Source organism: Dryas octopetala, chromosome 7, assembly GCF_963921425.1.
Source record: "Dryas octopetala chromosome 7, drDryOcto1.1, whole genome shotgun sequence".
Lineage (NCBI taxonomy): Eukaryota > Viridiplantae > Streptophyta > Magnoliopsida > Rosales > Rosaceae > Dryas > Dryas octopetala.
In genome coordinates, this window is record NC_141372.1 from 2,191,217 (window position 1) to 2,261,065 (window position 69,849).

Below are 69,849 nucleotides of genomic sequence, written 5' to 3' on the forward strand. Positions count from 1 at the left end.
ATGATGAAAAGGCACTGTCGACCATGGCCCCCACAATATATCATGGAGTGGTTAATAATGTCTCTTTGATTACACATTTAAGATTAAATTATTCTTAACTAAGCATTCTCACACGCATAAGCTTGCATCTTTATAAAAAATTATTGATAAAAGAAATAGAGGATAAGCTAAAACAAATTAGAAAAGTAGCTAGAAAGAGAAGGAAATAGTATCGAGAAGTAAACACTGATGGTTTACAATAAAACTGCTTTAAATTAATGCATTCAATAATTCATCCTTGAATTGACTTAAGTTTTTTTGGACTTAACATGAGTGAAGAACTGAAGATCAAAAGTTTAGATTGAGAAAATGATATATAGGACCCCACAATCTATTAATTGAAGCCTCGTCTGACCAAGGTACGTCTCACTATAATTTTCTAAGTTTGGTGAGCTTTGAATTGTGCCTTACCAAACGACCATTTCATATACCATGGAATCAATATTTGGCCTTTTGAACAACTCATATGGCAAATCATTAATTATCATAACATACCCTATAATCATCTAATAATATTTTCACACCCCCACCCCACTCCAGCCCACCACAAACAAAGAAGATAAAAAGAAAAAAAACTAAATGTAAAAGAAATGCAAATAGTAGTTTTTCCTGATACATCGAATGAGATTGAACTCGCGACTTATCCTAATCCTAATCCTAATTTTTTTTTTTTTTTTTCATTTCCCTCAGTGATAGCCATATTTCATTGTGAGTTATTGGTGATCAGGAAATGTCGAGTGAAGGCATTGAGGTGTTGTGGAAGCAATCCAATTCTCATGTCAATGCCCCTCTTATCATTTGGATTCTGCATAAAATATGCAACCTGTGGAATTGGAGACACCAATGGAGACACATAGGCTGCTGCTGCTTCCCCTAAGAACCCAACCTTGTGGAATGGCATCCTGGTCCAGTCAGAAACTAGGGTTAGCTCCTTCAGTGGAGGCAGAGATGTCTGGGGTACTGGTCCTGCAACTCCCTCCATATATGCCTTCACATAGTGGTTTGTAACAGAGCTCTTGGCTTCCCTTATCTTCTCAACAATGGCTTTGTGGGTTGCTTGCTCCACTTGTGCTGCTGTCAATGCAACAGAAGCAAGGACATAAGCATTGCCACTGAAACCTTTAGGAAGTGGAGGCACCACCTTGTTCCTTGCATCAACAGCAAATTGCAAGCACACCATTGTCTCCTTCTTCACTCCTAAAGCTTTGGTCCTTGCCTGAATTCACAATATCGATCAACAGGGCATTTGTTATTCTATATATTCAAAAACAATATTATGGATGAAAACAAAAAACAGACTGAGTTTACCTTCCAGAGGTGAGCTGCTACAACTTCAAAGGATGAACATGAAAAGCTAATGCCCTTGTGATCATCACCACCACTAAAAAAATTCCTCTTCAAACTCTCGATTAATGCACCACTCAAATGAAAGGTCTTATGAACATAATTATTATGATCATCAATTTGATTCATCAGACATGACCCAATAGATGCTGCTGCTTGCATTATCAATTGATATAAATGATCAACAGCTGCAGCCCTTGTCACTAGTACTGATGCAGGGTCGTCGTTCGAATTTTGCAACATCAATTTCGTAACCCCATTCACTTTTCCTATATTCAATAGTGCCCCTCTGTCGTGCACTGGTAATCTAGGCAGCTCCGGAGCTGCTTTGCAATTTTCTTTGATATTAATAGCAGAATTGGAAGCCCATGCACACATAAAGTCATATGCACCCGGTCCATCAAACACCGAGTGGCTCACTCCAACACCTATTGAGTACCCTCCACAACCAAACTTGGTCACCTACATATATAATATATCCATCAAACCAAATCCATTACAAATCAGATTTAACCAACTTAATTTAATTGCAAAACCCATATTGTACATAAAAACCCATCACTTTTTTTTTTTTTTTTTTCTAAACAATCAAAATAATGAAAAACTACGTATAAGACCAACCCTAATGAAGAATATATAAAGATCGAGTAATTAATTTTATTTCAAAACTAATGAAAGAAGACGATTTAGGAATTGGGATTGTATGATTTTCTCTTGTAATATTTAAACAATTCAAAGAATATTGATCGATCATTCGCACCTGAGCAACAACCAAAGGCATCTGAGAGAAATCTCCATCAAACACAGGCTTGTAAACCAACTTCTCAAAGAAGTGATTGTACTGAGAGAGGTCTCCGAGGTCTGAGATCTTGACCTGGGTGTCTGCCTTAACCAGAATAGCACCTTTGTTGTTGCACCACAAGTTAAGCGTATTATTCCCATCATTAGGGTTCAAGCTCAGCCTACCCGCGGCAGGGTACCACACCGATAACGTCTCCTCCAAGCCACACTTTAAGCTTCTAAAAACCGAATCAAGCAAGAAATGATGATGATCATCATCATTTTTGTAAAAGAAAACCAAGTACATGTGGACTGGACACTGCCTGTCCAAGTTTGAGAGGGTGAGAAGTTTTGGAGGGTGCACAAGTACTTTGGGGGATACAGACACGGTTTTTGTGATTGAAACTACTGTTAAGCAATCATGATCATGTTGATCAATAGAAGCCATATGATCACTAGCTAGTACTAGTAGTAGTAGCACTGAATTGTTTCTAGTAATGTGTGTGTGTGTGAGAGAAAGAGGAGGCCAGGAGTTTGTAAATATATAGAGAAGATTTGTAGGTGATATCAATATGCGTCATTTTAATTTTGATTAGTGAAAGCTTTTGCATGGTACTGTACTTTTATCTATATGTATGAAAAGCAACTCAAAGACTACAGTAGTATATATGATCTGTCTCGCACTTGGAGGGAGAGAGAGAGAGAGAGACAATGACCCACTACCTGTCTATGGTCCACGATCTTCGATATATGGGTGGACCTCCTAGTCTCCTAGACGTCTATTTGGTGGGACCATCACCAACTTTCAATTCTTGATAACTCTCATGAGTGCAGCTGGGTGAGGTCGGTAATAATTGAAGTTAATGTAATGAGGTTAAGATGAAAAAAGAAAATCCAGGTGCTGCAAATTATTAGCTAGTATGATCGAGATATATTATGTTTGACATTAATAATCTCAAAATTAAGCTTATTAATTACCGTCTGTAACACGATGAAGAAGCATGTCATATGATGAGGGTAAAGACCGACATGTGCGGTTGTCACATCTAATAAACAAGACAATAAATATGTACTTTATATATATATCTAGCCCCCTTCAATTCGACTCATTGCTGTTCATCTAGAATAGATATATATTTTGAAGTTAATTAGTTAGGACATAACTTCGGACATCAGTTGAGTTACCAACTTACCATGCATGCATGCCAATTTCAACTTTCAAATTGGAACTTGTTTTTTGTTCTCTTTCAAAAAATTAAAGTACTGGACTATGTTGATTGGAGCGAGAAGGAGATGTGGGGTTGAAGCTAGCTTGTTGGCCGGTAAGAACATATATACAGGTTGTCATGTGACTGTCTAATATGTCTTTGAGAGAAAATAAAGAGAGGGAGGGCTCTAGCTGGCTCTAGCTAAGCTAGCTAGGGAGGGGGGGCTGGCAAGTCTCTCTCTCTCTCTCTCTCTCTCTCTCTCTCTCTCTCTAGCAAAGCATTTAGCATGCGTGGGTTTGAAGCCCACTCCTTGCCTCTTCCTGTATCTAACTTTCCCAGCACTTTGCCTTATTTTCAGGACTCTTTCCCTTAATTTCTTCCCTTTCTTTCATCACTTTATTATTTTTTAATTTGTTCTCACGTTGCATTGTATTGCTTAGATTTGGCATGCATATATCGCATGATCGCTACTATAGACTATAGAGCATAGAGCTATTATTAACTCCCAAAGGAATGAATATATATGTATTCTTTTTCTACACTTCTATATAGTGCTCCTATCTTTTACTTTTTTTTTTTTTTAATCACTTCTGTCGAACCTAGATGCATCTCTTTTTTTATTTATTTATTACAGATACCTACATGCATACATATGCACCTCTTTAGGTACAGAAGTTAAAATATTCAACTCAAAATTATTTTACAGTTGTGGATAAAAATGCTCATGACTTAATATATTTTGACATAAAACTTAAAAAGCAGGTTGGATTGATTTCTTTGATACTATGTAAAAACTAGAGCATTTATTGTAAAATCAATTAACAATGAATGAATGAAAAGGTTCAAAACCTTATATATTGTGTGACACAAAATTTAAAATTTAGAACCTGGCATTCTATGCGCTCAGCAATAATGAGATCAATATGAAATATTGTATATGAGTGATATATGAGTCATGCATAACAGGCATATATCCATATAATTGGCAACAATTTCTGAACTGATTAGCTAGCTAGTTTCAACTGTTTTCGATCATTATATGGCATATATGCTTCTTTTCGGTCAAACAATGTATGGTTAATTTCACTTCACAACTAAGAAGATAAATAATGCTGGCATATATATCATTACTTGCTACCATCACCATCACGTACATACAGTAACTCTTTGTAGAGATTAATATATTAAGCGATATATGCATGCATGTGCCTGTCTCTTTAATGCCACATCGAACATAGCTATTAATGTCTTATAATAATCTAATAAGATGTATTCCAAGTATTAAAAACAATCACATAATAATTTTTTTTTGTTGGAGGCATAATAATTTTCTTTATTTATTTAAAATAATTGTTTACCGATACTAGAGCATGCTTGTTCTTAACATTATCCTTGGTCGATCTTTACCAAATAAATAATATATAATATTCTCGATCGATTTTCTTTTTTTTTAATTGTATGGTATACAATTTACGAATGCCATCGATGTCAATATATATAATAATATATATTGTTTACACAAGGGTGCAGAAAACATGTTCAGGGCTTCAAGCACGGACATCTTGTTCATTTTTTTTTTTTTTTGGTTCATTCTTTAATCATGTATAATTGTATATACTCATATCCTTTTGTTGTACGTCTTTGAAATTTAAAATTAAGGACCAAAACTATAATTCTCTGGTGCTAAAAATATATATGGCATGCATCATGCATGGACAGCAAGGTGGTCCTTGGCTCATATCAAAGATCAAAAGAAACTTACAAAGAAAATTAATAAGTAGCTAGTGAACCCTTCAAGTTACTGAAAACGAAGAAATTAAATTGATAAAACCAGAATTGTTAGTTATACACCACTAATGGGTCGAGATAGAGAAAGAGAGAGAACCTTTAAATTTATTCTCAGACTCTCAGTACTTTCCGCGCGCTAAGCCGCTAAGGGAGACTTAATTTGAAGGCATATATGATGATTAAAACTTGGCCAACCTGGTGGGTTGAGTATGCTACAGGTGGGGCTTTTGATGACCTCATCATCCTACGCTTCCAAATTGTGAAACCCAAGTACTCCATTGTTATATTATCTTAATTAAGTTAGGTTAGAGATCGGATGGCTTTAGTACTTTTGTGTGTCTCTAGCTAGCTACTTGAAGAATAATGCATAATTTAAATGTATTCGTTAAATTAAATGATATATATAGTATTCAATTGTAGCATAAGTTATGAGGATATTATTATAATTGATGTGGGTTAATTAACAAAATATATTTTTTGGAAAAATTTATTATTATCCATTATAAATTAATGGACATAGTTGGATTATGTAGTGTGTTGTTGGAGATAATAGTGGTAGTTGCTGCATCGTTGGTGATGATTCTGTGGTTTGTACTTATTAGTACTTGTATTATGATAATGTTAGCAATAAATAATCATACTGAAGAAGAAAGAATCTATAATGGTTAAAGCCATCTTTAATAATACTGAGTTAAGATTTTGGGTTCCAGACTTTCAGTTTAGACAACGACAAGAGAGTTGAAATTTTGAAGCCAGAAAGCTACCCTCCTAATTATGTAGTTTATATTAAAAAACAAAAAAAACAAAAACCCTTGGATATATGAATGGGCTTTTTGGTATATTTGAGTCATATTAAATACCAATCAATAGAATTCGTCATTGAAACTACAGCTTTGATTTCGAAAGAAGTGGACACCAGACAGTTGGGCCGGGCAGGCCTCAAGAGAACTAAAACGCCCAAGGTTGGGTTGGTGTGGGCTAGGCCGACTATGTCAGGCCCAACCTTGGGATTGTGATCCAGCCCAATCAAGCAAATTCCGAACGAATTTAGTACCCAAACAAAAAACATTCCACATGAATTGAGGGTAAAATGCTGCTTTATTATTTGATAAAAATTTCAAGGTGTTCTTTAATTATTCCTTAGGTAAACACTTATGATCGAGAAGATGATTAACAGAAAAGGGTATAAAGTAAGCCTAGTAACATGACTTCGATTAGTCATCTAATACTATGACCCCCTGCTCAGATTTTTCTGTGATTCCCTCTCCTGCAGAATCATCATTCTTCACTTCTTCCTTTCCCACATCATTTCCAGCGTTTTTGGGCAAACTAGTAGGACTCATCTGGGGTGAACACGAACTGGCAGGAGCTGGAATTCCATCTACTGGGTCAGTGTCTAACTCCATACTTTGAGGTTTGGGTTGTGTTGCCAAATCTTGCATCTCAACTTCCGCCACAGCAGCATGCTTTTTGTCATCTTGAGCAGATGGTGATTTGGGGACTGCAACACTGCTCTTTGACTCTGCTTGTGATTGTTTATCTGGATTTGACATTAGCTGTACCGAAGTAGGAGGATTTTGTTGCACAGGAGAGAGAATCCTTCTTATGTCTACAAAAATGGCTTCTAATGAGGTCTGAACTGGTTCATGGGCATTTTCTTCCACAAGCTTGCACATCTACCAACAGAATAGGGAAAAGAAAAAGGCCAGAAACTAATCCATTATTAAATTTTTACAGCTACATTAGGAAAAGAATGAGAACATTAAATTTCAGAAAATAATGTAATACCCATAAACAAGTCAAAATTATGCTCAAATTCCACTGATAAGATGTCCACTAATGAAAAAAATTTACCTCATTATAAAGGTGAGGCAATTTCAATCGATCTGGATCATAGTCACAAGCTGCAGCAGAAATTTCTTCAGAATCTGCAATTCATGAATATTAGTCATCATCGTAATCAAGGAAGGCAGAAAAAGGCAGAAAAAGTAGATAATCGTTATTACTCTACCATAATGGGCTTCAAGAAACAGCAGACTTACCAATGTTTACTATTCTAGGCAACTGATCAACCATTTGTCCATCAGTCTCCAAAGGATGAGGGCTTGGCATTCTTGTAACCTGGGGTTCATTCTCAGGATCTTCACTTGGAACCTCATTTGAATTCATCTCACCCTAGGAACATAATTAAAGGGACCAGAAATTAACGAGTCAAAATCAAATCAAGCATCATCCCATCATGAGTAACTAACCATGCATTTCAGATCGCATTGCATTAAATTTTTCAATGTAGGACCATGTCTATTTTCGTCAATGACAACTACACTTCTAAAGCCCAGTCTCCAAATGATCAGGGATAATAAGACCGTAAGGCATTTAAAACCAGGGAACTTCCAAATTTGAGTAAACCTACTAGCAAAAGAAAATTGTTTTTCTACCAACCTTTCTATGAGAAAGTATTCAACCACTTCCAACTGATGGATTCTCCTATAATCAAGAGAAAGGAGTATGCAGAAACATAACTGGCAATACTATGCATTGCCCTACTATAAGACAGTCCAGCTTGCCCTACTATGTTTAATTGGTCAATAACTCAATACCAACAATTCCCTTCTTTATCCCCTATTTCTGAATAGAAGTTATACATCATAGTTCATAATATTCTCTTTGGACTGTTTTATGAGAACATAGCCGTAGGAACTATTGCAAGAAGGCTATTTTCCAGAAAGAATTATCACCATTTAATAGGAAATAATGGTTTAGGCTATTTTCCTATATGCTCCACCAGAAAAACACACAATTAGCCCAACATGCAGGTACCATGAGATATCATAACTTACATAGTATTCTTTCTGGCACTGTGCATTGTTCCCTTTCTCCAAGAGAAGCACTCTTTTCTTGATAAATTCTACCTGTCTTCTCTGCATATCTCTAAAATGATACATCGTAGAAGAGTCTTGATATGACTGTGGCTGGTTTGCAGCATCAGTGGTTCCCTGTGCAACATTAGCTCCTACATCAATTCCAGTACCATTTCCACTAGCATGGTTGCCAGGTGCTTCTGCATTAGCTGGATTTGCACCATTTTGTGCTTGTGTATTAGCTTGTCCAGGAACAGGTAGATTTATAAAGGGAAGATTCAACTCTTGACAGATAACTTCTTGAATCCTCAGGTCCTTATCATCAACAATAGCTTGCCATCTTCCATATCCATGCCTTAAGATCCACATAAGCAAGCAGTAAGTGGAGAATCAACACGCAAGGATCACTCTGCATGTACAATTACACTGAAAATCTCTGGAACAATGTCCCATGAACAATAAATAATAAGAGTGGCATAAGCCACTTTATAGGTAACATCCTGCTGCAAGCAGATTGGTTAAAACTAGGATATAGAAACATTGTGCAAGATTTTTTCCGCAGTGTGGACTGCCCAACTCAATCCAATCTACAACCGTTAAATTTGAGCCAAATTAGTCAACTCATTCTCAGCATAAATGACAATGTCGGCCCTTCAACTTCTAGAGCTAGATGCAGCACTAGGTTAAACCCCAAGGAACAACAACCCAATTTTGATATTTTCAAGAGAAACACATTCCAGGTCAGATTTATATATAAATACTGTCTGCTTCTGTTAAGATGTATCACCCTGAATTATTGCAAGCACACTTTAATTGGTTACTAACAACTGCACTGCTACTGCACTCATTCACACAGATAATCTGTGTATGTATGCATGTGTGTGAGTGTGAACCTAGTCAAATTGCTAATATTGACAGATGAAGCTATGATATGTAATGTTTTGCATCATGCAGACAAGCAAAGAACAATTATTAACAGAAGATGATATGCAAAGTATATAAAAGCAAACAATAATTGTAAATATCATGCAACAAATTAATACTTTAGTACGGCACGCAGTAATGTTAAATCATGTTCCTCCTTCCAAAATCTTCCACCCTTCAATCCAGGGTAGCGCAACAGGATGTCTTCTGCATAAAGTGGAGCACCAGGATTTTTTGATCCAAACTTCACCTATCATTCCGCAAAAATAAAAACATAAAAAATAAATAAACAAATCAAATTAGATGAAACGATGAAGTTTACCTTGAGAGGTTTAGGGAAGTGAAAGCTGAACTTCACTGGTGGAAAGTACATTTTATTTATAAAATACACAACTCTTTTTTTTTTAGTCCAATGTGAGGTATAGCATACATAGCATTCTTCTTTTTTAACTAGATAGATTTTTTTGGAATCACTCAAATTTCAATTGCATATGTTCACTTCATCCATTTATCTCAAATCTGCATGTAGGCTTTCCTAAATATAGTGTGTGTCCATGTGGCTTTTCACAACTCTTCCACATTTTTCTATAATATTATTTAAAAAATATAAAAGCTTGCGAGTAATAATTAACAAAGTGATGATTTCCTGTCAACAATTTAGCATGTTATGTTCCCAGACAATTTAGCATGTGAAAAGACTGTCCATATCGATTAGACCCTACTGCTTTATCAGTGATCTTAATTGACAGTCTAATAATACAACATGTCAAATTTCCTAGTATACTCATACTGATGAATTTTAATATTGTATGTATACAGAGTTTAACTGTAAGATAAAAGACATAATAAAAAAAATAAAGATAGAATATATCTAAAATACCTTTTGTATAACAATTAACATGAATAGAACTTGTGATTACAAACTTACTTTCTCCTGAATCAGAAGCAGAACTGCAATCCTAACAAGCACATCTGGTATTCTGAGTCCTTCTTTAGGAACACCATCTACAAGGAAGATCAGCAACAGTAAGATCTTTGTCAATAACAAGTATCAGCAACAGTATCATACTAAGAGTAGAAAATGAGAACATAGAACATAAAGGACAGATTGAATCACAGTAGTGCTATGGACCATCACCTGAAAACGTTGGGGAGTCAGTTATCTCTTCAGTAATGTGTTGCAAGAATAGTCTAGCATAACTGAATAAAAAAGATAGAACATATGTCAAAACACTATGTAGCCACACTTTAAAAAATAAAAAATCAAACATTTTATAAGATAATTACGTGCACCTATAATTTGTTTTGTGTTCATGGGTATGTATATGCATGAATGTATATATTACGTTGCAACATGTTTCTAATATAATATTTTACAGTTGCTGAGTTTCTGATTATATTAACTATTAATTTATGAATTATGATTACTTGTAGCACATAGCTGCACATAATGACCTGTTTGTTGTGTTAAATTGAGATGAATATGAGACCTGAGGTACATGTTGGCAATGTTAAAACAAAGCATAGAAAGACAAAACCGATAGCACTCAGATGCTAAGAATACCAAAGGAAAAGAAAATCTATCAAGAGATATCCATTTGCACCATTACCTGACACCATACATAATGATTAAGAATACAGCCTTTGCTATTAACTTCTATGATTTGAATAGCATAAAATTTCCAAAGATCATTGCTAGTGTTGAAATAGATATATGATTAAAGCTACAAAATATGGAAAACACATCCAATCTGTCTAGTATTTATCCATGTGTCCCACCGTATTCAATTAATGTGATTAAACATTTCAAATCGAGCACAAATGCCCTAATTAAGAGAAATAATAAAGAAAAGGTGCATCACATTGACACCCCTGGCATACACATAATACATCAGACAGTTATTGACAAGCTTACAAAACAAGAACACTAATTTCAATTGGGTCAATGGATATCTGAAAGTAGCACGTAAATATTCTAACAATCCTGAAGAACATGTGTACTGATTCTGGAAAGAAGACAAAGACAATATCACTATTAAATTTCAGTAACCTTTTTTAATAAATAAACTCAAAATGAATGCAAATATAGAGACATTACTCGTTTATTTCATCATAAGTCTTCTGCTTCATGCGTGATGTAAACTCCTTCCAGTCATATTTCCCAACCCCAAACCTGCAAAATTCCAGACATTGTTGTCAAAACAAAATTATACACAAGACAAATTGAAATGTAGACATACCCACTCTCACAAACATGGGCATGGAGAGAGAGAGGGGGAGAGAGAGAGAGAGAGAGAGAGAGAGGGGTTATGGGATAAATGTAACAACATATAATTACTGGCAATAAAAATAAAATTTTAAGAAAAGACCTCATCAAAATTTGTACAAACGCAGCCCTCTGATTTTGATTGAAGCCCAAAACTTTGAATGATCTTCCTTCTCCTTCCATCAGCGGAGGAGGCTCTGCACCGTCCACTGCAAAATATATCATTTCAAAGTAAAAATATGATCAGCAAGAGATGTCACCTAGTTATCATCAACTTATTGATACAATACCATGAAATTGAAAATATACCACGATTTTTCTTTCTAGTAGGCTTCCTTCCAGAAAGAGGTCCAGATGATGCTGTTTCACCATCCGTCATATCAGCTTCATAGTTATCATCCTCACCGTCAGAACTTACATCTTCCAAACCAGCAAGGTCATCATCTTCAACAGATACCATCTAAACAAATTCAAAAACTCAAGTTGATCCCACAGCACTTCCATATAGAATAAGATCTTTACACTATCTTATTTCTCAATAAAAGGAGTTAGATGTCTAATAGCATTATTTTGCCATAGATATGTAATAGCATGTTTAAAACTTAGAGCACAGATCAAATGAAGAATTTGTATTATTTTTCTTTAGAAAAAATAACACATATAAGAATATTATCATCCATAGATCAGTTAAGATCTTCAAAGAACAGAGCCTCATGATGCAAGCACACACAATCATACACCATTGCATTCAAAACAAAAACATAATATATATAAGGTGCCAAAATGCTTTATAATTATAACAGAGCAAGTGTAATGCAATACCTGCTTACGGCTTCTCTTTCCTTTGCCCAAAGCATTAAATTCTTCAACTTTATGCACTTCATATTTGTCTCTTAATAAATCTTCCCAGTAACTTGTTCTTTCCGAACTGTTTGCAGCAGGTCTACTGTCCATGGCAGCATTTTGTGCCTGTGGCGCCTCCTCTATTGCAGCCTCTGCTTCATCAATATATTCAAAATTTGCTACCTATAACACATGATGCTAGTTTAATGTAGTGAAAAAAATAACCCCATAAATCAGGAAACAGAGGCATGAGATAAGACGGTAAGAGATCATATGGCATGACTGCCTAGTGTCTACGAGTCAGGTTCATGGTACTGTTGCCCCATTTCAAACCAAGGGATTTTTAGAATCAGAAATTGCAACCCTGCATGACTAAACATGATGGAAACTGGAAAGATAATACCAAACTAAGCTTACAATTTATACAGACAGAAACTTATAACTCCGTTAATTACACAGACGAAAAACTCTTTCCTGTAAGTAAATGGAAAATTAAATTTCAGGAGAGGGAAAGCATTAAATAATACTGCAGGTACCGGGTACATCTCAACAAAGAGAATCACCACTCGAAAAGAAAAACCATTCTGATCAATATAATTTAATTTGAGCACACCTGCAACCCTTTTCTAACAGAGGTCTGATTTGAAAAGGAGAAAGAGGAAAACAGGGTATGACTCTCAATTTTCCTTTGTCCCTTACTTTCAAATATTTATAAAGAATGCTTGAGGTCTTAAATTCTCAAAATATGATAGATTTGAATTTTAATTCCTTAGATTTTCTATATCTTCATTCTTTGGTAAGCATTTAACTAATAAGATTTAATAATTTATTGCAAATCTAGGTCTACAAGGAAGGGAATTCATGAGATGCAACGAACAAAGAAGATAAAGAACGGGGGGGGGGGGGACTGTTACAAAATAAACATTGCTCAATCCCTATTGGTTCCAATTGCCATCAAGGTTAAATCCAATCATCTATAACCAATTGGCAATCCCCAAATATTTGTGTAAAGTCATCATGTGAACATCCATACGTCACTGAGGGACGATCAAAATTAGAACCATTACAAAAATTGAACATACATTTTGCCTTATAAAAATCAATCTAAATGCAAATACTCTAAAATTTACCCATAAAGAACCGAAGTCAACCAGTGTGTGTGTGCTAGAAAATGTGTAATTCACCCCTAAATAATAAGATATAGCTAATGTATATATCTTTATACTGCCACGAAAAGTAATAGTCTGCTACCATACACTAGTCCAAGCTCATCTAGAACAAGTCAACACTACATCAAAAGTAAAACAAATGGTACCTAATAGACTACCATGTCAAACCCGATGCCTATGAGCTCCGACCCCACTTCTTGGCAATGAGAAAAGGCCCAGGGCATCAATGAAATTATGTTATAACAACCAAACAACATATCAAGTATGCTGTTCAGGCAAGTAACCCTTATGAAATTCACCACCAGCATAATATGCATATAAAATATAACCTTAAAGACCTTTTATATTAATACAATAAAATCTCACCTTGAAGGCCTTCAAAAATCCATTTTCATCTTCCTCGTCCAACATAGTGTCATCATCCCCAGCTTGGTCACGATCAAGTAATCTATCAAAAAAGAAATAAAAATTTTGAACCCACATAGTTGAATGCTGTCAATCAAGTGAAACAGAGCTTGCTATAACAATTACCTATCTATGGCAGCATCGTCGTAATGAATTTGACGGGATTTTCCTGCTTCATCATTTTCGCCAGCAAATAATTCCTTCGATCCATACCTTATGATGTCATCTAGCTCTTCCTAAAATACAGTTAAAGTCAAACTTTGATCACATTTTCAGGGGAACATGATGTCTTTGCCCCTCTAAGTGCACTTACATTAAACTTCTATGAAAAGTAACTGCTAAGAAGAAACTTTAAAAGCAAAACTAATACACCTTAGGTAAACTAACAAATATCAAAAAGTTAATCAGGCAGACCAAATGCAACAAAATATGCTTCTCTTTTTCCTTTCAAATAAGTATGGCCCCCTTTTTTTTTGTTATGAGAGGAAAATGCATCGTATTGACCCTATCTGGTAATAGTTCTATCCTTTCATGTATGACACTCAGAACCATTTCATATGTAATGCTTCTAAACTCCCAACATTCTGAACCACAAAGCATGTCTTCCATATTGCTTACCCAGCATTCATAATTGCAAAAGTATGCCTAGAAAATGCGGTCATCCCATAACATTTCCCTTCCAATTTAGTCAATGTATATCATCCATCGTTAATAAAAACATTTCACTCTGTTAGCAACTTTTACTTCAACCTCTTTCCCCCTCACTGCCTCACCCCCAAGAGAGAAAAAATTGCTGTGATGCAGTAATAACGGATCTTAACTTTTTTTCCTCTTTCAAAATAAAAGTTGTTCACCATCAAATATACTTGATGGTTTTTAGCTTCAAAACTTCGAATTAAGCGTATATCTACAAATTATTGACCAAAATAACATATATCGCAAATTGGAATTTAATTCTTGTTTTTCAATTCAAACCTAATCAGTTTGCCTTCCAAAAGCTTTTTAATTACCAAATGATTCTACACATTTTCTTCCCCCCCTCCAAAATACAGCAAAATACATAAATTAATAATAACAAATATTTTAGTCTGCCCCTAGCCTAGCAAAAACCCAATCTTTCAAAGATATTTGCATACCTGGTTGATGTTTTGAGCCTTCAACCTTCCAACAACCAAATGCTCTAAGACCATTTTCTTCTTAGTCATTTCCATCATCCTTTCTTCAATGCTTCCTCTGGTTACTAGTCTATAAATCATTACCTGCAACCCCAAAACCATTGTGCACTTTAAGAGACTGCAACCTTTAACAATTTCATATTATTGAAGAATTGTTTTTGACCTTGTTAGTTTGCCCAAGTCGATGAGCTCTAGCCATAGCTTGTAGATCGGCATGAGGATTCCAATCACTGCAGACCAAAAATCTATTCCGTAAACACAGTTCCATAATACTACCTTTATATCTTCTTTCTTTTTTTTTTTTGTATGATTTCCCAGTTCCATGACTACCTCTTTTAATGATTTCACAAAGGTAAATTAAGAACAAATCTAAGCAGTAGAGTGTAAATATTTCACCTATCATATATGATCACTGTGTCAGCAGTCGCAAGGTTTATCCCCAATCCCCCAGCTCTAGTAGAAAGCAGAAAACAAAATCTGGAAGAATTTTTGGCATTAAATCGATCTATTCTTATCTGTCTCTCAGCTCCACCAACTTTTCCATCTATCCGTTCATACTGCCATTTCTGACATAAAAACGACATTTAAAATATCAATTATTTCATTCTGAAAAGTAGAAGCTATTATAGAAGAATGTACACGAACATCAAAATGCATCTATACTTTGTAAGTACAATAGTCTTCTAGCAAATCCAACATATGCTGAAATTGTGAATATATGAGAACTCTATGCCCTTGGTCCTTGAGCTTCACCATCATCTTGTCCAATAATTGCAATTTCCCAGAAGACTCCACTAGCTGTCTGTCAAATAGTAAAAGAAAAATGGAACCAGGTACCTCAGGAACTCAATGCAGAACTCACAATGCCTAATGCTTATTTCAAAGAGTAATATTCTATAAATCAAAATAATCGAGAGACTCCTTTCAACACGAGAATAAGACTAAAAAACTCTATCACAGCTTTTTGAAATTAAATCATCATAATAAATCACTAACTCGATGCAGAAGAGACCAGTGTTTCTGATAGATAGCATAAATGATGATATCGAAGATTAAGAAAGACATAAAATTACTTGTAAGCTTCATTTGCATCTTCTATATCAGGTTCCACCCCCTCCAACATATAAGGATGACAACAAAGCTTGCGTAATTCCATGACCACATTGATAAGAGATATCTGGTATTCAACCACAATATTTTGTTAGGCTAAAACGGAAAGAAAAAAAGTTTAATGTCACTGAAGCATGCAAACTTACCTGTGCACCACCACGGCGAGTTAGTATCTGATAGTTACGAGTCAGAATTGCTTTGTAATATTCTTTCTGCTTGCTACTTAAGTCAACCCGTAACATAAGTTCCTTTTTAGGAGGTAGTTCCTTCATGACATCTTTTTTCACTCCTGCAATACCATTATCACTTGCACACATTTTCATCAAATTTTTTTATTTAGAACGGTCAATATATAAATTAAAAATAATCCCCTATTTGACTGGAAAAGCAAAACAATTGACATGAAAAGTAGAACATAGAGTAATTAAACTTGAACAGAGTAATGACCCAAAGTAACCACCATATTCATTGAATTTTAAACCTCTGGACGAAAGAAACAGGAACAAAACAAGCAACCAAAACAGGAAATAAGGTAGCCAAGAGTTCAACAGGTAAGAAAACTTATTAGCATCAGTGATAAAACCTTTCAAACCTAAAACAGAAGAAATGATAGTAATCAATACCTTTCTAGAACTTCAAAATTCAGAACTAATAACTTAAAGAAGACCATACTTATTGTCAGCTGTGATGATTCAAATCAGTTGGGAGTATGAATTGGTTCAGTTTAAAAAATAAAAAAGCCTCAAAATCTACCTCTCTAAAATGGGCCCAAAATTCACACACAGTGCAATTTTTTATTTTCTCAACCACATAAAAAAAGAGTTCCAAAATTCAAGTCACAGAAAAAAATAATAATAATAACATAAAAAATTGGCATGCCAAAAATTTGAAAATTAGTCTGGACATCTGCAGAAAACAAAAAATTAATTCAAATAGCTAAGCAAGCATAATGTATAACTTTAAGTAATAAACCTATTAAGAAATCAGATATCCAAATTGTATTAGTAATATAAAAATTAATTCAAGTACAATTCTATTGCTTGAAAGAGTTTTAAGATTTATACTTCTAAGAAGATGGGGAGCCAACATTTTGTGAAGCCTTGAAATCTGCTCTTCTTGATTAATATCCTTAAACTCTTCCTGAAACTCATCTAGACTTCCAAACTGCAAGTATTCACATCAAATAATAAGAAAATTTAATTTCCAAATAGCTATATTCAATTCCTTAAAGTTGATGTTATACTAACCTTCCCAGCATCAAGGAAGTGCATAAGCATAAAGAGCTCGTCCAGATTGTTCTGAAATTGTAGCACACAAGTGACCCAAAGTTTGAAATAGATAACCTCAGTGTATGCATCCAGTGTATGTATGTTAGCAAAATCTTTAAAACACACACGCGTGCACACACACACACAATCTGGCCATTATTTGTGATACCCAGAGAACCCTAATGAACAAGAACGGTATAAAACTGACAAAGGAATGAGACCTTCTTTACACAAACAAAAACTGTGCAAAACCCAACCAAAATTGGTCAATTTTTCAACATAAGCAAAAAAAAATGCATAGCACTAGGCAAACTCATAACAAACCTGAAGAGGAGTTCCAGTCAGAAGCACACGATGATTACTCCAATACTGCTGTAATGACGAAAATAATTTTGAATCCTTATTTTTCAGACGATGGCCTTCATCAACAATCTACATATGGAGGTCAGCATTAGGCAGAAATCAAATATTCAGGACTAACAATGTACAGATTAAGCCACAGAATGTTACCATACACTCCCACTTTATCGGTTTCAGTGATGTTGAGTCCAAGTTGATCATCTCATACGATGTCAGAAGGACATCAAATTTGATCCTATCTTGCTTGTTTTCACTAACAATTTGACCAGATTTCTTTTTCTTAATCTTCTTGTGATTTTTGGGAAAGTAAAATTCATATTCCCGTATGACAGAACGGGCTTGGGAAGAGCCAACATACATAACCTGGACCAAGTGAACTTCCATTCAGAACCACATTTATTGACCAATGATTATAAACAATATAGATATTTAGTATACATACAACATTCATGTGAGGTGCCCATGTTGCAAATTCCCTTTCCCAATTCCGCAATGTTGAAAGTGGGGCCACCACTAGATGTGGATAGACTTTTTCTTCAAAGAGAGATGCTAAAAAAGCTATGCTTTGTATAGTTTTGCCTGCAACCAAATAAAACCCAAACTGTCGGTAAAATCAACCATCAGGAACAAGAGGAAATAAACTTCTAGGATAAATAAAGACTGACCAAGTCCCATCTCGTCTGCAAGTATCACATGAGTTTGTTTGGACCAGGAGAAGCGTAAGAAGTTCAACCCTTCAAGCTGATATGGGTGCAGTGTGCCTTTAATTACACCAAAAATCACTCAGGCTACACAGGAAGAGACAAGCATACCAGATTGTAGAATATACATAGCAGATTAGTACCTCCAGAAAGAAATTCAGGACTGTGTTCATACTGTTGAAACTCTTTCTGCTTCTTTTTTGATTCAAAAGCATCTCTAAGACTGCTCTTCTGCTTACTAGACAACAGTCTGTGAGACCTAGACTGAATTCTATTGAATCTCTCTATTTCCGGCTGAAATGCAGATATGTCGGATTCCGACTCCCAATAGCACTCATCGTACGAAAGTTCCTTCCACTTTACTAGATACTCTTTTTCATCATCTTCTTCCCTGCGGCATCCAACAAGTAGTATTGCATCTACCACTTAAATTCCAAAACATGCTCAAAAGCAGAACAATAGATGTTATTAATGGAAAACAAAAAAAAAAATCGGTAGCAGACTCATTTGAAACTCAATGAGAAACAACAACTGAAGCTTGAGGTTTTCTCATTAACCAGTAATTGATGTTATATTTCACATTCCACGTTGAGGTTCTCTTTAACCTTCTCATATTAATTCAAATTTCAGAAAACTGAAGCTTACAGACATTTGGTTCAGAAAACAAAACCAAAATACAAATTATATGGTAGTCAATAATGACAAAAGAAGTTTCAAATGGGTAAACCTGCACGCAAGAATTCGATCAACAGTTGTCCATTCAGGTCGAATAGCTACAAAATCATCCTCAGAATGACTTGAAGCCGTTTGTTTGTGGAAGTTGTTAACTTTGGTCTTTAAGCGTGGATGTCCCTTAAACGCTTTCAAGAATTCTTTCTCTGGGACCCTGAGGGAAAATACATGGAGTAGGGTAAATGGAAACTCTCAAACTGACAAAGATTCGGGAAAAAGTTAAGTAAAACTAGCTTACTACCAAAAGGGGAAAGAAAATTAGCCAAAATAGAAAAGGAGTAAGGACAACTAGAAAGCATTAGGACAGGTTTCCAGTGAAATAATTTTTTTGTAAGCCATTTTTCTTAAAGAGAGTATAAGAGTTCAAACAAGCAGATTTAGCCAGTACGGATAGGCATAATAAGCCGAAACCATTAACAAAGAAATCACCATGTGCAGTGTAAATAGGAAAGCCCCTTCCACTTCACCAGATACTGTTTTACAAAAATTTGTTTTGACCCTAGCTTTGAGGCATCACTATCCTCAGCTACTGTGGGACGCATTTCGCAGTCCAAAATTTTTTCAATATCATTAAGAGGACTGACCTGCAAACAAAGAAAAATTTAATCCTCAGCTGTTACCAAAGCATATGATCTGTAACTAGTTTAATTGAAGCAAAAATGAGTTTAAACAAGGAACCATACGCATTCGGGGCATCTCCAGATTCCAGGGAGAGGAGCTCTCAATGGTGGAAGTAAACACTTAGAATGATATGCGTAGCTACATGTTTCACATGACAGAAGATTCCCACTTTCACCACAGGCTTGACATGAATCTTCTTTCTATTAACCCCCCAAAAAAAAAGTATAAGCAAAGTTACTTTTATGGAAGTTCTAATTAGAAAAGAAGCATAGCAATACAACAGTTTTGAAAGAGTGACACCAATCACCCAAAATAAAAAACAATAATTCCTTGAAAAAATATGATAAGCATATTAGAAAGTAATATTTTCCTTTCAAATCTCCAAATTAAAATATGACTTCCATCATTTTCCAAATATCTTAAGTTCAAAATTCATCAGGCCAGGACAGCAATTTTTTGTATAAATTAAAATTGAACACATGATAATTTGGTCTTCCCAGTCCAAGTTAAGCAGTAACGGAGACAAAAAGATTTCAATTAACAGCAGACATAAAATACAGAGTTCATTTAGGATGAAAGAAAATTTCTGAATCTTTTTTTTCTTTTTCTTCTGGTATCACAAATGGTCATGATTCTCACCAAAAAAAATGATACAAGATGAACCCGTAAGTCCCACGCTGCAAGAACTCTAAGCCATTATCCATATGTTGATTATCCATTTTCTAAAGCTTCCAAATCTAGTGACCAATACTGGACAAGCCACTACTGACTAAGAACCTCAGTTCACTTTTTTTTATAAAAGTTCCCTTTTTTCCTGAAAATATTTCATTACATCATTTGTAAAATGTATCTTCAGTAGAAGTCTGCTGACATATTCTTCTCAAAAACCTAAGTCTGCCTTCATATTTATTCAAATTATTTGTTGCAATTAGCTATTCAGCATCATGCACAAACGATGACTGATGAAAAAAGTGAACAAGATCCCATAGAAAGAGTCACAATTAGTGGAAAGGTTGAAGAAACAAGGAAAAAGTTCAAAAAATGAGTAAACAAACCGTGTCGCTCCTAACAATCTTTTCAAACTTTTCCTGAGCTGTCCCAGGTTTCCCAGCCACGAAATCAGCATCATCATCTGACTCATCGATATGGTATATCGGCTTTCGGTCAGACCGAACCCTAAGTCTCTCGACCAAGCTACTCATATTCTGCAAGGGGAAGGAGGGGAGATATAGAATCAGCACTGGTGATACATGAGGAACTATGAAAGAACTCTTACTGGCTTATTTAAGAAATTCTACATTAAATGCTCTAACAAACTGAGATTTCTACACATTAAACACAGTGATCAGCTCTTTATCATTAATTAGAGAGTTTTCTAAACCCATCTATTTCACAACATTTTCTTGTCTTGAAATCTCTACTTATTTAGTTATTTTATCTCCAGTTCTGTTTTTAACTTATTTTTTGAGATTGATACACCTTAAAATATTAGTTTCTGGTACTCTCTCTAAGTACTTGAGCTATGTCTGTTTCATTCACTTCTGGAGATAGGTTATCTCTTCTTATAAAACATATATATATATATATATTATATCATATGCACTATAAACTAAATTTACGTGAGCAGAATATGAAGAATCTGAAAAATTAATAGAAGTCTTGCCAAATGATCAACTACATTTAGTTAGGTGCTATTATGTTTAACTGAAATGGAAATATATTAATTCTCATGAACTAAACATATTAATCTTTATGTAGAATATTAATTAAATACTAGGCCCATCCCTATAATTTTACAATAAATAAATTACTACTACCCGCCCATCTTATTATAAGTGGTTATTATGGAAAATAATGGGATTATTTAACGCAAAAGAAATCTACTGCTATAAATGGTGGAAGAGAATTAAGTATAAATGGATACAAGCATACATAGATACATTGTATGTACGTACGTACGTACGGGTACAGTTATGCAGACAACTATAGAGTTACACAAATGCATACAAGCACATATGCATGCATAGAATATCACAATCAATTAATCAAGAACATTCAAACAATTCAAAATTTGTTCTCTTTTTTTTTGGCAGTATATGCTAGCAAGAAAATCAAGAGAACTCCTCATTTATATCAATGGTGTCATTTTTTTATAAGAACCAGCATATATAAACATTTTGCATTCGGTATAATCACACAATTCACAACACCTAAATTCTCATATTGCTTACCAACATTATATAGATATTTTGCATTCAGTATAATCACACAATTCATAACAGCTAAATTCTCAAATTTCTTACACAATAATAAAGAAATACGTGTAAGAAATAAATTATAACAGCTGAAAATTTATGTTTCCCACATTGAACACACAAAGCAACAGCACACAACACACTCATAAGCCTAGTACCGAAAAGACCCACATGAGAATTCTCGTAGAGAAAGCAATATATAGTGAAAAAAACACAACACCCATTTGTCAAAAGAGCATAATAGTCCTTCCAGACTGAGAATTCACAAACCATTTGAAGGGTTCCTTATACAGAAATTTTAGAATTCACCCACCATTTCTTGTTTAGGAGTTAGTGAAGTGCTGTGTGTTAGGCAAGAAATAAAAATATGCTAACCGTACCAGAATGTTAAGGAAAGAGAACAAGGTACCGGAGTTTTATGGATCTGGGGGTCCAAGTGTTTCGAAAGTGTGCCTGAAAGCCCTGAACCCAAAAACCCGAACTTGGAGCGAGGGAGAGAAATGAAAAAACAATAAACAAAGGCGGTGTAGAGAGAGGGAGAGAAATAGAGGACACTGATAATCTCACCCAAACACTAGAGGATTAAGCGTAATTAGCTGTTTACTTTTCTTTTTACTGGAGGGCTTTATATAGCTTTAATCCTGGTTTGCATGGAAATATTAGGGTTTACTAGGGACCTTAAGGTATTTTCGTGTGACTCAGTAGGGGCACTATGGTCTTTTGAGTTGACGTTCAGACAGGCATTGGCCGGTCAATGATAGTACGACCGATCGATTACATGGTGAGGTTTTGAGATTTACTTTTGGTTTTGGGGATTAAAATATAATTTCGTCAAAGCACAGGGTTGTGCCATTATGGTCATGAGACTCATGATACATATATTTTACGAACCATGGGTTCCTCTTGTAATAATCGTAAAATTTTGTGAAGAACATTTTATAGGTTTTTCTTTATTCTTTGTTGATTTTATTATATTGTCAAATTACCATGAAAATATACATTGTTAGGGTAAGAGAATATTTTTTGCCATTTCACATTTTATTTATTTATTTTATGAACGCTACGTTAAGTAACTTAATTTAGAAAAAAAATATCGTGTTTGCAATTAGTATTTAAATACTTTTGGTGAAGATAATAAATTTGTACTCCGATCAATGTGCAAAATTAAAGACATGATTTTGTCTTGTTCGAATCATTAACTCTTAATTTGTCAACAAGGCGGCGCCGACTTTGAGTTAGAAAATATTATCTGATGTGAATCATACAATACATTACATTTTCATGAACACGTGCTATTACTTATATCACATGAGAAATAGACAATATTTCATACAACGTGTCTAGTGTAAAGAGTGTTATACTTCTACGTCATCACATGGCACGGGTTGCACATGTACGATATAATACAATTTACACGTGTATGCTTTTTATCAATAATTACAAATTACTTTAAATGATTTTAAAATTGCGTGAGATAAAAAAAAGACAAAATAGTATATTTATCAAGTTTGTTTATCCATCTTGCATGTTTGGATACAAATTGCTTGAATAACTTATTTTCTACAAAGATAATTTATCAACATGTCAACAAGAAAAAAAAAAAAGTATAATAGGAGTATATGTCCAATAAAAAGCATATATAATGGATAAATAAAATTAACTTAAACTTTTTGTACCATTTTGCAAATATCCTAAAATTGTCGGTGTCATTTCAAATTGTGCATAAAAATTAAGGCTTTGTATGGTAACTAAAAAGGACGACCAAGTTCAAAGCTTGCATGGAAGAAAGATGGCAAGCTCATAAATTCATAATGGATTTCTTGGTTTATACGGGTGGATGCAATGCCCAGATATGATTTTGATGAGCTTTCTTATTTGATAATGACCAGTTAGGCAATTCCATATTTTGCCCAGATGCAATAATAATGATTCACAATCCAATTTTTCAATGGACATTTATTTTTTGAATCCTAATTGAGAGTAGAAAATCTGGAACGTATCTAAGTTGATTATGTATGCCAATTTTTAAATGTTAGTTTCCATAAATAACCCCATACATGGATTCCATTCTAAAATAATAATAATAATAATAATTTTGCTTTCTCACCAAACGTTTTAAGGAAAATGACAATTATCTCCTTAAAACGGAAAAAAAAAATGACAAATAAAATTTGAACTCAAGTAGACTCGTAAAATGGCGTTTTAAAAGTCTCAGCGAGAATAAGACTGACAAGTGTTAGATTACCTTATTACATGATAAACATGTGTATATCATGCATAACCCCAAGACATTTCACCCTTGACCAATTGATTTATCAGTTATTCACGTTTTCAACAAAACTTTTTTTTGTTAAAGAAAAAAAAAAAACTCTTAACTATAGTCAAAAATCTTTATTGAGAATAAGACGAATGAAGTGTTAAACTGCCTTATTGCATGATAAACACGTGTATAACATGCATATAATACAACTTTTTCTTTATATATTTGTATTATTCCTCTTAAATAACTTCAGGACATGGCTCTCTAATGTATTATTTTGGAATGTTATTTATTTATAAAGGAAATATAAAAAAACTTCAAAACATTTTGCTATCAATGACTAACTGTTTCATCACTTGCTAGATTACATGGCAAACGTGCAGCTTCTATTCTTTCAATATTCATATTTTACCTTAAATAAAAGTATTGTTTCCCGTAAATACCCTAAGACATTTCTCTAATGACCAATTGATCTATCAATTTTTTCAACAAATATCTAAAAAAAATAAAAATTGCCCTCTTAAACATAAAGTCATAAACAAAGAAAGACAAGCGGAGTATGAACTTGGTTGACTTTAAAAATGATGGTTTGAGACCTTTGTTGAGGATAAGACGGAAAAGTGTTAGATTATATTAGTATATAGTAAACATGTGTATAACATTTATATACTACAATTTTTTTCTTTCAATATTTGTATTTTCGTATATGAGGATATGTGTATTTCTTAGGGAAGAAAATGGTAAATATGCGTATTTCTAAGATAAACGGAACAAATAAATACTTAACCAAAAAAAAAACTATTTTCTAGTAAAACCCATAACCTTCGACTCATACAATCAATCATAAACTATTTTGCTCTGAATTATTATTATTATTTTTTAAAAACAATCCGAGATGGGGCCCACACCGACCCTATAAAAAAGCCCACGTTCGAGAAAACATTTAATCAGATAAAAAAGCCCACGTAAAAAATGTCGGACCGAAATAATAACTAAAAAAAGCCCATGTCAGACCCAAAGATAAGTGAAAACTGATGGTGAAAAAATGCGGTGAGCGTGGATCGAACACGCGACCTTCAGATCTTCAGTCTGACGCTCTCCCAACTGAGCTATCCCCGCAACTGCTATATGAAATGCAAATACTTATCTATAAATGCATGGTTTTGAAAAGCTAAAACCTAAATAAATGTAATAGTTTTGAGCATGCTAATCTAGAAATTATTTAATGCCAAACCAAATCCAAACCCCTTTTTTATCATAAAGTAGTTGAAGAGATTCCATTATTCCAATGGGGAAGGGCTGGTTCATGACTTTTCCATAAGTTTGGAGTTCCCTAATAACTCTTTCTTGTAAACAAACCAAAATGCCCATCCTGTAGAAGCAAAATCATTTATTTTTTCTCTTAAAAAAACTCTTATGTACGATTTAAAAACACACATCATAAACCCAGCTGCTCTACATAGATTTGGGTTTTTGACTATATAAACGTTACATAAATTACATGATCCCTCCATCTGAAATTAAACATCTATACGGAATTGAGATTTGAGAGTTGAGAGTCTTGAGAATTCATATCGTGCCTAATTAGCTCAAAAATCCAACTAAATGAGAGATGTAAAAGTCTTGCGCCAAAGAAGCCTTACTCAATCATACAACTAAATTGAACAAGACCGAGATAACATCTAAGCCTTTATATAATCAAGCAAGAATGAAAAACAAGAAAAGAGAATCGTAGAACAAAAGGCAAGCACAGTTGCAAGTACGAGGAGACTGCTGAAAAAGAAAAATGCTTTCTAATTATAAGCCTTTTATGCAGGTACCCAATGAAAAGCCTCAGCAACACCAAAAATCACTTGCTCAACCGATTTGATGACAACATAAATGAGATCAATTACCACAGCAAATGAGCAAATTACAAGGAATGGCAGAAGTTGATAATCAAATATACTTATACATATGATACTCACAATGAAAATGTCTCCAAAAGCTGCCAAAGAAGCATATGTTCATACATATAAAAATTAGCAGAATCAAGTTCAACAGATATAATCACTGAAATGCGCATAGGCATGGCCGAAATATAATCACTGCCGAGCAGATAACGGGTTTATAAACAATAACTGAAGAAACACCAAGACATACAAGATAAAAGGAAAAGGCAGAATTATCATTTCCTATCGAGGAGAACAATCAGTTTTAGCTCTTCCTTTTGCCTTTTTTTTGGGAACCTAAAAATTACAAAACTTCGCATTCATCAAATGCTAAAGCATCCACCAATCAAAAGCCACATACTTATTGCTTGGCGATGATATAGACTCAAGAACAAGACAGAAATAACAGCACAGCCAAAAAGAATAAGCATATTGCCATTACAGTGAGTGCAAAACTTTAGATAGCATACTATTTTACAGAAAAAATCACTTCCATTTTTCCTAAAGCAACTCTTCTTTCAAAGGCATGGAAAGTACTTTCACAAATCTAAACTAAATGTCCTAAGCTACTGTGTGCAGCAAGCAACCTGACTGCTTTCGTTTGATAAAAAGGCAACAGATTAATTGATATAACCTTCCACTGTGTAAAAAGATGTATCAAGTATACAAAGTGCATGTCATGGGGTGAATAGTCTTCAGGATGAATGGTTGGAGTTGAATGCGGTGGTGATCACCGGGTAAGCCTCCCTTACAAAGCAATAAGTCCTTTGAAGCAACTATGCAATAAACAGGCCTTCTATTCCCCATATACGTGAGAAAACTCTCAAAATTGGTAAAGAGTAGTAATTCATATCAAAGAATAACTATCTACCTATCTGTTCAGAGGCTCTAATTGAACTTCCATTCTTCCTGATGTTTGTGATTCTTTCTCTGCAAGGGTTCCAGTCGGGCTCAACAGATCAAGAGAGTCATCTTCCTCAAGGTTCCCCAGCACCCAACTGCCTCTTCCAAAACTTCTCTCTCTCCTTTGTTGTTTTTCACGATATTCCAAATACATAACTATCAATGCAACAATCAAGAACCAAACTATTAATGCCCAATTAAGTCCATGAACATTTTCGCCACCATATCTATCTCCTAAATGCTTCATTCCAGTGAAAAGTGCTGCAATACCTACAACAATGGCAGATCTGCCCCCAATCACATGAACGTACTCCCAAAGAAGCCTTTTGGGGGAGGGGGAAACCTCCTCCCCATTAGCCGATTTCTTAGGCCTTAGGTATGCATTCACTGGTTGCATACAAGCCAAAAATATTGCAGCAATTCCAAACTTAACATGTAATGAGCTGACATAGAAGCCCCGAAGCTCAGCAACAGCAAAAAGAAGGGCAAGTAGGACGACTGCCAAACCTGAGTACTGCAAGTAAACATGTATCTGGTACCACCCATCACCCTTAATATGTTTTAAGTATCTAGCCGCCATTACTCCAGCAGGAAGCAAGATACCCCAAGCGAGAAACATCATGAATCCATGTACAGCTAGTACTGGCTGTAAATCCTGCTCCGCTTCTGCAGAACCCCGCTTAAGCAGCACCCTAATAGGCCTACTACTTGTAACGAAATGCATATTTCTATCAGTAAGATGATCATCTGTCCACGTAGCACCCATTGCCCAAATAACTTTAAGAGGAGTAGTGGCATCAATTATGTTTTTACACTCCGGTCTATCACTCTTGCCACATGATGGTTTCAAGGGACGCGTAAATTCGAATGTAATGATACCATTTTCTGACTTGCACCTCACATATGTCAAATTCTCATTTGTTGGATGCACATTCGAGGCATCCTTGCCATCAATCCAGTAAGTGTTCACCCGCCCTTTGCCAATATTATCAATCCAACCCACATAGGCATAGCTATTTTCCATTCCCCTGCCAAATCCTATTGCCAAAAAACCACTTTTCTTCTCAGCACGAGCTGCAATAGATATTTTATCCCCTGACAACGTCCAAAAGAAGGTCACTTGCTGATCATCCAAAACAACACTGTTATTATACATATCTGGCAAACCCCCATCAACCACCTCCACTCTCCAACCCATTTTCTGATCATAGAGAGATTGATAGAATACTTGGTCAGGGGTATTCCTGTTAGGGGCCCAAACTAATTCTGTCGGACTGGCTTGAACTCCTTGAGCTTCCTGCCCTCCTGCATAAATAGTCTCAGTCACATTCCTCTGTGTAGCATTCCCACCAAGCAGGTCCGAAGTAATGTAGAGCGCAACATTATGCCCAGCTTGTATCGAAAACTTGACCGGCACCCCTCTTTCCACTCTCAATACTGGGGCCTCTTTCTTGTTAATGTAAAGAACCTTTGAAGGGTTTGGAGGGTTGGGATAATGCACAGCTGGGCCAGAAGTAACCACAAGTGGGGCCTTTGCATCCGCAATAATGAGAGGCTGATCCTCCTTGTCTTCTGGATCCAAAGGACCTAAACAGTCATTCACATTCTCAGAAACATTCAGCACCAAATGCCCAAAAACCACATTCTGGGGTCCCCCATGATTCTGGGGAAGATAGTAAGGCTGAAGAGTATCTGGTGGCCTTAGCGGTCCCACAGCCCAAATGACATTCATTTTCTCTGTATGATTCACCGGAAAATCATACTTCTTATCGACTGGTTTCAATGGCCTCTGATACCTAATAAACGACACCGCATCCCTCCTCTGCCCGTAAACCAATCTGGTATTGTTCACCGAGCCATTCGGGCCCGACCCTTCGTATCTTGTATCGGGGCAAACCCCTTTCACTGAACCATCCTTGTATATCGTACACTCACTGTAACTTGTGATGAAAAAATCATTCACAAATGGCATTCCGTCCTCTTTAAACCCGGTGACGCCCACATCAGCTCCGAGCATGAGCTCGGAAGTTGAATTCGGGTGGGCCCACCCGAAAGCCATGTAATTCGTAGTCCCAGTGGCAGCCTCCAACCCAATATCAATCACATTCTCGTCAGCACTCAATGTCCATCTCACCCTATAGTTCTTCGACAAAACCTTACAATTCTCCAACATGGTCGGCTCCGTATGAACCCGGGTACGGGTCCCATTCCCCGAATCGGCGGCACTCGAGGGCAACGGTGAAGGAGCGAAATCGGAGCCACCCGACGAAGACCCGTTTTTTAAATCCCCGAGCACGACGTGTCCAAAGTCGGAGGCGGTGGGGCGGTCCCACACAGCAAGAACTTGGATCCGATCCCAGGTGACATTTTTCTTCAAACGCACAATAAAGCTCGCACTTTTGTACGTCTCGTTGAGTTTGTGGTCGGAGACTACGAAGCCGGCGGTGAGGTTGCCGAAATCAGAGGCATTTGCGGCCCACCAGTGCACATCGGAGCCGGAGAGCATGTCGAAATCGGAAACCCTAAATGAGCAATCGTCGATTATTTTAATGGAGCCTCTCAGCTGGTGTTGGAGCATTTTGAATTCGGTTTCATAGTTGACAAGAGGACTGGTTTTGGGGCAATTGGAACCCGGATCGGCATATAATAATGTGAGGAAGAGGTTGAAGAGAAACCCTAGGAAGATGGGTTTGCGAGGCATGAGGGTACTAGATCCGGATCTGATCGGATCTTTGCTTTGCGTGTGTTTGGATCCGAATCACTGGTTCTATGAAATATGAATAATTCAGAGATTAGAGAGAGAGAGAGAGGGCGGAGATAATGATAAAATCACCTGGTGCTGGTCGGAGAAAGCAGAGGTGAGGTGAGGTTGGCCGTCGATGTGTCGTTGGTGTGAAACTTGGTAAAGAGGAGTAAAGAGAGATGAATATGGGGTGACTCGGGTGGGAAAATGAGCTCGACGTGCGTGGCAAGCTGGGAGTGGCACTTTCTCAAAAGTTGTTCGCCACGTTCTCCCACTCTGGCTCGATTGGGAATTTGGAGGAACAATTTTTTTTTTAATTTTTATATTATTGTTGGGAATTTTTGGGAGGAACAATTTCATTGTAGATCCAAAACCATAACCCAAATGAAGTGACAGGTGTTTCTCACTTTCTCTCTTCGCTAATACTCAATGGACGGGGGCACATCATCTTTTCATGCCTATTTCTTTCATTTTTTTTTTTATTTTGTATTTACGGCATTATGTAAAAAGAAAAAAAAATAGTCTTGTTTTATACCGACATTATTATTTTAATAAAAAAAAAAAAAAGAATCCTAGTAACTCTCGAGCTCTTCGAAGTTGAGATGCCAATATTGAAACCTTTTCGCATGATGTTACTGTGGGCAAAACAGCCAGCCCATGCCCATATCATTTAATCGATAACACCGCACAACGTAAGACCAGATAGACTCAATTGAAACGAGGCAATCGACAAGAAAATACAACCGATTGGCTCAAAGGAAAGGGCTGAGAACAACAAATTGGACAATAATTCCATAAACAACAATACCAGTCCTACACATTCATTCTGATGTTAATTAGGTTTTGCACTTGCACTGATAACAACAGCTTCTTCAACATCTATTACATGCACCAACATTTTGAGAGAATGAGTTCTGCTGGCTCCTACAACTTGGACAGCCAGAATGTTACAGCCAAGTAATACAATTTAGAACACTGCAATAATTTAGAAGACTAAAAACTTAAATCCCACAGGATACCGAGAATTCATGTGGTCCACCTCACACATATGGGATTCTTGTTTAAGAATGATGATGAATCGAACCTTGTTATATACTGTATGCACTTTGGCATATGGTTTTAGAAGTGATAGCTGCTACTCTGCAAGCTTCCTCCCATTCCTGCACACTGTCGCTACTCTATCCAAACTTCATAATTTTGGAAACATGATCCACGGCGATCGCCCTTTCAAAGTTAGTTTAAAATTTTGTGACAAATGGAATTGTAAGCAAGGACTTGGCATAAGACATTAACACTAAACAAAATGCCATGCATGAAGGGAAATGACATGATATAGGAATTTTGAGCACATGAAAGGAAAAGTCTCCCACTACAAAACTGTATCATTGTTTTTTACAATAATCAAATAACAATATGAAGTTCGATAAACAACCAACAATCAAATTAAGTAGCACCTCTAAATGGTACTAGATAAGCAATCAAATAACCACAAATTCTAGAGACAGAACAAGAATGCATCAAACCTACTCCCAAGATAGAACTAAATGATGATACTGTTGAGAATGAAGAGAAAGAGCCCCAAATTCGGTTCAGTGGGGAAGAAAACTCATTAAAAGGAAATTTCATGAACTTTTATTGAAACACTAACTGCAATAATGTACAAGAAAATCAAAGCTACATAACCAGTCAAGGCTTCAGTTACAAGCAAGCAAAGAAGAAAAGTTAAAACTAAAACAACAATTCTTTTGCGAAAGTGTACAAAGAAAACTACATGTCTCACACTCGAATAGTCTACAAATATTCATCAATCTTTTTGACAATTATTATTTTTTTTTTTTCAATTAGTACTCTGTCCATTCTCAACACCAAGACCATACAAAACACCTGCATATTTCTGGGCAGAGCCACTAAAAAAGGTATCCCTCAATTTCCTAAATGTACTTGATGTAAGCAAACTATCAGAGCCTGCTTGATGGCACACACCAATTCTTTCCACATCCAACAATTCTGCAAGCTTGTTCAACCCACCATGGAGGCTGTTGCAAAACTTCATCAAGTGCTTGATGTCATACACCACCGGGAAGTAGATCTTGATCAAATCAAAGAAACCCACTTGGCTGTCAGGCAAAGCCCGACAAGTCAACAGCTTAAGCAAGTATCCAAAATCATACCCACTATGGAAGGTAACCCAATGCACTTCCTCATTCAAAACAACCCCTGAAGACATCAAAAGCTCACCAAACCGATTCACATCAATACCCTTCTCACTGTTCTTCTTAAAGTCAATCCCACATTGACGCAATACCTCGATCGAATCGCTGGCGAAAATGTCTTCACTCACGTTGAACTCGCGAAAATTGAATTGCCAAAAGAAAAAGCTGTCAGTCCCACAGGCAGGAAGATTCCCATTCTCGTCAGAGAAAGTGAGACCCAACTGAATCAATTTCAACATATCAACATTGTCTTTCAGGGTCTGGTAGTTATAATCATTGATGTTCTTAAAGCCCCCAACCGGGCGAAGAACCACACCGGGGAACTCAGTGTCCATTGCAACATAGTTATACTTGTCAACAATCTCACGGATTATACGAAACTCTTCTTCAAGATTATCATTCCACACCTCTCGGACTTGAATCGAACCCCCTTTCGGTAAAATCGACATTTCCAATTTACCAAATCAAGAAACAGAACGACAAATACTATAAAACCCAGATCTGTAAACAAAGCCTAAGCGTTCAAGACCCCCAAAAACAAAAAGAAAACTGCAACTTGGTTCAGTTCCAAAACGTCAAATTGACAAACTTTTTCCCGCTCTAACCAGATCTAGAACAAGCCCAACAGCACACAAATAAAGGATCAAGAAGCAGTGAGAACCTCAGAACCTGAGAACTGGATCTTCGGGATTGGGTCCCCAAAACGACAGCGACTCGGGGAATCCACTAAGATCTGAAACAAATCGAGTAAAGAAAACATAAATCAACGACGATTAACAAGAGTATTCAAGCAAGGTACTAGTCGGAGCCCTAGAAAGCGAAGTGATTGGAGAAGAGATCTGACCTTGGATTTGAGAGCCTGAGGATTGAGATAAACAGATCTGGGACTCGGACACAGTGGTCTCGGCTTCTCCGGATAGAAACTTCTAGGTCAACGAACTCAGAGGCTAGAGAGAGAGAAGGGGTTGGGGTGAAGAACGTGGCTTCAGACCTTTACTAGGGTGGGTTCTTAACGACTGAGTGGACACAGCCGAAAGGAGAAAAGGACCAAAAGGTGATGTTGCCAAAGAAATGGATCAGGCCCTTAAACGGCGACGTTTTGCTCCGTAACCAAAAAACGACACCGTTTTAAAGCTTTTTCTAATCATTTTTTTCATCCATATGTATTGGCCGCAGAATTTATTTTAAAAAAGAAAAAAGACTTGTTCAGAATTTTCTGATCCAAAATTTTTCAAAGTCCTACTTGATAGGCCACAGCAGTCTGCAGTCAATGGGTTGAAGTCGTCTCATTCATTTTCAGCCCAAGTTTTGGACCCCCTTATACGGTGACAGCGAAATCACTCAAATTTGAATGTTCGTTACTCTTTGGGCTTTTATCAAAACTCAGTAGCCGAAGAAGAGAGACAACCACTGAAAACGAACCTATTCTAAACTTTTAGGTAAGTCCAAGTGAAAAAGAAATAAGATTATTGTAACATATTAAGAGCTCGATTCTTTCTACTGTAATCGCAAAATTCCATCACATTATTTGATTCATTTATTTAGTGTAACATGGAATTTTGGGGCTAAGTCAATAATAAGTATGGAGGCCACCATATGACATATAAATACTAACTATTTTTTGTTATCTTGCAAGGTGGTATCCTAAAATAGCTTCTTATTTAGATGCCATACTTTTCTGTATTATTATTTTATTCAATCTTATTTTAAAATTTGAAATTTTCTTAAATTTAATTTTGATTATAAGAAATTTTTTTTAATTTATAATAAAGTCATTCTCTAATTTAAAGGGTATTTGTCTCTATTTGAAGGATATTTACCCTCCTAAGATGTAGAGTGAATTTTATTAAAACCTAACATAAAGCCGTAAAAAAAATAACTTAATTAAAAACTCTAAATCAATAATGATCTTAATCTAAAAAAAATTTATAAAATAGACTATATTCTAAATCTTCCTTTAATTTATTGGTCTTTTAAATGTTCTTAATCACTTTCTAATAAATATTTTTTAATCATGTCATTTTATTGTATAATTGTTCACCTTTTCAATGAGACCTTCTAATTCATTTGTTTTTTTGTCTCTCTCGCTCTTGCTCAGTCAATGTTTATAAACTTGTAATGAATCTTTTTTGCCCTTTTGTGGGAATCTTTTTTTGTTTGTGGGAATCTTTTTTCATTTGAATAACTTCCATTTATTTGAAGAACTTAATTAGTGGTCAAATCACAGCCAATTGGTGTCACACTGCAGACGAACTGATAGAACCTTTTAACTTTTGCTTTATTTTTTCGTGGCCCAAAAAACAAATTTGCTTTTTAAATTCTTTTAAGTTATAGCCTTATAATTTTGGCCAAAAAAAAAAGTTATAGCCTTATAATAGTCTAGAAACTCTAGTCACGTACTACTAATTTTATTATAATACTATACATCCTACATTTGCACAGTATTTCATTTAGTGATATATACCTCACTCTATAACTTATTAATTTAACAATAAGTAAAATAATACATATAATGACACATTATTTACTATTCAAATCTAAATAAGTATCCAAATTTAGAATGCAACCCTTAATATTATCCAATAAGAAATACGCTTTGGGCATGTTTGGTATATCGTATTAGACTTTGAATAGGAGTAAATAGTCTATGTCAGATGTTTGGTGTTAACTTGTATTATTTAATTATCTGACTATATAAACTAGGGCTGGGCGCTGTGCGGTTCGACTCACTTTTCTCCCGGAACCGTGCGCCGCACCCGACATTAATACACGGTGCGGTTCGGTGCTTAAAACCGTGAAAGAAATAAAAAAATCAAACCAAACCAAACCAGACCATTCAAGATGCGGTGCGGTGCGGTTCTCCACCGTGGTTCTAAGCCTAATGGGCTATTATTTAGATTAGCACTTTTGGGTCTCACATTTATTTTTTTAAGCCTAAGCCCAATTATTTAATGATGCAAACTCATCCTAATTAATAAGTTTTGGCAACAAAAAAACAAATTTACAAGTTAATTCAATGAACTTAACCAAAAAGACTCACACATTAAACTTTGCTTAACTTGCTTAGTAGTTAAAACTTAAAAGTTAAAAACAAAATCAATTATACAAGTATACAATCAATGACTACAACTACAAGTTAAGAACCTGCTTAAAACAAAGTTACTAACTTACTAGCTACTACAAGTTATAAACATGCTTCAAAATCAAACAAATAAAGTGACTACAAGTCTACAACTTACAAACCAACCAAACAAAATAACAAAGTTAACCAATTAAGTTAATTAACTTACAAACCAACCCTAAAATATAGCTACGTTAATATTAATTATAATATTTTATTAGGGTTTAGGGTTTATGGTCTAAAGTGTATAAAAATGTGTACAAAAAATGTATAAAAAGTATATAATAATGGTATAAATATATAAAAAATGGTGTATATATGTATAAAAATATTTTTTTGCAAATATGCGGTGCGGTTCGGTTCGGTGTGGTAAAATAAGGTGTAGAACCAGAGAGAACCGGTGATGTTCGGTTTTTTTTGCGGTGTTGACTTTTTCTGGTCAACGCGGTTTTTTGCGATTTTTTGCGGTGCGATTCAGCCGGTTTTGGCGATGCGCGGTTAAAATGCCCACCCCTAATGTAAACCAGACTAGATTTTTAATATTCTCCTTATCTGACTAATTAATACAACCCACACATCCAGGATTAGATAATACACACTTAATTATAAAGATCTGAGAAAACAAAAACACGTTTGAAAACCAAGAGACGCTCTTTTCAAAAACACCAACAACAACTATCACCTCCCCATCTCTGAACTCGCGTCCAACCTTGATTTCAAACGCAATCGTCTCCTTAACAGCAGGTCGGATCTCGCACCTTCAGGCACCATTCTCTTGCTGGCTTTGTGCTCTAGTGTGACAGAAAAGCTTCATAGTGTTTGACTAAGTAGTTAACATGACAGCAACCATTAATCCGCCTACGACCATTTGGGTTTACACCTATGGTCCTATACTGGCATCTTCTTCTATTTCAATGATTTCATCACTTATTCAAAAATCATGATTACCCAAGATGCCAGTGCACAACTGTTTATCTGTCATAAAGGCCCAGTGGATGCATGAAGCCCTTACCAAGTACATGTTCCTCATATGTTTCTAATAATAAATGAGAAAAGCTTATTGCTAATATATGTTTCATATGCTCTGCATATGAGCCTTCTCCATCACACCGTTTTGGTAATCACCTGCAAATTTTGAGTTTGTGAATCTTCTTCGTCACACCAGAGCATGAAGTCAGCAAGAAACAGTGTCGAGATGGGCAATTGGGCAATGATAGTGGTGGTTTGTGAATCTTGTCAAAAATTATTTGTGTCATATAGATTTCAATTTTCACTAAGTTATCAAATAATTTAAAAAAAATAGTCTGATATTGCTATCCGACGAAGCACCAAAACACAATATAACTTAGTCAGATTATTTATCCGAAATAGTACCAAACGCTTGATAATATTTTGGATAAATAGTCAGTACTCTCCAGAACAGATTAATACTATCCGATAAAAATTAGTCAATACAGTCCGACGTACCAAACGAGCACTTTTATTATTATGTTTAGGATAAAAAGTAACGTTGAGTGCTTGGTTGGTTATGCTTCTTTGTTGTCTATGGAGCACAAAGTCCCTCCTCCATCGCTTCCACCTCCTCTAAGTTTAAGACCTTCCTCTAGTTCTGCATTAACATCTTTAGTGTCACCAACGGCCCCTTTTCCAGCTTTTGCACCGAATGGATGTTTGTCCAATAATTTTGCACACGATCCACCCGAAGTATTAATAGCTCAATGACTCATATTATCCAAAATGTAATTGTAGTTACAACATTATAACTGCATTATATATCTTCATAAAAATATTAAACTAATTGTGGGAGAGAATAATTTTACAGCCCATTTAAATGTAAAGCTCGAAATAAGGGATGAACCCAACCAAGAAATGATCCTAGGGCCGAAAGGAATCTTAAATCTCAAGCCTAGGAAAAGTGGTTGATCCCAGCCTGGGTCCGTGTTAGTGAGTAAGTCAATGAGTCATTTCAGGTAACGTATACAAATAAGTGGATAAAGACCACGTGAAGAAAGTGAGGGATGAACGTGAGGTGTGGGAAGCAAGCAATCTATGCAAGAATAACATGATCGTTTACGCGTGGAAGATAAATTGCTTGAACCTCAAGTTAGTTCAAATTACAAATAACGACGTTAGTTGTTTATCAAGGAAGACAACTCATTCTTTTGAACATACTGAAATCAATTAGACACCCACTTGAGCGTTGGAGAACCTTTTGCATGTACTCCATCTACCATTCAAAAATAAATCAAGATCCAACAACAGACAACGAGCTCAAGCCCATTTGACGATCCACAAGTTCATCACACTTGTAGGCCAAATTATTCTTCCTTTAAGATTTTGGGTCAAACACTAATAAATCTCTAAAAACATACTTAAATACATTATAAAAAATTGTTATCAAGCCCACAAAGAGATTCAAGTAGAATATAAAGAAAAGCAACTGCAACTACAGTTGTGTTGTAGTTATAATCGACGAACAACCAATATCTATGCCGAGCGCTTGACAGGTAAGATCCACCTCACGCATGACGAAATTGTCGTTATTGTTACAAAATTTAATTATCTCTAATATTAAAGGTAACAAATTATTGTATTATTGCGTCATGTGTTGTAGGTCCTTTTAGAGCATGTTTTATGGAAAAATCTTATTGCTATTTTGAAGTGAGTGACGTGGAAAAGAAATCCTACGTGCATCTTTCTTTATCGACGTGGCCAACTTTTATAGGTTGAGTGATGTCAAATACTCAAATCACAGTAACAGTTGAAGCGCCCAATTGCCCAATTGCCCAATTGTCCAAAGCAAAAGCTAGTGAGTGATACTGATATAGTGATATGCATGTCTTTGAGAAGCAAAACTGAAAATTGAAACGAAGGGTTCGCAAATTCCAAATTCCAAAATGCAGGAGACGAAGGCCGAGAGCAAGACCAAAAACCCTAAAAAGGCCAATCTCTCAGATCCCGGCTCCATCAAACACCTTCTCGACGAGTCCGTCTCCGAGGTCTCTCTTTCTCCTACCCTCAATTTCTCTCTTATCTCATTTTAATTGGAATTCTGGCATTTGCTTCAATTCATAAAAGAATTCGATCCATGTGTTCCACAAATCCCTATTTGAATTTCCATATATGCTTGTGTGAACATTGTACGATTATCAATCTAATTTATTGATTGGAAGGCGGTTTGGAGTGATTAGTGAGTTATTTAATTATGTTTTGATTTATTTTAAGAAATGGGTTTTGTAGATTGTTACGAGTCGCGGATATGTGGAGGATACGAGGTTAAGTAACGTGAAGTTGTTGATTGGAAGCATTATCATAATCATTGCTCTATTTGCTCAGTTCTACAACAAGAAATTTCCCGAAAACCAGAACTTCCTGATTGGATGCATCATATTATATCCTTTTTTCCATGGATAACACCTAAAATCAACTTTAAGTAAAGAACATAGGTACCCTTTGGTACTATTTTCAGATAACTTTTTTGCATATTCAAATGTTGGAAACTTGGAATAGCCAAAATGAGGTGCTAAATATGTTTTCTACATAATTTTATCATGATTTATATCCTTACTTTCCATATTTGGTGAGTTTGTGAAGTTGGTTTCTGTGTTCCAAAGTATTTTTCCAGAAATTCCAATTTCCAGTGGTGCCACCCTTGAGACCATGTTTATGTGTTGTATCAGCAAAAAACGTTTTGTTTGAAATACATGGTTTTAAAATGGGTTTTCTGGAGAACTCATAAACGCACTTCTTTCCGAGGACTATGTGAATCTGAATGGGTTTTCTGGAGAACTCATAAACACACTTCTTTCCGAGGACTATGTGAATCTGATTGAAACTGTATATCCTTGTTTAAATGGTAATACTTTCAAGTTTGTTTCATCTTTGACTCTGGCAAGTATATTGTGGTCAATGGGATATTACAGCTGATCTCATACACGAAGGAGAAAGATGCAATCTTGTTCACTCATCCTCCTGTGGTAAGCTTATAATCTGCATTTAGAAGGATTTTTCATATTTCATATTTCATATTTTTTATTTTTGTAGTTTTTTCTTTTTGAAGTTTTTCTATCACATAGTCTATTGAGGCTTGGAAAAGGATAGTTTTGAGAGTGATTCAGATGGTTTTACAGACATTTTGTTTAAGATTTTAGTACTCCCCTGTTGCTGTCTCTTGTGTGGTATCAGTATGGGGTGTGAGGAAGAAGAGTTGAAGTCATTAACAATGTTGTTTTATGTCTTTGATGCTTGAATTTTCACATGTTGTGCAGTCGGTTGGACTGTCTTGGGTTTGATTGGTGGACATGGTTGGTTGCATGTATGGCATAATCAAACTCTCAAGTGTTGGTTGGTTGATTTGCCTAATGTGCAGAATCTGACCCTTTAAGTTGCACTTATATGAGAGGTCTTTCTTTTTTCATGTTTAGTTTTTGGATCCAGATATTTGAAACTGGGTTTCATTAATTGATGGTAATTTGTATTCTGTCAAGTGCCTGTCATATTGATTTTCGTTATGGGGTCAATATGGCAATATAGGGAAAATTTTCTTATTTGTGTTTATCACTTTGATTTTAATTTCCAACCTAATAGGTAGATAATTTTTAAAAACTTATAAGTTGGATTTATTAACCACTTGGAATTTGGGGCTGACACTTATTATTCAAGATTTAGATAACAGAGAAAAGTATGGAATTTGGTAATGTTGCCTTTTGGAGAAAAAGAAAAGAAAATTGGTTCTGTTGTCCATTTCTCATTAGTATTTCATTTGTGCAGGGAGCCTTTAGCACTGGGTTGGTGGTGTCTTCCAAATTGCCAAGATTTTCTGACTTGTACACGCTTACAGTAGGAAGTGCAGATCCAAAATCAATATCTGCAAACAGACCAGTGGAATTCACAAAGAGCGTTACGCAGTGGTCTCTCTCTCCCTCTATCCCTCTTATTTCATTCATGTGTTTGCATTGCTTCTTGGAGTTTCAATCACACTACTAATATATTCTGTTCTACTTTCTCTTTTTATATCATCGATTCAGGTTTACCAAGGATGGAGTATTAGTGGAAGGCCTGTTCTGGAAGGAAGTAGATGGACTAATAAATGATTATGCAAGAGAACCAAAGAAAAGCAAGTGAAGTCCGGCTCTGCAGGGACTCAAGGACCCCCATCCGATTCAATTTTCTCATACAGAATGAACTTTTGCTAGTGTTGTCATTTAGGAGGGTGTATTCAATTAAGATTTTAAATGACTTTGGTGGAATTAAAAAGTTTGATGGTATTCAATCAAAACTTTTAAAGAGTTTATAAAAGTCTAGTGGTATTCAATCAATACTTTTAAAAAGTCCATGATATTCAATTAAAACTTTTAGAGAGTCTATAAAAGTGACATGGTATTCAAAAAGTCATTGACTTTATTAAATGATAGACTTTAAAAGACTTTCATAGACTTTGTAGTGTAAATTATGTTATATCAAAGTCAATAATTCTCTAACGTTCCCTCTGCAGATCTCAAAAGATTTCAAATATTAAAAAGCTATTAAAAAAATGATATTTATTTATTTTTTAAAGAGTGATGCTAAACCCCCTAATCTTATTTCTTCACCCACCTCTTAATTTATTTTTTTCTAATTACTATATCCTTTTATATTAATTTTTTTTCTCTCTTATATTTAATTGACTCCTCATCCAGGGTTGGAACCAATAGCGTTGCCACAATGCAATGTAACAACAAGATATTCAAACTAACCACTTCACAGTCTTTAAGTACTCAACAAAATCACAAGATTATATATTTATAATTTGAGAAATAATATTACCACCACATCATATAATGTTCTTAACCTGTCAATTCAATTAGACAAATTCTAACAACTCGTTAAAACACAATATTTGACAGTCTAACAACATAAAAACATAAAATTTAGAACACTTATAATAAATTATGGAACAAAATAATTTTGGTCCCTACAATTCTAGCCCCAACTTTTTATATTGTTTGCAATATTAGGACAATTTATAACACATGCATCTCGGTTTTGAAGCTTATCTCCATTCCACTCACTTACGAAAGACAAAAAAATAAAAAACATATTGGAGAAATCCTAAAATAAATAATAAAAAATTATATCAAAATTATTAGAAGTCTATAAAAATCCTTCAAAATCTATGAGAAAAGTCAGAGAAACTCTATATAGAATTCTGTCAAAGTCTATGTGGAGTTTATGAAAGTCATTAAAAATCCATCAACTCTACCAAAGTCAATGACTTTTAAAAACTCTACAAAAGTCCGTTAAAATCTTAATTGAATACACCCCCTTAGTATAACAGGTAAGTCGTCATTATGAAATGAATAAACATGAAAGATAGTACACACCACCATTTATATTGAACATTGAACATTGGGGTTCCAAGAATATTTGATCCAAATTTGTGTGTGCCAAGTAATTTCTTTGATGTGGGTTACATGGTACGTAACCTTTATACTAACCTTTGCATAGCTAATCCACTTTGGTCGCTCAAGCCTTTTGTTTCTTTCTTGAGAGCTGAATATTAAGACCAGTGCCTGTCTCATCGCGATTATTATGGAGATGTCTTATTGTTAGCAAGCTATTCCAGCCTTAAGAACCTATGATCTTGGAGATGTCTTATTAGATATTGTTTAATCTTGTGCCAAAAATTATGGTAAATTCTCGTTATTTCACATTTTGGATCATATGAGAAAGAAAAGTAGAGACAGTTGGGTTTTGAAAATTGAAGTCAGACAGCCTGCTTCCTTTTCCATCAAAACACATTGCCATGATTTAAGGAAGTTAGGCTCGAAGACTGAAGATGCATGATTATTATGAAGATTGCACAGTGACACAAGTTGAAGAAACAAAGATTTTACTTCGGCTGCTACCAGTATTACTCAGCACTGTATGCCTCAACACATCTAAAAAACAATACATTAATATCACTATAAAATCATATAATCAGACATCTTTCAACAATTACTAGCAGTGGTTTAATTGGCCAACCTTCATCTAATTATCCAGTACCAACCCTAATCTTTTCTATTATCCGATAAGAGAATCCGGAGGAAACAAATGAATACATAACAAAACATCCAAATTAAAGAGAAATTACAAATTAACTGAATATCACAATAATAAGAGATACTTCCTCGATCTAATGGAAAACTGAACCCTTGTGCTACCTTGTCAGATAAAAAGAATCTACTCCCACTTGCTTCGGCTTCAATCAAATAGCCATTATTTATTAGAGGGCTACCAATTTCCTGCTTCATTTTCAATCAAAACACATTGCCATGATTTATTATTATTTTTTTTCAAGGAAGTTAGCCTCGAAGACTGAAGATGCATGTATCCTCCCCACCCCAGGTTAATATTGGATATTCTACAGGTTTCAGGGAACCCAATCTTAGATCCAAACAGTATGCATAATTATTTATATTCTTGTAGTTGGACATTGCCTTGAAAAATATGCCATGCTCCCACTCGCCACAAGTGCAAATCTCTTTTCCAAACTCATAAGGCCAAAATTCAGGTCTTTCTATATTTATGGTGTAATCTAGTGTCCACTCTTTCTTAACATAATCTTTCAACACCCATATCTCGATATTTTGACGTTTTGAAGTACGCACGATGGCCATAGATCCTCTTAGGGTAAGAATGTATAAGTGCCTGCTCTTGCTATATGGCTTGGGATGAGGAATCCAATAAAAGTCTTCTTTCTTGAAGTCAAAAGAAAGTATATGCATATCACCTTTACTTCCTTGTCTTGTACCACAAGTCAACCAATGCGTGTCTCCATAGGCACTTACATTTCTCAAGGAGGAATGTATCGCTATGTGATTTAAAGCAAAAGGAACTGCGGGTATCACCACTCGCCATGAGCTGGTGCCCAATACAAGAACTTGGGTATGGAATTCCTCTACCATGAAGGTCCGTTCCGCATTATAAATCATTTGTAGAGAAACACGAACAATCTTGTGGGTGCTTGTTATATTATCAAATCCCATACCGTACCATTCGGACATGGTTTCGCTGGTAGTACCTGCACCATACTTTGTAACTTGGAAGTTGCTATTTGGGAGCTTTAGAACTTCTCCCCTAAGAGGATTGATCAAGAAGCAACGTCCATGATCCGTTTTATGTTTCAAGCAAACCAAGTTGCCAAAAACAAAATGTGTACCGTAAATTTCTTCGTTATTGATCCTTTCGTTTGTGGACAAAATCTTTGAGAAATCAATTGCGTGTTGGTCTTTTGTCAAGGCGTTGCCATCGTATTTCAGTGATTGCAAGGCCGTTTTCTCCCCCAAATTCTCAATACCATCGCTGAAAGCATATACATATATTCGAGCAAAAAGCATGAGCTGAGGTGCTTGATCAGCAACACCCTTGGTAGTAGTAAGTAAACGCCTGAACAGAGTAGTAGAAAAAGGGCCATAAATTACGTTAAACAAGGTCTTAGAGACGCATTCGATGGAACAAAGTGATTTTACTGGCAGTCTCAAAAAGATGTCGACGAGGATGTCAATGGGTAGGTCCATCAAACTTAAATTTGCGTTGCTGCTGCTACATGGGTATAATGTAAATTTCCTCATTCTCTTCTGGGTCCTTGCCATTTTACATCCTACTCAATAAAAAAAAATAATTAAAGAGTCAATAACAACCTTATACATATATATACTAGCTACAAATTCGTCTCAGTGTAGGATTAGGAAATAGGAATCCTACTCCCAACCGGGAGATCAAAACATAAGAGCAATGGACTATTTAGGATCTAGATCCTCTACTAATTACTTTTGTGTTAATTTCATATTAATCAATCAAAATTACATCATTTTATTGTGTAAATATTGTATAAATATAATATACAAATATGGTATAAGAATTATAGAAATAAGATATACAAATTTTACAAATTTGACATAAGAATGGTGTAAATATAATACACAAATGGTAAAAATATGACATACAAATGGTACAAAATGAAATGCCTAAAGTTTATTGGAAGAACTGAAGAAGTTTCAAGCTTAATTTGGTGTTTTTTTTTTTCTCAACTTTATTGGCAAAAATTCCAAATTTGAATTTTACCTCCTAAATAACTAAAAAGTTCATGCTAACGCATCTGCAAAAACTCATTGATATGTCATTCTGTTTTTTGACGAATAGTGCTTGGTGTTTTCTTTTTTTATAAATTGTCATTGTTTAACAGTAATTATTATCATTGACATTGGTATTGACAATGATTAATCGCATGAAAATGATGTTTATAATTATACATTTTATCTTTTTGTTACATAAACACGTGAAAAAAATAATAAAACAACGTAAAACAAAGAAGTCAAATTTATGGAGTTAATATAATAAATATAGAGAATATTAACACGGTAGGAAATTAATATAACAAATATATTATAAATTGACCCTATAAGTAAGGTATTAAATTTCGAAATTTTGGGCGAAATTTCGTTGAAAATTTCATTTTTTTAGAGTTCCGAAATCAAAACACATGTTTAATAATTTTTCAGGAAGATTTCGCCGAAATTTTTGAAATTTTCTATTTTCTCCAACTTCATAAATTCACCAAAAATAGCTCGAGACTCCAAATAATTCGCCGAAAAATTCTACGGACTCGTATTGATGAGTACTAATTTCCTATAACCTCAAAATAGTCAAATTGATTTCAAAACAATTATGAAAATTCCTACTCTTATAATTTAATTCTGAAAAAAATAATAATCACCAAATTCTTGAATTTTCATTTTCTAAAATTCATTTCCACAACCAAAGGTCTAAGTTAGTTAAAATAAATTTAAAGAAATTTCTAATTCCTTTAAACAAACCTTAAAACAAATTTTAAAAATTTAAATAACAAAATTACCATAAGCCAAAATTTGGGTTGTTACACTTAGTGAAGACAAAGCTTGGCTAGATGAGAAGCACGGGAAAAAAGGAAGGAAAGATTATAAAAAAAAAAAAAGTAGGGGGGATTTAGGGCCTTTGGGCAATTAGAAAGAAAAAAAAAGGTTTGAGATTTCGTTTAGTTATTTTAAACTTTAAACTTTAATACATTTCTATATAAAAAAAATAATTAAAAGTATTCTAAAGGGCCTAAAACCTAATATTCTAAAGAATATAGAATATATAGGGTTTAATGTATAGATTATAGAGTATAAAGAGTATTATGGTATATAGAATATATAGAGTATTAGAGTTTAGATTTTAGTGTATAATTAAATTATACAATATAAAGAATATACTTATTTGCTCTAACGCGCATTATATTCACATGAAACCTACTATATAATTTGATTTATTTAATGTTTTTTTATCAATTTAGTAGATAATATGTTAAATAAATATATGGTAAAATTTTATTAAAAAATTTTATATTTTAATAGTAATTTCTGTCATTTTCATTTAATTTTTGTCAAAATTTAAAAACCTTCAAAATCTGAAATTTAATTTCTTGCGTATAAGGTACAATAGGCCCACAACTGAAAAGAATTGAGTCTGGATCAATTTTGTTCCGAAACAAAAAGGGCCTACCGAAAAAACAAAAAAATAAATAAAAAATTTAGTAGACACTAGAGTTCCGATGCTCCTTCTACAACCTTCTTTTGCCTCTTCACCAAGTTTTCTTCACACCGCTTACTAAAATAAAAAATAAAAGCTTTCTTCACACCATCTCTCTCCGAAGACGAAACACAGAATTATACAAAACTCTGAACAATTTCTTTTGTAGTTGTTGCTTTTGGTTCATGCTCAAATGGCGAGCAGGAAAGTCACACGACTCACCAACTCGGCTTTGGCTTTGGCGGCCATGAACGCCGCCAAAACCTCAAGAAACTCGCTCTCTCAGTGCCGTGCAACTGCCGTGGCTGCCTCCACTTTGGGTGGTAACTCTTTCACTTCCCTCTCTCGGCCCAACGTCGTTTCGGAGAGCAACAATGTCGTTTCGGCCAAGTATTTGGCGAACACCTTCTTCACTCGCCGCAGTTTTCACTCCTCCAATCCCTCTTTCTACTCCGCAACCAGCTCTTCTCAGGTCAGAGGCTTTGAAAGTTGAAACCTTTTTGAATGATTTTGGTTAAATATTGAATTATATGAAACAATTTGCCTCCTTTTTCTTTTTGATTGATATCAGGCGAATCAGAATGAGTTCACTGAGATGGCTTGGGATGGCATTGTTGGTGCCGTTGATGCCGCCAGAGTCAGCAAACAACAAGTGGTGGAATCTGAGCACTTGATGAAAGCGCTTTTGGAGCAAAAAGATGGGATGGCCAGGAGAATTTTCACCAAGGCAGGGGTTGACAACAGCTCGGTTCTGCAGGCTACTGATGACTTCATCTCTCACCAACCTAAGGTACATTGATAAAAACCCATGTTTCACTTGCATCATAGATATTATAATGGCTTTGTTTGTAGGAGGTACATTGATAAAACCCATATTTCACTTCGTATCATAGATATAATAACGGCTATGGTTGGTAAAACCCATTTTTCACTTTGCATCTTAGATATAATGGATTTGTTTGTGGGAGGTGATGAAGAATTGACCATCGGGTTGTTGTTGTTGTTGTTGTGGCAGGTGATAGGTGCCACCAGTGGACCTATGATTGGCTCACATCTCAGTGGTCTGTTGGACAATGCCCGGCGGCATAAGAAAGAAATGGGAGATGATTTTGTGTCGGTGGAGCACATTGTGTTAGCTTTTCTATCGGATAAGCGGTTTGGGCAGCAATTGTTCATAAACCTCCAGCTTAGTGACAAGGATTTGAAGGATGCTGTTCAAGCTGTTCGTGGAAGTCAGAGAGTCACTGATCAAAGTATGCTTTTGTTCCACCTTGAATTAGCATTTCAAATTGCTTTTGTTTGTTGGGTATTTTCTTATGTCTTAAGTAATAAGTCCATATTTGTATTTGTATATAGATCCTGAAGGAAAATATGAAGCCTTGGATAAATATGGGAATGATTTGACTGAACTCGCTAGGCGTGGCAAACTTGACCCTGTTATAGGTCGAGATGATGAAATACGAAGGTGTATGCAGATACTGTCTAGGAGAACAAAAAATAATCCTGTTATTATTGGTGAGCCCGGTGTGGGAAAAACTGCCATTGCTGAAGGGTATGGTTATTTGCGTACCTTGCATTTTTCTTAATTGTCATGCTTCTTTTAACAAGCTCTAAAACTTAATACCTTAGGTTGTTTAATTTACCTTAGTAAATTGTTTGACTTGATGCACGCCTTTACATGTCTAGTGGACACTACCAAAACACTGAAGTTTATTCAGCCATCACCTAAGGGGTGATGTTGAACTACTCTCTGTGGCATATATTGCCTGATTATTCATCATGCATTTTGTGCATTTTTCTTTTTCATTGATTTAGTATAAATTTTATATTATTGCAGATTAGCTCAACGAATTGTGCGTGGGGATGTTCCAGAACCACTATTGAATAGAAAGGTAGTGATTCATTTTAATTTTTTTCATCAGTTACAATTTTTTTTTCAAAACTATAAGATTATTTTATTTCTATGTATTAGTTTCAAAAAAGTTTTTTCTTGAAGATCAAGTCCAGATATTTACATGATTGTTCTAACCCAGGTGCAATTTTGTTAAAGGGATTTTTTTTATTAATTGGATCTCAATCTAGATTTTTCTAGATCCACCATGAATTAAATTTATTGAATTATACTTCATTTGTTAGGATTGAAGTTTCATATGAAACAGTTTCTTCTTTGGTGTTCAAATTTGTATATAAATTTTGCATTTTTTCTTGTATTCTACAGTTGATTTCCTTAGATATGGGTTCATTGGTTGCTGGTGCCAAATTTCGTGGAGATTTTGAGGAAAGGTTAAAAGCTGTTTTGAAGGAAGTTACTGCTTCAAATGGACAGATTATATTATTCATTGATGAGATTCATACTGTTGTAGGAGCAGGTTTGTACTCTTCTTCTGACAAGGTATAATCTTTTTGTATTGGATCTGTCATGTTTCTCCTGATGTCCTTGTTAATGATTCTTGGTAGGGGCTACAAGTGGTGCGATGGATGCTGGGAACTTGTTGAAACCAATGCTTGGGCGGGGTGAGCTTCGCTGTATAGGAGCAACGACATTAAATGAGTACAGAAAATACATTGAGAAGGATCCTGCGCTTGAGCGTAGATTTCAACAGGTATTTTGTGGTCAGCCTTCTGTCGAAGACACGATATCCATTCTTCGTGGGTTACGCGAGCGCTATGAGCTGCACCATGGTGTGAAAATATCAGATAGTGCCCTTGTTTCTGCAGCGGTACTTGCTGACAGATACATTACAGAACGTTTTTTGCCTGACAAAGGTAATAATTATATTCACCTTATAGGTTTTTCTAAAAGGGGGAGATTTTGTTCTCCAGGGGGGCACAAAAAAACAATTGTGTCAATTTCCGCTTGATACATCTTGCAAGTCTAGGATTCGAGATGCACTCATTTCTATGGAAGTTACATTCATGGGTATGACCAGTACAGATAGAGGCCTAAGGAGCATCTTACATAAAGAAAAGAAGGGATGCAGGGGAGTCCTTTAAAAGTAATAAGTAGATTTTTCTTCTTATTTTCTACAAACAAAAAAAAGCTTGGCCTCAACCTTAAAACACTGTTTCCCTTAGATTTTTTTTTTTTTCTTGGTCAGCTATGCTTCTTAAAATTTTGTAACTTAGCTTCTCTGTTTCAGCCATTGATCTTGTTGATGAATCTGCTGCAAAGCTGAAAATGGAGATCACTTCTAAGCCAACTGAGTTGGATGAGGTGGATAGGGCTGTATTAAAGTTGGAGATGGAGAAACTGTCTGTGCAAAATGACACTGATAAATCATCGAAAGAAAGGTTAAGCAAGCTGGAAAATGACCTGGGATTGCTTAAACAGAAACAGAAAGAATTAACTGAACAATGGGACCATGAGAAGACCCTGATGACTCGGATACGATCAATTAAAGAAGAGGTATTCCTCCATTTATTGTGAAATTGTTGTTGCCAAATTATCTCTCCCTTGATTTGCTGTTATATATGTTTTTAATTTTTGTAGATTGATAGAGTAAACCAAGAGATGGAAGCTGCTGAACGCGAGTATGACCTAAGTCGTGCTGCTGAGCTCAAATACGGAACTCTAATGTCCCTACAACGCCAGTTAGAAGAGGCTGAGAAAAACCTTGCTGAGTACCAAAAGTCTGGAAAATCCCTGCTTCGTGAAGAAGTCACTGATCTTGACATTGCTGAAATTGTTAGCAAATGGACTGGCATACCCTTGTCAAACCTTCAACAATCAGAAAGAGACAAGCTAGTTATGCTAGAACAGGTTCTTCATAAGAGGGTGGTTGGTCAGGATATAGCTGTGAAATCAGTAGCTGATGCAATCCGACGTTCAAGGGCAGGTTTATCTGACCCAAATCGACCAATCGCAAGTTTTATGTTCATGGGTCCTACTGGTGTGGGGAAAACAGAGCTTGCAAAGGCCTTGGCCGGCTATCTCTTTAACACAGAAAATGCTCTTGTCAGAATTGATATGAGTGAGTACATGGAAAAGCATGCAGTTTCACGCTTGGTTGGGGCCCCTCCTGGTTATGTTGGTTATGAAGAAGGTGGGCAGCTAACAGAAGTGGTTCGTCGAAGACCTTATTGTGTAGTGCTATTTGATGAAATAGAGAAAGCACATCATGATGTCTTCAACATTTTGTTACAATTGTTGGATGATGGAAGGATAACCGACTCTCAAGGACGGACTGTAAGCTTCACTAATTGTGTTGTGATAATGACCTCAAACCTTGGCTCCCACTATATACTCGAAACTCTTCGTAATACACAAGATAGCAAGGATGCAGTTTATGATTTGATGAAAAGACAAGTTGTTGAGTTGGCAAGACAAACTTTCCGCCCCGAATTTATGAATCGAATTGATGAGTATATTGTGTTCCAGCCATTGGATTCCAAAGAGATCAGCAGAATTGTTGAGATACAGGTGATCAATCTTGTACCTATAATAAATTTTTTTTTTTCATAGTGTGTCTTACTTGTGATACTTAAGTGCTTCCTTGCCATTGCAGATGAACCGATTGAAAGACAGGCTAAAGCAGAAGAAAATTGATCTTCATTACACAGAGGAAGCTGTGGAGCTTCTTGGTACATTAGGCTTTGACCCAAACTTTGGTGCAAGGCCAGTTAAGCGGATCATACAACAGTTGGTTGAGAATGAAATTGCAATGGGAGTCTTGAGAGGAGATTTCAAGGAGGAAGACTCGATTATCGTTGATGCTGAGGTGTCCCCATCTGCCAAAGACCTTCCTCCCCAAAAAATGTTGCGCATCAGGAAATTGGATAGCAGTTCTGCTTTAGATGACATGGTTGCGAATGACTGATTTGTGGATTTTCAATGTAAATAAGCTTCAGAAAAAGCTTGGCTTTGGTATGTCCTAACTTTCATGTGTTATAATGAATACATATAGCTACCAAAAAGCTAGTGCTTTCTTTTAATCTTTCTAGTTAAGTTGGGCAACAAGTGCCTGCAGACCCGAGTTTATTAGGGGGTGGAAAGGTTGTTAACAGTCTCCAGTCAAATTTCTGACCCCAAAAAAAAAAAGAAAAAGAAAAAGAATTAGAATTCTCGAGTCAAATTTCTCTTGTTTGATAAGGGTTCTTGTGCATCAAATTTTCATATATAATCGCTCAATCTTTTATATTTTTCTTCTGAATATAATAGTGACGAACTTCAGGCATTGTGAGACAATGAAAAATGGTCAGAGTTCATCTTGTCTGGTGGAATAAATCGAATAATAAAAGAAATTAATTAGAGACCAACAAACACGGTCCCATAGGTTTTACTCTTCAACAAGAAGCAGTGAGCTTAATTAATGTTTGTCGATCTCAAAAAGATTCTGCTCTTCAACAAACAGTGGGTTTAGGGGAAGTACTATTTACACTAAACCCTATCATGTATGAAACTTATATATATAACATTGATCCAGCAAAAAAAAAAAAGGGGAAGTACTATTTACACTCCAAAAATGTCATCATACATTTCAAAATATATAAATTTTCTTTATATTTGGAATGTAGGAAGACATTTTTGAAGTGCAAATAACACTTCCAAAACCAAAGATAAACAACTTTTGAATTTGTGATATAAGCCTCACATTGAGAATCATACAGAATCAAAAGTCATATATGATGCATCATCTATCACCTGTTTTTGTACCCGAAACAAACATATTCACATGACAATTTGTACACTGCCATCTGCATGCAATTGAGAAAAAATCTAGTGTGAATGTGTAATTGTACAGCCCACATCAACATGCATATCATGCTTTCATGCCCCAACTGGTTACTGGTTACTGGACCCATGCATGCATAAAAAACATCAACAATAATAGCTAAGGGACATACATGGCCAAATACGAATCTCATTGCCTTTGCCTAACCTATTACAGAATGTTTTTTTAGACTATTATAAATACTAATTTTGGATGACTTGACACTGCATAGGTACCTAGTCATAATTCATAGTTTGAAAATAGCAAAGAAAACAAAAAATTCAGGTCCCCTTTTCTTAATGATGGTTGTTAATTTTCCTTGTATAAACTATAATATGTGATGTGAGTGGTGCTTGAAATGTATACAAATTACAAACTCATATCATCATTTGTTGTTTTCATGTCTCAGTGCGTTTGTTTGTTGTGTTCTTTCCGAGTGTTTCAATCAGTACTCAGAGGCTACTAATCATGCCAAGCGAATTAAAGAAACAATAAGACAAATTAACATCCTCAAAGCTTCGGCTCCTAATTAATATTTAATCTTATCGTAATAGTCACGAGATTAATATTAATATCTTTTAGCTATTGCCTTCTCTGGTCTACTCAATAGCTTAATTATCATAATTAATTATTTAATCTTTATTCGCAGTGTCCCAATTATAATCACGGAGCAATATGCATGCAACTCCAACAATCAATAATCATACTAATTGATAGCCTTAGGTAGTCTAATGACTCTATTTTATCCATGATTCATTGTAACTAACAACTATATTTGTAGACTACAATTCTCTGTGAGTCTTGTGAGCTTTTGATTTTGAAGTCAATTGATATATATATATATAAGAAACATATTAAGAGTGTCAACTTTTTTTCTCAACCTTTGTTTTTATTTTACGTGTTATCACTTTACTTAATAAATTTTTTTTTTAATATTCAATATATAAATGTCATACAAGTTAAAAAAAAAAAAAAATTGAGATCCTTAACACTACTGTATATAGAACAAATAGCTAGTCTAAGCTTGTAGAGTCTAACAATGGTGAAATAAGATTCTCAATCTACTAATACTTTATGTGTTGATATTGACTTATTATAACCACAATACGATATTTTAAGAATGTAAATTTGCAATATATTTATGTATTACTTAATGTCATATATGGATTTGAAAATCTAAACATATATATAAACTTGGAAAATGTGTTCGGGGATCATCAGATTATAAAGTACGAAGTTAAATTTTGAAAAATGAAATCCACACATTAAATACTATTAGATCACATTTTGCTTGAGTGAAGTAGAATATATTTGAATATATGCTTTGAGCTATTTAAAATCTGAAGCAAACTAGAAAAATGATGTATTCAACCATTTAATACATTATTTGAGCCTAATAAAATGTATAAATATACAAGGAAATAAATTATAATTGATAACTCTCTTGTTCTTTATCAACATGAAATCCAAGAGGCCTTCTTGGTTTTGTAAAAAACAGAGAAAAATCAGAGAACATAGACAAAACAAAGTGTAGAAGGGAGTGGCATGGATTTTGTTACATGAAACAACTACACAACACAAAACAACACAAGCCCAAATTAGAACCCATGAATAGTCCAACACCGACCGAGTACCGAATACTTGTTGCGTAGACAAGTAGAGAAGCAGAGAAGCTTGCACACACTTTGATACCAACGACTCTCTGCAGTGTGCACCATACATGCTCCTCCACCTACTTATCGTACACCCTCAGATCAAAACAACGTGGCAGGCCCCGCACGAAGCTTCTTTTGTTGAACGCATGAGCTGGACGGCATGAGAACTGAAAGGACGGTTGTGACTGTGTTACCAGTTTACACTGTAGTATCATCACACCCTTCCCTATGCAAGACGAATGGCTTGCTTTGGAAGTCTCTTTCTCTCTGTTCCCCACACCCCCACACAATTTACAAATGCCTTTTTCATTTTTCAACAAGCCTCCTCCTCCTCGCCATAAATGATTTATTTTTCGTCTGATTTATAATTTATTTATGTATTTTCACACAAAGAAATAGAAAAGCAACTGTTTCCATGTGAAATTCTTATGTCCTTCATTTCTTGTCTGCCATTCATTTTGTTTTTCCAAATCATAATTTATTTTAAACAATTTATTTGATTAGGTCCCAATTCAAAGCTTATACGTAAAATTGGTTGACGGTTTGTATCACACATTCCAATCTAAAATTCTACATAATAGAATATAAGCTATAGTACATTTTTATTTATTATTAATTAATTTTGAATTAAATATTCTAATTTTTTCGTAATACTTATCTACTTATTAAGTCAAAAAGTGGCTCACATACTTCCATGTTAACACATACTAAGATGTGAAAAAATGTGTTGAAAATTATATCTCACATTAAGGAATAAAGCCTTAGATGCTCAATTTATGCAGAATTTTGGTAATAGTTTATTGGTAAGAATTCAATCATTTGTGATTTTGTAATGAGAATTTGGGTTAAAAAGGGAATAATATTGTTGCGCAACCAAAAAAAACTTTGAATAAAGTTTCAATTCGAGAAAATTTAAACATGGACCAAAAAAGAAAATATAAATAAATTCAAGATTAAAAGAAAACAGTTTTCTATAACAAATAACGAAAACAAACAGGGATTTAATATAATGGCCAAAAAAAAAAAACAGGGATTTAATATCAGTATATATCACTTCCTTTCTCTGTCTCGCTCTCAAGAGTCTGAAACTGAGTGCCAGTGGTCAGTAAAGAAGCAGTGTCTCTCAGGAACTGGAAAAAAAAAACAAGAGAGAAACCAAATTCCAATTTACTAATACTCTCTCTTCTCTCTGTGTCTCTGAGTCTGTGTGAAGCATTAAAATAACCAAAACCTCCTAACCAAAAAAAAGTAACATCTCTTTCTCTATATCTATCTATCTATCTATCGATCTCTGTAAGCAGGGTTTTCCGTGCAATGTAGTTCACCAGAACAAGCAGAGAACGAAATGGCCAAGTGTCACAGAAACGACGTCGGATCTATAGTCCTAGACCGCGCCACCACCACCACATCCACCGGAGGCAGCCACTTCCGACTCTGGACGGCCTTCTCCGGCGCCTCATTCCGCCGCAAAATATTCGACGCCGTCAGCTGCGGCGGAAGCTCCCGCTTCCGCCACCACACCGAAAATGACGCCGCTCCGGCCAGTCCTCCCACCCCTCCCGCCACCGCTGCTAGATCAACCGCCAAGCAGTCCAAAGAGAAAGAGCCGGGAAAGGTGAAAGCGAAGTCGGAGAAGCTCTCGGATCTCCTGAACCTCGCGGCGGACTGGTCGGAGGCCGAAAACGACGCCGTGACGAAGAGGAGAGTGGAGGCGTTGGAGGAGCTGAAGCGCGTGGCGAGGGACTTGCAGGTCGAAGACTCGGCGAAGAGGAAGGAGGCTGCGAGAAACGTGAGGTTGCTTTCCAAGGAGGATTTGGAAGCCAGAACCACGCTCGCTATGCTCGGAGTCATTCCTCCGCTCGTCGGAATGCTCGACTCCGACGACGTCGATGCGCAGATCGCATCGCTCTATGCTTTGCTCAATCTCGGGATCGGCAACGATGTGTGAGTTCTTCGGATTCGGTTTGGGAGCTCTGATCCAATTTTGTTGTTTTATGTCATTTTCTCGTTTTAATTTCGTTCCCGAATTATTATTATTCTTCTTGCTTGTTGCATGCACTTTTTTTGTTTGTTTTCACTTCATCATCAGCTTCTTGCTCTGAATTTGATTAATTCAGCAATTTGTTTAACTAGTGTTTCTGTTTGCTGTCATTTTCATGCCATACTGTTTTCTTGGTCTTGTAGATTTTTCACTGGCTTTTTGTAAAATTACTTTTCTTTACTCCGACTGTTCATATCTACAGGCTGAATGTCTTGCATGTTTGTAAAATCGCTCATGTCCAGATCAGCCTTGAACTTTAGTCTCGGAAATATGATTTTTCTCCCTTTGAATCTATTACTGAAAGTCACTTTCATGTGAAAATACAAATATGTTAATTTGTTTTATTCTAATTTTACTTGCATAGTTGCATATGAATCACGTTTAATTGACCCATTGCCGCATTTGTATTGCTCAATTTGTTTGATTTTAAAATTTTAATTGCCAATGCTTTTTTGGACCACCCCTTATGCAGGAACAAAGCTGCCATTCTCCAAGCAGGGGCTGTTCACAAGATGCTGAAGCTCATTGAATCTCCAAATCCTCCTGATGCATCAGTCTCGGAAGCTATAATAGCAAATTTCCTCGGCTTAAGCGCATTGGACTCAAATAAACCCATTATTGGATCTTCAGGTGCCATACCTTTCTTGGTTAAGACCCTCAAGAATTTGAACAACAAAAGTAGCTGCCAAGCTAAGCAAGACGCCTTGAGAGCTCTCTACAATCTTTCGATCCTCCCATCCAATATTTCGTTTATATTGGAAACTGATTTGATCTCTTTTTTCTTCAATGCTCTGGGGGACATGGAAGTGAGTGAAAGAATCCTTGCAATTCTAAGCAACATGGTATCTGTCCCAGAAGGTCGAAAAGCAATTAGCATTGTACCAGATGCATTCCCTGTATTGGTTGATGCATTGAATTGGACCGACTCGCCAGGGTGCCAGGAGAAGGCATCCTACATTTTGATGGTAATGGCACACAAGGCATTTGGAGATAGGCAAGCCATGATAGAGGCAGGAGTTGTATCAGCATTGCTTGAATTAACGCTTCTGGGTAGTACATTGGCGCAGAAGAGAGCTTCAAGGATCTTGGAGTGTTTGAGAGTGGATAAAGGAAAGCAGATTTCACAAAGCTTTGGTGGGAACATGAGTGCAGCGGTTTCTGCTCCCATTTTTGGGCCTTCATCATCTTCTACTAACCCAAATTCGGCCTCCAATGAGTGTTTGGAAGAGGAGGAGGACATGATGAGTCAGGAGAAGAAAGCGGTGAAGCAATTAGTGCAACAGAGTTTGCAAAGCAACATGAGAAGGATTGTGAAAAGGGCCAATTTGCCACAAGATTTCGTTCCATCTGATCATTTCAAATCACTCACCTCTAGTTCAACTTCAAAGAGCTTGCCATTTTGAGGAATTAGGCTGCCAATGAAGATGGATTGAAGAAAAGAGTTTCTGAAGTTAGTCTTCTTTTCATACTCTTATTCCAGTTTCTAGGCCTTTTGTAGCTTATGTTAGTGGATGAACTTGTTAAATTTATATAATTATTATAAATATAGTCCGAGGTAGAAAAAAAAAAAAAAAAATTGGTTGGGTAATCCCAGTTTGGTCGTGGACCTCGCGGTGATTAAGGGTGTCAAAAGCTCTGCTTCGGTTATTCATTTTGTTTTGGCATGAATATGAATGAAGCTGAAAACTTGACCTGCCAAAGCTTTCAGTTTCACTGTTTCAGACAAACCGCCATTTAATGATGTGAGCAGACTTTCCTAGCTTCCTGTCACTCTGTCAGTGGCATGGCATGAAAAATTGGAAAAATACAAGGGGTGCTTTAGTCATATAATATTTATTTTGAGTATCCCCACAATCGTCGGGTCACTATCAGCCCTATGTAGTACACTTTTGTCCAACTTGTTGGCCTTATTCAAATTTATTATTGCTAATACACCACCAACTATTGGAAGGGGGTGTCGGTCATTTTCTTTTGCATGAAATAGGAACTATTCAATTTCAGGACCTTCTCCATCTGGGAATCTCTTCATTGTTGTTTTGTGTTTTTAAGTCTCATTTAGAGGCCTTGGGTTTATACTTTATAGAGTTGAATTGAATTTGTTATACAATTGCAGGGAGAACATGGATTGTTAATGCTAAACCCCTTCACTTCTTTCATTAGTTTTAATAATTGCATTAATCACCTTCTTTAATTATTAATGCTTTGAACTTGTTTACTGAACTATTCTCTATTAACAATTTACAGATCTGATGTGAAGAATTGACAAGTCAGATGTGATTTTGCAGAGTTGAGCTGTTGGTCATTAATGAGAATCATCCACATTTCGTCCCCACTGAGGTACATATATATTTATAATCTTCATGGTGGGGGGGGGGGGGGGGGGGGGTATGGGCATTTTGTATCTTTGTAAATTTGTAATCTCCTTGGTATCTTTTGCTATGTCCTTGAGTAACTTTCGTTTTTCTGGCCAGTGTCCTTGGGACCTTGAATAACTTGAGTTGTCTGTTCTGGTGTAAATATTTATAATGCAATTCACCTGTGGAGTTTTGTTTGGTTATTTCAATGTGCAAAAATTAGGTTGGCTCATCAATTTAAGGCTGCTATCTGTTTTTGGATCTCAGGAAAATAAGTTACACTGATTACCTACCACTTAGATCTGATTTCTTTGAGGCACATGCTTTGCACACATTTGTTAATTTACTATATTATCCAGTACTGGTATTTTTCAAACCCAAACCCACTTGGCCCACTTGTATTCACAGCACAATAATATTTTTATTAACTTATTGCTGTGAAAGTGGGTAGGTTGAACACTAGGTCCTGCAGCTTCAGGACTGTCCAGTATGGTCTTATTCAATTTTTATTCACCAAACCACCAAGTGCAAATGCATGTGTAGCAGTGTAAGCACTTCCCTAAAGGTAGGTCAAGACTTTAAACACCATTAAGTTTGTAGGCAACAAGTTAATTAAAGGCAGTGTAGAAGCAGGTTATGATTAATATTACTGTTTTTGCTTTTCTGTACATCCCATATTTAAAAGGCAGCGAGTGTAAATGCAATCGGACTGGCAAATGCATCTGGGTTTGAGGCACATGCAGCAAAAGGCTTGTTTGCGTGTGTTTCCACCGACTTTGAATAATAGCAAAGGCTCTGTAATTCTCAAGATATTAAATGTGGGATGACAGTAGTGACGTAGTTTTGGGCAAAACCACAAAAGTGATGGCTCTTTTGTGGCCAAAATTGCAACAGAAGGTTCTCTTTCTCCTTATTTATAGGTTAACCGTTTTGTTGTTTTGCATCTGAGTCTTGTACATCAAGAGGGATTTCAAGATTCAACCACTCAATTAAGAGTTAATTATACTTACACTTTTTGAGGTTTATCGACCTTTCACATACACTCCCTGAGGTTTCAATAATTACACATACACCTACTGAGGTTTTAAAACTGTTACATATAACCCCCTACAAAAGAAAAAAAAATAAATAAATAAAAAAGAAAATATTTGTATTCAGGTTAGACCTTACACCTTGAATAATCTTATTAGGCTATTTAATCTCTTAGCATGCTTTTTTGCATAATATTTCATCATTTTTGTCTCACTATAGGGAGTTATATGTAACAGTTTTAAAACCTCAGGGGGTGTATGTGTAATTATTGAAACCGCAGGAGGTGTATGTGAAAAGTCGATAAACCTCAAGGGGTGTAAGTGTAATTAACTCCCCAATTAAACCCTTTTAATATGTATATCCCACCAAAGATGTATCGCACTGGTCCAAGTAACAACCCATTTCAAATTCAGTTTATTTTCCCACCTTTTCGTTAAGAAGGACTTAATGTTGGAGGGTTTTAGTTTTAGTCGCTATCTACCTTTATTACTTGATAACACTCATAAAAGTGGAGGACAACAACCTCCTCATTAGTTGAGGTACAAACTTGCCGCTGAATAAGATGGAAAAAGCGACTTAATGAAATTAGAGAAGGACCACAAGAACATTAAAACCTTAATCATACACATGGAACAGCCAGAATTTGAGAACGATGGATGCTTTTACATAACAAGGTAGCAACTTGACTAGTCTAAGGGGGACTACTAAGCAACATTGAGCCATCATCTTGCTGAGGGTACTTGATGCATGCTCACAGACCGAATCTTCCTCCAATTTATGTGAAGGTCTTAACCAAAAAAATAAAAGGTCTTAATATAGGTTGCCAGAATGCCAGGACTTCCTTGTTTGGGAAAGTGAAAAGCTGGGGAATCTACGCACAATGATGTGTCCCTCGACTCATCACAAATGTACTAGTACAGCTCAGTGATGGGTAGTTATCCAGTGTCACAATAGTTATATGTTTCAACTCTGAACTCTACCTACCATTAAGTACTTTTTGTCTTCATATGGCAGTGTTATGCAACCTGAGCTTCAATATCTAATGAGCTTGTGAAAGATAATCCTAATCAGTAATTATTGTCAGCAGATTGACCGTTTTTCTACACATATGGAAGACCATACATACAACTCAACTTGGTGAGAGATACGCTGATGATGATCTGGTCAGTAAATATGGCATTTCAAAATTACAAATTGTATGACAAGAAAAAAAGCAGAGTGAATTAGAAAAAAAAAAAAATTATTGTGTGTAATTATAATATCACGTGACATAATGATATGGTATTATTAATTTACTTAAATTATAACATATGTATAATAATTAATTTGTTAAATCTTAAACCCTTAAAATTATACTCATATTATAATCTAAATAGATTGATAACATTGTAACATCATACAATAATTTCTAAAAAAGAATTACCGAAATAGACCAAATTGCCCAAAGCCTTTGAGGCTAAAAGCCGCAGGGTCACTTCACTTTATCCAGCAAGCGTCAATTTCGACCAACGCAATCATCAAAAAATTATATGAATTCAACGCACATGGACTAAATAACAATTCATTCCAACAAAGTTGTCCTCAGCCCCTTAGAGCATCACCGATGGATTGGACAAATTATGGAACAAACTTTATTTGTAGTGCCACGTTGGATTTTGGCTTCCAATAGATGAGAAAAACAAATGATCAAATTTGATGAAGAAAAAATCAAGGTATATTTGACCAAATATCAAATTAGAGCAAATTGAAATCCACTTACTATTTAACCAATAAAAAAATCTAACATCTTTATTATTTTATTAAATTAATAAAATAATATTTATTCTAACTATTTGTCTTTATCCATTGGAGTACAAATTTTTGATATAGCAAATTTTTATTTCAAAGTGAAACATAGGTTAGTAAAGGACACTTTTGGTCTATATATTTACTAATGATGCTCTTGAAAAGGGCAAGAGCCTATATATTAACTCCTGTATAAAAGCTTCAGCCTTTCGTACTGAACTAAATGGGCTTTTTCTTTGGAGGAAAAATGTCCAGCTGCCCCCATGGACATGGAGGCTAGCAAGAGTACTGAAGTGGAATGGAAATGCATTTCAGCTTCGACCCATAAAGGCATAATCTCCGCATCGATTAAGAGCTTTATTGGTGAAGCGTGCTGTTCCCAGCCCCCAAATCAGAAGTTCATAATCCCCAACAAAACGGCTTGAATGTCACAGCTAATTAGCTAAAGCTCACCACTTAATAATTGTTTGATCACTAAAATGATATAACACAATATACATGGGAACAAATCCCACAAGAAAACAACAACATGAGATAACATTGTAAGTTTAAAACATAATTTCCTTAATTAGAACATCTACTACCAACGGTTATGGGACCAGGTACCAGCCGCCAAAGAATCCAAAACCCGTATACCTGTTTTTATAGAGGAATTCATTCTAAAATGACCAAATTCTACTTAGTTTCAGTGACTGGAAGGTACACGCCTTCTGCTGCCAACCAAACATTGTCAGCCCGTTTGTCTCGTACACCACAAACCTACATCATCTCATACATGGTTATGGATAATATTAAAATTATAACTTCAATAGAGTATTGCAAAAAATTCAGAACAAGAAGTTCATGCAGAAACATCTGGTTACTACTTACTTTCAAGAAAGTTATTAGTCACTTTGTATTTAGATACCATCCTAACTTAAGATTAGGGTGTTTCTATTTACGCCCATTTTTGTGCTCCCCTCCCAAAAATTTTCATTTCATGAGCATTAATTTTCAATTTTCAATTTCCCATAAACTTAAACAAGAAAAAAACAGTAGCCATGGCCTCTGGTTATGGGGAGGAGGGAAAGGGTGCTGGGATAGGGGCCTGCAAAAATTCATTTTTGACCAAGAAAAAAAATAGAGGGGAGAGGGAAATGAGGGGGAGGGGGAGGGGAAGGGTGGGAAATTTTCACTTAGTTAAGTCATATTGGAAATTGAAATTAAGGTCACTAGTAATTTTCTCGAAAGTCAGGGACAAGTTTGTTTATCCAGAACTTGTTCATAGCTCATTTTCCTTGAAATTAAATTTGTAGAGTAGTTGCAGCAATGTTAAATACAAACAAAACATATCCATGGTTCAAAGCTGTAAGCATGATTAGCATGATGTCAGTACGACCAGCTGATTGTCAATAATGAAATCAGTTAATCCTCATAAGAATACAGGCTATTACAGAAAACTATTTGTAGTTACACATATCCAGTCATTACCCCCATGATAGTTATCTTTAACATTGCAATAGTTTCTTATTTACTTCCTTTGTTAATACTGCTTGACCCCAAGTGATTGAACTAAAGATATTCAATTGACTCACGTAGCGTCTACATAGTTTTTTTTTTGTCAAAGACAGTTCTGAGTTATAGAGTGCTTATTCACCAAATCAAGAAAATGCGTAAATCTAAAAGCAAGAGATGGCTTTGAAAGTAAAACAAATCTTCAATTGTATATTGCATAATCAGTAATCAGCATTCAGCACCATAATTAACAATCTAGGCTCAACACACCAACAACAAGAAATAAAACAACAAGCAGCCAACAAAATTAGAAATTTATTTTCATTCACTAATATAGGGTTGAGTTCACTATTCTCACCTCCTGCTGCCCCCCAGCTATGCGGGTGTATTTCTTGTCATGACTATGTAGGTAAACACCTGTGTCAACATGCTGAATTCGAACCCTTTGATTTTCCTTCCATGTCTTCCCATTCCCTTCAATCATAACCCTATAAAATACCATAACAACATCAATGCATCAGCAATACAGATGACCAGGACAGGCAAACCTCTTATAAACAAACCAATTTGCTTCTCACCTCCAGTGATCACCAGTGTCAGATTCAGTTTCTCCCCCAAAGCAGCTCACCTACACCCACATTGATTACACATGTCATTTAAGAAGTAAACATCTACACATAATAATCAAAACAACATATACAAAGTAAAGTCACAAACTTCATGCAATTCAGTGTGTCACCAGTTCATAATTACAAGTAAAAATGTAACCACAATCACAAGTACAAGTGAAAAATCATTACATGACATCAATAATATAAAGATTTTAGAAACCTCTTGGTTGCCTGTAATGGGGGATGCATGCAAATGGCTGTGCAGCCATTTCCTAGTCCTCATGTGTTGCAACCTTACGATTGTCCCAGTTTTAATGCTGTCACCTTGCTTCGCACCTGTTCCTAGCTCAGGTCTAACAATCTGCAAAAAATAAAAAATAAAAACAGTTCAATATCTATAACCAAACAACACTCCAAGAAACAAAGACAAAGACAGAGAATAGAATAGCATACATACCCAGTAGCTATTAGCATCGTCAATATTGGGAAAACCAGTAACAGACTGTTGCCCACTACCAGACCCATAAGGCACGTCGTGGGAATGCAAGCGAAACTTGGTTCTCTCGTGCATAAGCTTCAGTACTGTCCCGTACGTGACCTACACAATGCCAATTCATTTGGGTTATGACCCCCAAAAACAAATGAAAACCAAATCAAATCAAATCAGAAATTGGGGGGGGGGGGGGGGGGGGTGGACTCGAACCTCGACGCCCTCTGCGGAGGAGGTGGCGGTGGCGTAGCCTCCGTCGAGATCGAGGCCGAGGAAGAGGAACAAAGCAAGGCAAAAGCAACCAATCGCCATCACCAGCAGTACTCCTATGAACCAATTCTGTTGCCAGAAAGGGAATTCAGGCTCCGAAGCCCGACTTCGTAGTGACACTCTGCCCACGACCCGACCCGGATCTTTGGAAGACGAGGAAGGGGAAGAAGAAGAAGATGAAGAGGGTTTTCTTCGAGTCAAACTCGGCGAACCTGAGGAAGCCACGGTTCGATTCAGAGAGACTCCCTAAGGATTTGCAATTTCTGGATTGGGAATTTGAGATTTTAGGGATTTGGAGTTCGATCTGTGAAGAGTACCGTGTATCATGTATGCGTGTTACTCTGTTTGGAGAGGACTGGTAATAGGTGACATGGTTTCGACGAATGGAAGTCTTACACGTTGGCGTTGGGATGACATGGAAGGTTGTTAGTGGACAAATGATTTAAAGCCACGTTGCGGCCCAATGGGCTTTCAGTCCTTGAAAGACCCGCTCAATAAGATTGAAATAGCATTTTTAGGCCTATGACTGGACTTGGTTCATCTCCCGCCCATTTCCCTCAGTACCCACTACTACCAGTTTTAACAGTCATGGTCATTTGACTAATTTTGTTTGACTTTATTACAATTTACCCTCTGAATTTTGAGTTCGATCTCACTTCATCACTTAAAAAAAACTGTATCAATTTATCACATGATTTAAAAATTTGTTGCAACATACTATCTCGAGCTCATTTTATCTAAACTTCTGTTAAAAATAAGAGTGTTTTGGTCTTTTCAAGTTATTTTTCTCTTATTAGAAAGCGAGTAAAGTATAAAAAAATCGTTTTTTCTAACAATAGAAACCTGAAAAAGACAAAAAACGCCCTTATTTTTAACAATAATTTAGACGGAATAAGTTAGAGATGACACATTGCAACAAATTTTTAATTTAAGTGGTAAATTGACACAAAAATTTTTAGATGGAGAAGTAAAATCGAACCTAAAGTGAGTAAAATGTAAAAAAAAAAAAAACCATTTTGTTTAGCGGATGATGTTTTGCCTCATTGCCTCAAACATCACCAAACCCAAAAGTGTCGGCAACTTTTAAATAAAAAGAGATGGAGAAAACATAAAAAAGGACTTGCATGAGAGGTTGATAGGGGCAAAGACCGATGAAGGAGGCTAGGAGGTTGTCGTTACGAAGGCCGAATAGTGAAAGGGGGTTTTTTCGAGGGATGAGGTTTGGTGTTTTATGCCTTTTTTTTCATTTTGTCATTGTATCTTTTAATTTTTATTTAAATAAGGGTAAAATGGAAAGATTAGATGAGCAAATTTGGATCTAGGGTATGTTGAGCATTTGATAAGGTATATATAAAATTCCCCATTTTATAAGGGATTCTTTTAGTAAAATAAGGAACTATTGATACTATGAGATGATATTTTGGCACAAAAGTTGTGAAATTTGGTGTTTGCCCATGTGAGATTGTAGGTAATGGAAATCGGTGAGGACAAAATAAAATAGTTGCATTAGACAACACACATTTTCAATATATTCTTTGGGACATCATGGGTAGGAGGAGTAGTTTCCCTAGGGGAAGGAGCGCAGTATGTCCTAAATATTTGGGATGTCAAAATTAACGACGTAATTTTAAGCACAAGCACAATACTAATTCTAAAAAAAAAAAACAATAAAAGATCAAATACACTATTATTTTAGGTAAATTCATTGTTATAAACACCTACAACTAACTTATCCATTTTCTTCAAGTAAACTAAGACGCATATCATAAATGTTATAATGAATATTGATGACTCAACGGAATAATTCTAAATAAATCAACCAATGATCTGATTGATCTATGATAACTCTTATTTTTTTAATAAAAAATTTTACTTTATAAACTCCTACAAAATCTTTCACGACAATTATTACTAAAATAAGAATCGTTAGACGTATCACATTTGTATACCACATTTTGAATAATTTTATCAAACCAACAAATTTGTCAAAAAAAAACTAGCAGTATAAGTAATTTTGCTTTCAAATAGTTTTGGAAGTTAAAAGTTTCCATAATTGATAGAAGGTAAAGGAGAGGATAAAATTGGATGTTTTTTATTAAATTATATATGAAGAGTAATTTTTGCTAGGGGTGCAACTCGGGTGGGTTGGGTAGGTTAAAAGGTCAACCCAGCCTCAATTCGGATTAGAGTTGGGTTCGTGTTACCGAATTTCCTTGGGTTGGACATAGCCTGCAAAATCAAGGAACGAGTTGGTTTCAACTTGTGGAAAAATAAAATCTTGATAAAAGTATAACACAATTACCTTAATTAATCAAACACCATATTTCAAAACTTCAAATATCGACCGAGTTCAAATAAAACAAAGCAATACTTTTAGGGCTTCAACATGAAAATAAAATAATAATAACAACATCACAACCATATTATTACCAAACACTATAGTTTAGGTTTTATTCTACACAAAAAATATATAAGATAAAATACATATTTCAACCTTCTTTAAACTCTCTAGTTCCTCTGCAATAACGATATAGAAATTAAATATTATATTACTAATTTAAACTAAAATGTAATATAATATATAGATTATAGTATAAATACTAATACAAATTAGGTTCCGAATTCGAGCTAAGGTTCAAGTTTGGCTTGGGCGGACATGACTTCTACCCAAGCTCAACCTAAAAATTCGAGTTGAGGTCGAGTTTGGGTTCGGGCGAGTTTTTACTTTTTCAAACCCTTCCACACAGGTTCAAATACCAAGTTGGATTTGAGCGGGGACTATCTAGTAGGGACTCGGTAGGGCAAGTAGCTTAGAGAATTAGAGTATGTGGCTATGAACAACAGTGTCATGGATTTGAATCCTTTCTCCCCCACAACCGACCAAAAAGGGAAGAAACTTTCCCTTTAGAAGTAGTAAATTTGTGGTCGAGAGTTTGGTTAGAGGATAATTTTGTATCTTATGAGTTACATTGCTAATGAATAACATATAAGTATTCTTTCTAATTAATTATATTGATGTTAAAAAATACATGATGCTTAAGCTTTAAAGTCTAAAGACATGTAGACAAATATTTATAGTTTTGACAATAAAACACTTACCACATACAAATATTTATAGTTTAAGCAATATCAGACAAATGTACAAAAATTTATAATTTCAAAGATAACAATAAAGCATTTACCATAAATATTATACACTTACGACAAAAGTTTAACTCCTTATTTTATGAAAAAAAAAATCATTAACACACAAAACTAAGAGTGAGAGACGTTTTCACATTTTCTTAACCGAAAACACAGTCAATGATAAGACATGTTTCTTTATTAGGGTATTTATGAAAATATATTTAGTTGAAATAAAGTGGGGCTTGTAGCTCAAAAGATTATAGTACATGGCTACGAACCATGGCATAAGGATTCCAATGCATCCTCACCCACAACCGACTAAAAAGGGAAGGAACTTTCCTTTTAGGAGTAGGAAAATCGTGGTCAAGAGTTTTAATTAGAGGAAAGTCTTTGGTCACTTATGAGTTACATTGTGAATAATTAACATTTAAGTATTTTTTCTAATTAATGAAGTTCGCAAATTGATATTAAAAAAATAATGCTTAAACTTAAAAGTCTAAGCATATACATATCAAATAGATAGACAAACATTTATAGTTTCGGTAATAAAGTACTTATCACATACACACATCAAATATATGAACACAAAATTTTAATTTTAGCGATAACAATAAAACATTTACGCAATATCATACACTTAGGACAAAAGTTTAACTCCCTATTTCCTTAAAAAGAAATCATTAACATATTAGGCATGTATATAATTTGCCATCTAAATATAGGATATGCATGCTAGATACAATTCACAGGTGAGAAGTGCATGTACCAATGCTTTGCACCTTGGCCAATAAGGCTATAAATCTATCATTTTCAAAAATTTACTCGGTTAACAAAAAAGTCTTCCCAAGAAAAAGGAAAGCAGCATCAAATCAACGGTCTACAGATCCCACGTGGGCCCCTCGCATGAAAATCCAAGGGCGGATTTGAAATCAGAAAGTGAACTCCAATTCACAATCCTGCGGATTCCGAGCCATGCTTCCCTGGATTCTCTTTTAAAAGCGCAAAAATAAATTAACATTACAGAGACTCAGACTCTACAAACAAAGAGTCTACAAATAAGAGAAATTGAAAAACAAAGCCAGCGACATATATATATATATAATTTTTTTTTATATGCAAAAATAATATCGAAAACTCTCTTACTCACTTTCTCTCTCTAGAAAGAAAACCCTAACTTTCTCTCTCCAAAAAAATTTCCGCTTTCTCTCTCCTCGATTCGCGTGGTTCTAGGCTCTCAATGGTGTGGAATTAGGGGTAGAGCTACGAGATTGTCAAGGATCTAGAGCAGGAAACAGGAAAGGAGTAACAATGGCGTCGTCAATGTCGTCACCGGACAACGAGCTCGAAGCACAGCTTATGGAAGCTGGGAATAAGCTCTTGGAACCTCCGTCTTCCGTCGATGAGCTCCTTCCTCTTCTCGACGTGAGCCCTCATTCCTTTTCGAATTATTAGGGTTTTCTTTTTCTTTGCACACGGTGAAGTTTTTGTGTCTTGTTGGTTTTTTGTTTCACTCTTAATTTCCTAGTTTATTTCATTTTGCTCATATATACTTATTTCTGTGGTTATCTGTTAATTTTGTCAAATGGGATTGCAATATTATTGTAATAAAAGCTTCTGATGTCCGCTTTAAGTGGTTTTTAAATTTTCCAATATTTGTTTATTTTTGTGATCTGTGCTTAGTTTGTTCCCATTTTAATCCTGGGCAGTGGGCTGCATGTTCTTCATGTGCTTGGTACTGCTTGTATGACTGTTTATTATTGGTCTTCATGGGTTTAGGCCTAGGTACGAGCAATACTTTCCTATGCCATGCATGAAGTCATAGGTAGCCTTTGAAGGCTGTAAAGTTGTGTTCTAATGAGATTGAGGACGAGGGGTTTGAATCTTTAGCTCACTTGCCTTTGAGGCATCTTAGCTATGGGATTTTTTATTTTATTCTTTGTATCCCTCATTGTGCACATTTCATAGGTCCTTGTTTAAGTCAATTATGCACATTTCATAGTCGAATCATAATATGGTTTATCGATTTAATATAATACCATTTAAGTTCTAGATTTGAAAAATACTTAAGTTTTCAGGTATTATGAAGGTTAGTGTTTATTTTATATAGCAAGGGCAATACAAATGATTTCCTGATATGAGTATGTAGATAAGATATTTATATAACTAATAAATCAAATTGATGATCGACCTTTTCGAGTTTTATTAATTTTCATTAATGCTCTTGAAACGGGATAATTAACACAAAGGAAAGCCATTTCACATGGGAATCTTTGTCCTTTGCGGGTCTCAAGTAGATATTTGGAAAGAATATAACGGAAAGATTTTTTGGTTGCTTTAATCACACTACCCAGAAAAGGTTATTGATCGATACTAGGTTATAATAATTAAAGCTTTCCTTGCTCTTCATTCATACCTGTCTTCATAAAATCCAGTTTCAAAAGCGAATTCTCGTGCGCGTGTGCACGCGCGTACATATTTAATTTATTATCCGTACCTTTCTTAAAATAAAGGGAAGTCATTTCTTTTATTTTATTTTATTTCCATTTTTCTTTTTTCTTTTTTTGTCCATCACTGTTATATTTTCTCTCTTTGCAAGTTCTAGTTTCAGATCAAGTTAATTTTAATTTCCTATAACTTCATTTCGTATCGTTTAATTCTTCCCTCTTTAGTTTCAGATCAAGATAATTTAATTTTTGTAAACAGATTTTGCATAGATGGGATCATAAAATATTCTTGCGTCCGTGTTGTTTACTTCTTCTCTTTTTGGTTTCAGTTGGTTTGATTTGCCTTTTGTTATAAGAATAGAACACTATTTTGATCATTGTGTGATGGATTGTTCCAGGCATAAAAACCAACATTAATACATTACATGCGTGTTATGTGAATTTTGTATGTAGGATTTGGGCCTCAAAGGATTACATAATTAAGTCCAAAACTGGGAGTGTTATAACATCAGTTGAAAGTTTTTCCCTTCTTAACTTTGTAATGAAGGGCACTGCATATCTTAAGATAGCATCAATGAATGGTTATGTTATTTCTTAATTCTTTTTCCCTTCTGAATGTTTATGCTTTTTCTTTCTGTTTTTGATGGTGTTCTCATGGTGACGTGGTCAATACCCTTATATAATCTTGTATTGTTCTTTTCCCTGGTGATATTAGAGAGTTGAGAGTTGTCTATCAAAGGTAGAACAGTCACCTTCCACAGCTATGCAAAATGCACTTTCTCCGTCTCAGAATGCATTGGTTGCTGATCAACTTTTAAGGCATTCAAATCCTGATGTCAAAGTTGCAGTTGCGTCTTGTATCAGTGAGATAACAAGAATAACTGCGCCTGATGCGCCTTATGATGATGATCAAATGAAGGTACTTGGAATCTTTTGAGTTTATATCGTTATACCTATTATTCATCTGGATTGTCTCTGCATATTAGATTTCTCTTCTTAATTACATCTCTTAAATTTTATGTGCATGTAGGAAGTTTTTCAGCTTATTGTATCTTCCTTTGAAAATCTATCTGACGAGTCAAGCCGTTCATACACAAAGAGGGCATCGATTCTGGAAACTGTTGCGAAGGTCAGGTCATGTGTGGTGATGTTGGATCTTGAATGTGATGCATTGATTCTTGAGATGTTCCAGCATTTCCTCAAGGCAATAAGGTACAAAGTAGTACGTAGAGTTGGGGGTCACC

At 35.5% G+C, this 69,849-nt stretch overlaps 10 protein-coding genes, 1 non-coding gene and 1 pseudogene across 13 annotated transcripts in view; 5 read left to right on the forward strand and 7 right to left on the reverse strand.

Moving 5' to 3' along the window:
* The window catches only part of LOC147278348 (two-component response regulator ORR24-like), a 4,885-nt gene extending 4,811 nt beyond the window's left edge, over window positions 1-74 (forward strand). Inside the window, exon 6 of the mRNA XM_086250130.1 lies at window positions 1-74. This exon is cut by the window's left edge and continues 270 nt beyond it. The gene's annotated coding sequence lies outside the window, so the exon portion shown is untranslated.
* A 592-nt stretch (window positions 75-666) lies between these two features.
* LOC147278349 (HXXXD-type acyl-transferase family protein) lies at window positions 667-2,657 on the reverse strand. The gene is made up of 3 exons (XM_086252456.1): window positions 2,144-2,657; window positions 1,348-1,845; window positions 667-1,255 (listed from the first exon to the last, which is right to left on the reverse strand). Exons 1-3 carry the CDS (start codon window positions 2,609-2,611, stop codon window positions 743-745), a joined length of 1,479 nt encoding a protein of 492 aa, XP_086108582.1. The 5' UTR covers window positions 2,612-2,657; the 3' UTR covers window positions 667-742.
* A 3,581-nt stretch (window positions 2,658-6,238) lies between these two features.
* LOC147278350 (CHD3-type chromatin-remodeling factor PICKLE-like) lies at window positions 6,239-22,385 on the reverse strand. Of its 2 annotated transcripts, none has more exons than XM_086250103.1 (31): window positions 22,259-22,385; window positions 20,650-20,799; window positions 19,657-19,794; window positions 19,403-19,557; window positions 18,969-19,127; window positions 18,385-18,632; window positions 18,206-18,301; window positions 17,983-18,119; window positions 17,691-17,903; window positions 17,505-17,612; window positions 17,160-17,210; window positions 16,977-17,076; window positions 16,059-16,201; window positions 15,876-15,979; window positions 15,466-15,604; window positions 15,199-15,368; window positions 14,966-15,032; window positions 14,764-14,886; window positions 13,754-13,863; window positions 13,589-13,670; window positions 12,033-12,236; window positions 11,520-11,670; window positions 11,314-11,419; window positions 11,043-11,117; window positions 10,083-10,144; window positions 9,873-9,949; window positions 9,064-9,194; window positions 8,000-8,375; window positions 7,202-7,334; window positions 7,014-7,087; window positions 6,239-6,835 (listed from the first exon to the last, which is right to left on the reverse strand). In XM_086250103.1, the coding sequence occupies exons 2-31, from the start codon at window positions 20,794-20,796 to the stop codon at window positions 6,374-6,376; spliced, it is 4,341 nt and encodes a 1,446-aa protein (XP_086106229.1). In that variant the 5' UTR covers window positions 20,797-20,799; window positions 22,259-22,385; the 3' UTR covers window positions 6,239-6,373. The 2 variants fall into 2 exon arrangements, with proteins under 2 accessions (XP_086106229.1, XP_086106230.1); XM_086250104.1 differs by having other exon boundaries at window positions 22,230-22,375.
* A 2,770-nt stretch (window positions 22,386-25,155) lies between these two features.
* Window positions 25,156-25,228, reverse strand: TRNAF-GAA (transfer RNA phenylalanine (anticodon GAA)). Its single transcript has one exon. It is a non-coding gene; the product is annotated as a tRNA-Phe (tRNA).
* A 951-nt stretch (window positions 25,229-26,179) lies between these two features.
* LOC147278352 (DOMON domain-containing protein / dopamine beta-monooxygenase N-terminal domain-containing protein) lies at window positions 26,180-30,091 on the reverse strand. Its single transcript, XM_086252593.1, has 2 exons — window positions 29,777-30,091; window positions 26,180-29,710 (listed from the first exon to the last, which is right to left on the reverse strand). Exon 2 carries the CDS (start codon window positions 29,642-29,644, stop codon window positions 26,912-26,914), a length of 2,733 nt encoding a protein of 910 aa, XP_086108719.1. The 5' UTR covers window positions 29,645-29,710; window positions 29,777-30,091; the 3' UTR covers window positions 26,180-26,911.
* Window positions 30,092-31,295: 1,204 nt separating this feature from the next.
* Window positions 31,296-32,923, reverse strand: LOC147278353 (putative CCR4-associated factor 1 homolog 7 pseudogene; annotated as a pseudogene). The gene is made up of 2 exons (XR_015123311.1): window positions 32,744-32,923; window positions 31,296-32,632 (listed from the first exon to the last, which is right to left on the reverse strand). The product of XR_015123311.1 is annotated as a putative CCR4-associated factor 1 homolog 7 pseudogene (transcript).
* Window positions 32,924-37,853: 4,930 nt separating this feature from the next.
* Window positions 37,854-40,329, forward strand: LOC147278354 (signal peptidase complex subunit 2-like). Its single transcript, XM_086251469.1, has 5 exons — window positions 37,854-38,019; window positions 38,261-38,412; window positions 38,916-38,997; window positions 39,791-39,930; window positions 40,048-40,329. The coding sequence occupies exons 1-5, from the start codon at window positions 37,918-37,920 to the stop codon at window positions 40,142-40,144; spliced, it is 573 nt and encodes a 190-aa protein (XP_086107595.1). The 5' UTR covers window positions 37,854-37,917; the 3' UTR covers window positions 40,145-40,329.
* Window positions 40,330-42,345: 2,016 nt separating this feature from the next.
* On the reverse strand, window positions 42,346-43,635 carry LOC147278355 (F-box protein At5g65850-like). Its single transcript, XM_086250154.1, has one exon. It carries the CDS (start codon window positions 43,633-43,635, stop codon window positions 42,346-42,348), a length of 1,290 nt encoding a protein of 429 aa, XP_086106280.1.
* A 1,982-nt stretch (window positions 43,636-45,617) lies between these two features.
* On the forward strand, window positions 45,618-50,621 carry CLPB4 (casein lytic proteinase B4). The gene is made up of 10 exons (XM_086250202.1): window positions 45,618-46,064; window positions 46,164-46,382; window positions 46,608-46,845; window positions 46,949-47,144; window positions 47,430-47,484; window positions 47,811-47,961; window positions 48,050-48,358; window positions 48,733-48,998; window positions 49,083-50,012; window positions 50,098-50,621. Exons 1-10 carry the CDS (start codon window positions 45,786-45,788, stop codon window positions 50,407-50,409), a joined length of 2,955 nt encoding a protein of 984 aa, XP_086106328.1. The 5' UTR covers window positions 45,618-45,785; the 3' UTR covers window positions 50,410-50,621.
* A 3,429-nt stretch (window positions 50,622-54,050) lies between these two features.
* Window positions 54,051-57,368, forward strand: LOC147278357 (ARM repeat superfamily protein). Its single transcript, XM_086251611.1, has 3 exons — window positions 54,051-54,902; window positions 55,472-56,449; window positions 57,244-57,368. Exons 1-2 carry the CDS (start codon window positions 54,304-54,306, stop codon window positions 56,400-56,402), a joined length of 1,530 nt encoding a protein of 509 aa, XP_086107737.1. The 5' UTR covers window positions 54,051-54,303; the 3' UTR covers window positions 56,403-56,449; window positions 57,244-57,368.
* Window positions 57,369-60,598: 3,230 nt separating this feature from the next.
* On the reverse strand, window positions 60,599-63,359 carry SDF2 (stromal cell-derived factor 2-like protein precursor). Its single transcript, XM_086250556.1, has 6 exons — window positions 62,979-63,359; window positions 62,733-62,873; window positions 62,496-62,636; window positions 62,243-62,292; window positions 62,023-62,152; window positions 60,599-60,929 (listed from the first exon to the last, which is right to left on the reverse strand). The coding sequence occupies exons 1-6, from the start codon at window positions 63,075-63,077 to the stop codon at window positions 60,846-60,848; spliced, it is 645 nt and encodes a 214-aa protein (XP_086106682.1). The 5' UTR covers window positions 63,078-63,359; the 3' UTR covers window positions 60,599-60,845.
* Window positions 63,360-67,220: 3,861 nt separating this feature from the next.
* LOC147278359 (transcriptional regulator) overlaps window positions 67,221-69,849 on the forward strand; it is an 8,135-nt gene continuing 5,506 nt past the window's right edge. The window contains exons 1-3 of the mRNA XM_086250577.1: window positions 67,221-67,583; window positions 69,321-69,524; window positions 69,636-69,817. Coding sequence (XP_086106703.1) covers window positions 67,470-67,583; window positions 69,321-69,524; window positions 69,636-69,817 — 500 coding nt within the window. The 5' untranslated portion in view covers window positions 67,221-67,469. The remainder of the gene's footprint in view (window positions 67,584-69,320; window positions 69,525-69,635; window positions 69,818-69,849) is intronic.

Coding starts and splice junctions, on each gene's coding strand:
- LOC147278349 (XM_086252456.1), bottom strand. CDS start 2,611: ATGGCTTCTATTGATCAACATGATCATGATTGCTTAACAGTAGTTTCA. Junction 1,846..2,143: donor TGCCTTTGGTTGTTGCTCAG/GTGCGAATGATC, acceptor TTATATATGTAG/GTGACCAAGTTTGGTTGTGG. Junction 1,256..1,347: donor TAGCAGCTCACCTCTGGAAG/GTAAACTCAGTC, acceptor TTGTGAATTCAG/GCAAGGACCAAAGCTTTAGG.
- LOC147278357 (XM_086251611.1), top strand. CDS start 54,304: ATGGCCAAGTGTCACAGAAACGACGTCGGATCTATAGTCCTAGACCGC. Junction 54,903..55,471: donor CTCGGGATCGGCAACGATGT/GTGAGTTCTTCG, acceptor CCCCTTATGCAG/GAACAAAGCTGCCATTCTCC.
- SDF2 (XM_086250556.1), bottom strand. CDS start 63,077: ATGGCGATTGGTTGCTTTTGCCTTGCTTTGTTCCTCTTCCTCGGCCTC. Junction 62,637..62,732: donor ACGATGCTAATAGCTACTGG/GTATGTATGCTA, acceptor TATTTTTTGCAG/ATTGTTAGACCTGAGCTAGG. Junction 60,930..62,022: donor TAGCTGGGGGGCAGCAGGAG/GTGAGAATAGTG, acceptor GAGATGATGTAG/GTTTGTGGTGTACGAGACAA.
- CLPB4 (XM_086250202.1), top strand. CDS start 45,786: ATGGCGAGCAGGAAAGTCACACGACTCACCAACTCGGCTTTGGCTTTG. Junction 46,846..46,948: donor TCAGAGAGTCACTGATCAAA/GTATGCTTTTGT, acceptor ATTTGTATATAG/ATCCTGAAGGAAAATATGAA. Junction 47,145..47,429: donor AAAACTGCCATTGCTGAAGG/GTATGGTTATTT, acceptor ATATTATTGCAG/ATTAGCTCAACGAATTGTGC.
- LOC147278352 (XM_086252593.1), bottom strand. CDS start 29,644: ATGCCTCGCAAACCCATCTTCCTAGGGTTTCTCTTCAACCTCTTCCTC.
- LOC147278350 (XM_086250103.1), bottom strand. CDS start 20,796: ATGAGTAGCTTGGTCGAGAGACTTAGGGTTCGGTCTGACCGAAAGCCG. Junction 17,613..17,690: donor CGATAAAGTGGGAGTGTATG/GTAACATTCTGT, acceptor CTCCATATGTAG/ATTGTTGATGAAGGCCATCG. Junction 14,887..14,965: donor GACTTGGGCAAACTAACAAG/GTCAAAAACAAT, acceptor TTGGGGTTGCAG/GTAATGATTTATAGACTAGT.
- LOC147278354 (XM_086251469.1), top strand. CDS start 37,918: ATGCAGGAGACGAAGGCCGAGAGCAAGACCAAAAACCCTAAAAAGGCC. Junction 38,020..38,260: donor TCGACGAGTCCGTCTCCGAG/GTCTCTCTTTCT, acceptor TGGGTTTTGTAG/ATTGTTACGAGTCGCGGATA. Junction 39,931..40,047: donor ACAAAGAGCGTTACGCAGTG/GTCTCTCTCTCC, acceptor TCATCGATTCAG/GTTTACCAAGGATGGAGTAT.
- LOC147278355 (XM_086250154.1), bottom strand. CDS start 43,635: ATGGCAAGGACCCAGAAGAGAATGAGGAAATTTACATTATACCCATGT.